Source organism: Antedon mediterranea, chromosome 3 (assembly GCF_964355755.1).
Source record: "Antedon mediterranea chromosome 3, ecAntMedi1.1, whole genome shotgun sequence".
NCBI lineage: Eukaryota > Metazoa > Echinodermata > Crinoidea > Comatulida > Antedonidae > Antedon > Antedon mediterranea.
The window spans coordinates 22,018,040-22,090,128 of NC_092672.1; the positions used below are offsets into that span (position 1 = coordinate 22,018,040).

Here is a 72,089-nt window from a genome sequence, read left to right on the forward strand (position 1 = left end):
GTAACATCAAAGAATACATCAAACGAATAGGCCACCCCGCCGCTAATTGGATTATCTGACTGTTACGTTACATTTAATTGCCGTTGATCTGTCGCTTGTTAGATTTGAGCATGCGCATATCCATTGCTTTCCTGTGACGCGTCATCAAGCGAGACTCGTTGTTGTTGATGATCACACACACGCGGCGACCATACAGTACACACACAGCAGAAGAATAATTATACGCCGTGGTTAGGATTCCGGCACCGGAACTCAACTGGCCAGCGTTAGGGAATCCGACACGCTATTGCGCATGCCCAGAACGAGGTAATTGGCGACTCTATACTTATCATCAACAGTGATGGGTCATTTCATAGCTGCGCCACAGCGAAGAACTATAGCCTAGCCTAGATGCCTACTGATACGGGATCCACTAATAGTAAATACTAGGCTAGGCCTACCAGTTAGACGTGACCAGTGGGCCTATTTATTTTGTAATTAAAAAGTGGTCGCTTCATTCATATTTATAAACTTCATATATTTATGAATTATATAATTACATGACTAGTTTTATGATTTTTCATGTACAAAATAAAAGATTTCATATAACGCATTATACTGTACATAACATGCAATAACAAGTTGATTTGTCGACGGCAGCCACCGCGTGGATGTGAAAAAACTGTTCGGGAAGTCGGGGTCGCAACGCTAAAAACAGCATTGTGATTCTTAGATAGGTACTGATACTTATTAATATCATAATAATATTTTAACGCGTGGCGTAGTCCTATTTTAATTATTAATTCATGTATGGCCTAGCTAGGCCAAGTTTCATCCATCGCTCGCGCTAGGCTACAGTAAATCTCGATAACACTCCGACTCTCGGTGCTGTGGTGTGTGGCACATTAAGCTATAATTCACTTCCCAGAGCTCTGGGCATGCGCAATAGCGTGTCGGATTCCCTAACGGTGGGCAGTTGAGTTCCGGTGCCGGAATCCTAACCACGGCGATAATTATACCACATTCGATACATTTTATTTACGCGTTTTATTTATCATTATGGATTTTTATGAATTGGAGGACGAATTGGAACCCGGAATTCTAGAGGAATTGAAGTTTGCCAGCGAACATGAAGACCTGGAAAATGGTATGCTAGGTTAAAACTAGGCATTGCATTTAAGTTTAGTAGCTAGGCTAGTAGGCCTAGTTACCTGAACCTCTTCTCTTTTAAAGTGGAGCTCCACCCAGAAAATTACTATTTTTCATACATTTCAACTATTATTTAAAAATATCATCCCTTATACTTCATATTTTTTTGAATTTTTTTTCAATGAGTACGATTTTCTTGAAAATCACGCCTTTTTGCGTTTTGGGGGGATACCTTGTAATTTCCTATTCTTTTACATGCAAAAGGGGGGTATATTTGAATAATCCTAAAAAATTCATTTCTTCACCAAAAAAAAAATGTAAAATGTATATTTATGTAATTTTTCCAGATCTTTCTATTTCTGGTATTTATCACGTATACATTGCGCAATTTTGCGTAAATAGACACTTTCCCCCGTTCGGGTCCAATTGGGTTTTTTATTTTGCTAGGGAGTCCGATCACGTGACATTTTTTACAATCACACTACTGCAGCTGGCGATCTGTTATTTTGTCGCGATGTTATTTTTGACGGGCGAAAAGTATATTAAAACATTCTGAATGTGACCCTATTATGTTTCACAGTGTAATAATGTGATTATGAGACTATTACTAAAATGTCAAATTTAACGAGATTTGAGAAAGATGTGGCTATATATTCAATAAAGCTAGGCCTAGGCCTACTACTAGAGTGTAGGTATGTACCGATGCTGCTTAGTGGCTTGGCCTCTAGCTAGGCTAGGCTGACAGCAGTGAAGTTTGTTTTGCTGTCACCCGACCTTGGCCTACCCATGGGCCATGATAGGGTGCCTGGATAGTTGCTTTTCAGTCAGGTCTAAGCTTGCACATCGCTTTACTATTCTTTACTACTCTTGTTCTGTATAGGATTTTGTGTTTCACAATTCTTAATATGCGAGAAAACCCAGGAACGATAAATGGGGCGAAACGACCATGCCTCTAGACAAAAATTCAAGGCTAGCTAGGCTGAGCAGACAGCTTAGCTAGGCCTAGCCCTAGCTTAAAGTTAAAAGCAATCTGATAAGATTATAATGGCTAATGCTGTTGTTGTACAGTGAAAATCATGAGGTTACATGTAAATTATACTGACATTCTTATCGGAAATATTACTTAGGCCTAAACAAATCGTATTAATTGTGTGTATAAAATTTATTCCCCATTTTTCGACACATAATTTACCAAAGGGAAGAAATTTCCACAATGCGTTGACCAGCGACTAAAACGCGTCAGTCGCTAAGTGTAACGCGTTTCGCGACGTATTGTAAACTAATAACCCCTAAGTTACTGAAAAACTGTAATTTGTTAAAAAACACTATTTTCTGACCGATTTTTTAGAAATGAGTTTTTGGAAAATATTTCCATATTTTTCCTGGTTTTTTTTATGTAATCACTTTCAATTAAACATACTTAAACATAATATAAGCTGAGAAAGTCTGAGTGTAGCTCCACTTTAAAGAGGCCTCGTCTGCCCCGGCCCACTCTAGGCTGTCTACACGACCGAGTTGAATGTAACAACGATAATTCTGAATTCGGTCGTCCTCTGTAGGCTAGGTAGTATTTTTGTAGTTTTTCTGTCTGTACGCCAAAAATTAGCCGCCCGATTTATTGATAGGTCTAGCTAGGCTAGGTAGGGCCCTATCTATCCATCTATAGGAGGCCTAGGCCTAATAGTAATATATCATTAATTTTATTGCACAATCATCAATAATGCATCATTCATATTATTATATTAATTATGAAGGCACGATTATCATCTGATGCAACCAACTCATCTATGACCTTGTCAAGACCTCAAACCATTAGTATTTACACAGGAGTCTGTATTTTTTAGATAAATTATTATTTTTCATTCTTATAGGACAACATGAGTTAATTTTCAATTTTATTATGCTATTTAGGTATGGATGTTAGTGTAGGCATACATCCAACTACTATTACCGCAACCCATCAGAAGAAGGAAGTGTCAACAAACCCAGCCAAAAACCAATCAAGGAAAAAGAGTAAGGATTTTGAATGAATGATAACATTTTATTTTGAACATTTCATCTTTACTATATTAAATGCATTCTCATCATTTATTAAAACTGTTGTATGCTCAATAATCTTTCTTTTCTGTATTTTCAGGATAATTCGGTACGTTGCCGGATATGTGCCTTATGCGCTTGTGAAAAGATTTCAAAAGGGTAAAAGTAGTACTGCCAGAGCTTACTGTGATGTGCTCACTAAGTGGCAAGTGTGTAGTACCAACGTAACTCATTCCTTCTACGACTATTCCAAAGAATGGATCGACAAACAAAATAGATCAGGCTTGTTTGTTGTTGATGACGATGTATATCTGTTTTTTTGGAAGCGTTGAAATAGAAATAAGGCAGCATTTAGCTACAGATAAACTTAATATGATGTTAAATAGTAACTATCTGGCTGATTTGTATGACCGTATTTTCAATAAGGAGAATGTTCAAACTTTCTGGTGCAGAATAACCAGAGATAAACTAGGTGACAATGCTTCTGCTCAATTATTACAAATTGTAGTTAGATACTGGTTGAAAATCAGAGCTAATGCATTCCTCAAGGTATACTTGAATTTAAAGAAGGAAAGCGGCAAAGTTTCAAAAAAGGGTGAAAAATCTCTCAGAAAAGAATTGTTGTAATGTTGGCTCTAGTATGATTAAATATATACTGTTTTGTATTTTTTTGTGTGTGTGATGAAATAAATAACGACAATAGCTAAATTAAATCTCAATTGTATTTTCGTTGGTTCTGAAAAGAACCGTTTGGTTTGAAAAAGTTTGCTGATCATAAATATCATTTATGCATTTGGTGTCTTCTTCCTTTGAAGAGGTGAGTCATCAATAGTTTGGTCAACAATTTGGCTGCGGCAGTTGCCTCTCCTGGATGCCTTGGAACAGTTCGCAGCTACATACAGTGCATGCATATTGTGGCCAAACTGCATTGATGTTGGGTTTGTGTTACTTCCACCACATCCTCTCTGTTTACTGAAGTACCGTTCTAACGGATCTTGATTATACTTCGCACTTAGAACACACTCTACCCCTGGCAGGTCCAGTAATTTTTTAGTCAACTCTACAAACGAATTAACTGTTGATGGCAAAGAATAAAAAATTAATATACTTATTATTAATTAATTAATATACTTTGTCACTCTTGTGATGTCAGAACTTTTGATTAATTATTAAACAAGTCAGCTGTAAAAAAAACCAAATGTCCTAGTAGTAGTACTATCTAGGCTATAGCTAACTAAAAATAAATACAGTACCTATTTTTTTTTATTGTTAATGTTGTTGAACATAGCCTAACCCAGTATAATTATGTCCTAGGCCTAGATAGTAGTATTGCTATTTTTGGCATACCCTAGGTGTGGTAGATTAACATTACCTCTATGATAAATAGTACATAGAACAATAGGTAGGTCTAGCCTAGTAGGACTAGACCCTAGCTATGAGTCGAGTACTTAGTCCTAGTACGTCTTTTACGACATTTCGCGTAGTGATTAGGATGGTGTCCTAGTACATAAGTTCATGCTCTTGGTTTATTGTGTCATGAAAATAAATAATATATAATTACATATTATAATTAACAACACAGCAAAGGAAAGTAGTAATATTTAATAATGTAATTGTTTTTAATCTTTCGAGGAAAAAATTCAGTGCACTCATAATTTTTCTCGCCGCGTGTAGGCCTACCACGTAAAGTCACGTTGTCCTCTCTCAGGACTAATTAATAGTAATAACATTCTTCGAATGAGGTTAAATAAATATTATTTTTTATTTACTAATCTTTTAATATCATATTTTATTGAATTTTACAATGTTAATACACAAAATATTTTACTAAAAAACGTGATTTTATGTAATTATTTTACCGAAAAATGGAGTAAGCCTACCTAGGCCTAGGCCTAGGCCCTAGTTGTTTATGTCATTTTTGGCTAAAAACGATCACTTTCGGTGATGTTTTATATTTTGGAATCTACAAGCCAGATTTTCACAATTATTTCTTTCATTATAATATTTAATAATATATATACTAAAAACCATGATATATAAACTTTTGAATGTACATCGATCCCTAATATAAATTGAACGAGCACCGGCGAAAGTTAGCATTTGGCGTTCCAAAAAAAATAACGTTTTTCTGGTGGCGGCTCAACTTGTCGGCGGCTCAACTTGGCCTAATCCAGTAGTAGCTGGCCTACGAAAGTAATTGTTTTATGGCTAATGTTAGTTATTATTTATTGGTTTAAGACCTAGCCTAAATTAAACATCGAAACAATAACTAGGCTTAGACCTAAGTAATACAACGATCGGTGGACCAAAATAACTACGACCGGTGGAACTACCGAACTAACTCCGGCTATTCGGTTCGGCGGTCGGATAGATTCGATGCTTTTCAATTCGTTGTACGCCAGCCGGACACCATCGGAAAGTGTCATGCAACGCATCAAATGAAAGCTACAGCTTTCCTTTATTCATATAACTTAAAACTCCAGTACAAAGGGAAATTATTAAAATACGTGTTTGTTTCGTTGTTATATTCAAAATAATGGAATACTTACAATTGATGAAACAAGTAGTTATATTTGGTTGATTTTATTGATTTAATGACTGGTACGTTCGCAAAAAAATTCGGAATCCGAATACATAAAACACGCATGTGAATCCTTGCTGACAATTAACTGCGCATATGCAATGTGTTTTTTGTTCGTATTTATGTACTCCACTGTTAGTTAGAACGGGGAATAGGGGTTGCTACTTAGCGGCGAGGAGCCTTGTGTGTAAGGAGATCGAACCGAGATAACACGGCGGGCGGTCGCAGTGCAATTTAATAGGAGTCATTTGACCATGTAATGTGCTTAATTGGATTAAAATCCATGCATTACATCGATGTTACTCCTTCCTAACTGATTTCTCCATGGTTTGTGTTACTGGATGTACTATGATGGCCATTGAAAGACTGATTTGTGGACTATGATATATTTTAGTATTACTTGTTTGGACTGTGTTATACTATGTTTTTTTTATATATATTTACTATTATATTTATGTCAACTTCATCACTGTTTACTTGATGCAATAAAGGAAATAAATAATAATAATAATAATAATAATTGCAAATGAAAAGATGCTGATTTTTCTAAATGTCAGGCCTTCTATCTGATGGTTTGTATCCTAATATAATTGTTTGGCGATTTTTTCAATTTCATTTTATAACTTGATACAACTAATTTCAACATTTGCTCTTCTAGTACTCCTTTTTAATTTTATCTGAATTGTTCACATTCCTCAAATATGTATCATGGATGTTCAAAGGAGACTTTAATACCATATAACCATAACATCTTTATTATAGGCCTAATAGAGAGTTTGTTTACATTTAATTATCGTAGGAGGAGATAGGAAAATGCGAAGTGTCCTCGTATTATTGTCTGCAGGTATTTTTCAAATTGGACATCCATTAGACAGTGTATACCACGATCGGAAAACACCCCTATTTGGGGCAAATCGTTGAACCTAAATTCGTTTTAATCGTCAATAACTAATTATCTAACTTAATTTAATTAGTAAACAGGGTTACATCAGGTGGTTAAAATCAGTACCGAAAGTACGAACCAACTTTACATACCATCGAGTAAACATTCTAGAAATAACGCGCGATTTACCGAATTTTGCCCTTACGTAAATTTATATATAGATATCAGGTGCTTAATTAAAATTTTGATTAATTTTCAACATTTGTCCAATTGTCCAATTGAAATGCGTTGTTTTGTCAAATAAGTTGACTCCAGTATGTTTCCTTGTACTAATAGGCCTATTGTTAAATAATATTTATTTATTTTACTTACTCTGGAAGCACCCTTCATTCAAGAAGTGTGCCACTGTTTCTAAAGTGTAGCTTCCAAATAAATTATTATATTATATGTAAAAAAAGTGGAGTAAAGTTACTTTAGGTAACTAATTATAAAGGCATTCATTTTAAATGTGTTATAATTATAGCTAGAATTCTTTATTTTGTTATTTACTTTATTAATATTAAAAATAAACATCCAACAGCAAGGAGTTATTTAATTACTTATGTGTACACATTCAGAATACCATAGATATATTTAATAGTGAAAATACCTCTATGAGAATCCCTACCAACTCCAGCAAGTTTGGAATAGCCAACATGCATTTGAGCAGTGGGGTGTGTGTAATAATTAGAATAGCCACAAAGATATCTCAGAAAAATTAGATATTTTATCATAACTTTTGAACTACTGGACAGATTTTTTTGAAAAAAAATCTATAATAATTCTTAAAATAATGCAAGACTATAGCAATCATGCTTAATAACGAAAAAGTTATTGTGAATATTACTGAAATTGTGTTCAGGCAGAATGAGTTTATATCACACTTCCTGTTCACCAAGATAAATTAAACAGATAAGATTTTAATGCTTTTTTTCCACTTTGACTGGTGACTCTACTTGTAATGATTGTTTATTCTTACTATAGGCGCGCCTATGCCTGAACCTATTACGGTTATGGTATGTACTAAATATGTCCATCATTATGCGATTAAATATTATCCTTATTTAGGCTATTTATTAAATAATAATATATTACGAACTGAGGCCTACTATATAGTAGGCCTATGTGTAGCCACAAATCGTTAAACGATATATAATTTAGTCCTACAATTTCACTGAACTCTAAGTATGTGATCGTAAAAATCATATATTTTATGATATTAATATCATAAATAATTTAATTATACAATATCAGACTAAAATAGAAGAATTTTAGTTTTGCTAAACGGTCATAATATAGACTGAAACATAAATTAAATGTCATATACAGTAATAAAAATAAGAAATTGTGTCGTTGGAATTCTAATATACGTATATTTTTGAATATTCATGAGAACAAATTATATAATTTTTTTCATGCGCGCACTAAAATATGATTTTAAAATAAGTTGGAGTCTTTAATATGCTACAAAATGCACTAGGGTTATTAAATTAAAAAGTTGCTTAAACGGTAAAATTTTGATTTACCAAATGATACGTCTATGGCTTGATAAAAAATAAAGTACTTTCAATTCATTAATTAAAACACATTGTTTCAGCACCGTGCTAATTTAGTCTTTATTAGAGGTTGCCATTGCTGTTGCTGTCGTCACACAAAATTATTGTTATGGGTGTTTTGCTAAAAGTGGTATGATACATGTTCTTCTGCTGCCTAACTAGATAATTCTGAAGAATGTTATCAGCCTAGACATAGAGCGCACATGACAAATATTTGAATACTCATTTACCCAAGCGATTCCTATACTGTAATTTGAAAACAGTCCTGATAGTCTCTCCAAAACATTGGAGAGTTTGTGTGTTTGAAAACTACTGAAAAGATGTTCAATTGCATTTTTTGATGACTATAAACCCTGCAACCAGTGCATCAGCAGAGCGAGAAAATTTAGCTCTGGAGACTGCAAAAAATTATGTTTGAGATACCATAATGGAAGATCGACTAGATGCATTGTTATTGATGTTTGTTCATCAGGACATTAACCTTAATTATGATGTCATTATTCTTAAGTATGTGAATATGTATCCCCGCTGGATGAAGTATGTAGGCCTATTTTTATTTATTAAATTTACAGCATTAATTGTTATTACATGTTATTGATAAGATAATCAAATTAATAAGCAGTATAGAGATTCAGCCACTGATTACCACAGCATTGTCATTTTTTAGTAATTTTCCTTTTGACCTTTATTTTATTAAGATATAGACCTATAAGCAAAGCCCTAAAACACGCTCTTTCACTATGTATTATTTAACATAACTAGGGTAACATGATAAATTTGAAGTCAAATCATTTTTTTAAGGTAGTTAATTACCATACCGGAAGTACCTTTATCAAAGAATTCCTCCAGATGGTCACATTGAACGTGTGTTTACCAGAGGAAAAAGTAGACTACGATCTTTTTACCAATTGTTAACACGCTATAGGAGTGTCATTTCTGACCAACTATAGGTGCCATTTATCATACATTTTACGTGCGGGAATACCATTTCCAACCGTCTAGGGGTGTCATTTAACAAAATTTGCTTCACCACAGGTCCCACCTGTGCCTCATGTACTTGGTGACTGGTTGCGTCCCCTCCCCCAAGGCTTTTTCAGTTTCAGTTTCTGTGTGGTGTAATTAAAAGAAGTAAATATGATTGCAACTTCATTCTTCTTGTCCTTGTAATTACATAAATGAATAATTAAATATCTAAATGAATAATATTAAACATAATGTTAGTCCATCATGTACATCATATTTCATATCATAAAATGCTACCAGGCACTAATAATAGATAGAATTCGAAGCCAGGCATATACAGTAGGCACATTAGTGGGCTGGTTTGTCCTGTCACATCTGGACCGAATCGTCCTGAATTCAACTAGTTATAGTAGCGTAGGCCTAGTAAGTAACGTAATGTTAAACCTAACCTCCAGTGTTAATTACATGCATTTGGTGTTTCAAGCTTATTTTTGGCAAGATCGGCGTGCATGAGTTAGAAACATGAACCAACCATACTTACCACCGATTCGAGGTTTGAAACGTGCGCTGAGCACATGCTATCTCTCAATATTTGCTAGCTATGACCTCTAAGTGATTTGATTGTGACGCAAGATTTATCGAATGCAGCATTTGGGAATTTGCAAATAAATTGGTCTAAAGACACATTTTTCTTAAAAAGTGCCGTTATAACATCGCTTAACAAATATAAGGAACTAAAAGGTGTCCCAGCTCAAACGGCGCTAGCGGTTTTATTATATTAAGAGAAGATAGAGTAAATAGGCTTAATTGGTTATTTATTAGGCCACATAAAACCTCCTTTTTAAAAAAATTTTTTTTGTAAAGTTGCCCAAGAAACACCACTGAAAAGATCATTTTTTACTTTTATAAATTGCTAAATTGTGTGTGCGGCCATCGCAAAGAAGAATATTAATAGTTCTGAAGACTTTTTTTGTAATTATGATTTTATATCATTAAGTATGTCACAGCAACATTGCCAGTGGGTTTTGTGTGTTGTGGATGGTGGACTCAAGACAAGAATAATATACATATAAAACACTATAATATTATATCCAGATTATCTTTTTATTACAAGGGTGCTTAACTCGAAATAATTTTTTTTATATAGGATTTTTATAAGTAAATAAATAAATTCATTTAAATTAATACTATTGTATATTGCTTAAAATAAATTAAAACCTTGATAAATATATTTAAAATACTAGATAAATTTTAATGATTAATGTACAGTATCTTTATTTTTCTGATGCATATTGTAAATTGTTTTGTATATTTTTATCTGTAATGTAAATTTTTTATATAATGTGCTACAATAATTTCAGACTTGTTCTGCTTTTTGTAATGTTTTATATACCGGAATAAATAAATAAAATAAATAAATAAATCTGAAGTATATAAATATCTCTATAATACAAATTACAGGTGAATTATCTTCATGAGTCCATTTCCTATTTTACGTCTTTACTCTGTTCATGTCACTCCCATATTTCCACTCTATCTTATCCATAATTTCTTCGGTGATTTCTCTGATGTTTTCTAAGCTTAATCTTCTTAATCTTGGCACTTCTCTATTCTCAAGTGGCACTGTAACACAGACAAATATTACCGTAGTATACAGTTCATTTACAGTACTTTATAACATTCATTAGACCAACAATCTATTTCATAAATATAACTATTCTACTTACAATGCAGCCTCGTACGCAAATCCCAATTTCATTGTCTTATGGTTACAATGCTCACTCGCTCCGCGTTGTCTACAAAAAGACTGTATGCGCTACTCCGCAGTCTACACAAAACATTGTTATTCAAATAATTTGCTCATTACCATAATTATAGTGATCACCTGCTGGATTATTATTATTTTGTGACAAAGTAGTCAAATTTTGAAAATCATACTTCACAGTTTAAACTTTTTAATCAAAAATACTATGTAGAAATGTTGTCATCAGTGACTTAACTATCAATACTGTGCAACTCCTTTTCATAATTGTCTCAGTTGGGTTCACTTCCAGGATTCAACATTTTTTTTAATTACTAATTTTCTGAAATATGGTGAGGGACCTAAATGATGTTACAGTATCTCTACAAAACATTAAAGACCCCCACCCTGCATTGAGTAACTCTTAGAACAATTCTGTCCATAACATTTTATAGCATGCAAATACAGGTTCCTGGCAAAGAAGCATAAAAGTGGGACGTAGTTGTGCACACATGAGGGAGGTTTTGCGACACGGATACGTCACACCAACTTATTCGTTTTTGTAAGCCAGTACAAATCTGTTTCGCATGGCAACGAAATATTGAGGGCGCCATCCAAAATATGACTGCTGTAAATTTGAATGAAGCGCAGGTACATGTTGCAATGGAGGTTGCCTATAGGGCTACAGTAGTATAGCGAGAGAGGACTTTAAAAACTGCTATTTATCAAAATTGACTTGGCATTTTTACTAAATTACTTTCAATAATTATCTATAATTATATTATCATGAATCATTTTTTATTCAATGCAAAGTGTGCAAAATAGATAAAAAAAACTATGACTCAGCTCAAAAGTTTAATAAATGTATGACCTATCCGTTTCCATTATCGTATTCTTAAGGTTGCGAAACCTCCATATTATTTGGTGCCATCATATATCAACATCTTTATAGGCTATGTAGAATCTGTAGCAAAACTAGCATCGATATGACTTGCGGTTTTAATCAAATACTATAAAATGAAAATAGAGAATATTTAATAATCTTAATGAATCACAGAATCAAGTGTAAAATTGTATTCAGAGATTTATTGAAAATTATGGTTTTAATTAATGTTTACCCAATTTGTAATAATAACGCTAAACAAAAGAGGGTGAAGTTTGAACAACTTTTTAGTGTATAAGTCATTTTCAACTGTTATATTCTAATTGAAATGTTTTCTTGTAATTGATACTATTGTACCACGTCACAATGTTAGCAAACTCCCTGCTTTGTAGCCATACCACAGTTTTTTTTTATGAATATTTTCTGATTTTTGTAATACTAACATAAACATGGTCAATTTATTTCATCTAAAAGAGGTCAATGAAAAATTAAAATAGAGATCTAAAACAACAGATGATCACATTTGTTGATTTTAAATTTTAGATTGTTAGAATTCAAATTATTTTGCACTGAGATCTTTAAATCACTGGTGCTTTACTTGTACATATACTTTACAGTGGAAACAGGATGCTAATTAGTTATTATCCTTAAAATACTTTGATAACAAATAGTATATCAAGAAGCTTAAATGTTATGAAGAGGGAAGCTTGAATGCCACTATCATTCCAAAATAGGGATGGCTGGTGTTCATATGACACGTTCAGTTTTGAAATTTACTAGCTAGTAATAAAGCCTTAGTTTCTGTCTATAATAGCATTACTCCTAATACAGCATATTAAAGTTTAAAATTAAAATGTTTAAATTTGAAAATTTTTACTTTCAATCTATTTCATGTTTTCAAGAATCTCATGAGCATGACGAGTTGACATTATGAATTGCATTACATTAGATTCAAAAGAAATCGTCATTAGCAAGTAAGGAGAAAAGTCATTTTAAAATGAGTTTGTCATAAACATGTTTATGTATACAGCCATGAGAAAGAGGAATACCAATACCAAAAATATAAAAAGATGGGATTTATAATTGAATAAATAGAGCACTCATGTTTTTGTGCTTGATTATGTATTTTGTTTACCTTCAATACCCACATTCTGGGTTTCTGTAGTACATTTATCTTTTCAGTTCATATTTTATGCATACAAATTGTGAACCACCAATTCATCACCATTTCCACTTACATTAAAGCAATAATTTGTATAGTATGTTTTTATGGTGAACTATTATAATTTTATTTAATGCAATTTCAGATAAAAGCTATGCATAAAAATCTTTTGAATTGCAATAAATAAACGCATGACCTTTTTGTACGACATTAAAAAAAGGCATTATAGTGAACAAAAACTATGATGCCAAGTTGGTGCTCGAGGCAGAAATTTGTTTAAGGATTGTTGTATTTTCTTGAAAAATCAGTAGATCAGAAATATTTAAAAAACAATAATTAAAATGAAGTTGCAACAATTTGAATATCATTTATTAGTAGGAATGTACAAAAGCCCTAAACTCATACTTACAGTGAGAGCTCACACATTTCATTTTACATACACATGCACTTGAAAATGAAAGTTACACAATGATGACACATTATCTTCAAAACAAATGTAAATGTACTTTACAATTGTTTCTCCACTTAACTGTTTTCATAGTCACATTATTATCATTTATATGGGACTGTTTTGTACTACAATACTTTATGCTGTTATCAAAATGACTTTATACTATACTGCAATATTTACATTGATCTTCTGTTCTGGTAAAGTAGACCCTATCATAGAGGCTTACACTATGTATATCAAGGTCTACTCGCCCTAATTTGGCCAACATTTTCGGCCGCTATAAATGTATTGGCCACGAAACATTAATTACATTACTCAAAATTTGCGCCACCTTAATTCTGTAGTATTTGTCCATAGTATTTCAAGAACGAATTCTGCTCTTTATAATATTTTTAATTCATTTCCCACAGCTGTTCCCGCTATGCATAATTTTTCTGAAAAGTCCAGCGCCCTCAGACGGAGGAGAGTGGTAGCAGACGACGTTCACAGTGATTACGGAAACCGCGCGAGCCTTGAATTCTATTTACATTGTCAACGAAATCGGCGATTATGATAACACTTTTATCGTCAAAGTGTAAACATCATATATAAACATTTTGATTAGCGTATTCATACATGTTATTATAAAATAATCATTCTACCTAAGATTTAGAGTGAAATATTAAATAAATTATTATAAAGTGTATTTTTTCTAAATAAATCAACGACTATATAAACGGAAGTAAAACAATAACAACGATGAACAGCGCCACATAGTTGTAAACAACGTAAGTTATTAAAATTATCTTTGAATCTGTACTTATTTTGTTTGCAATCCTAATTATTAAGTAATACTATATTTACTATGTGATAAATCAATATTATATAAATAAATAGGTTTAGGTTTGGTAAAAAGGTGACGGTAAAAAAATTGAATAAATCGCCCGAATGTACACCTCTCTTTCCGAACGAACTGTGTAACGGTTGGGTACACACGAATTAGAGGCGCGGGGATGACCGCGCCGAGCATACCTAATATGCTGGCCTAAACTCTAGGCCTAGGCCTAGGAATTGATTGTTAAGTTATTTTGTAGTCTACCTTGTCGAAAGTTGAAAGTGTTAATTTTCTGATATATCTATATGTTTATAAATTATTTTGTATGTTGCAAGTAGGCTGGTATGGTAATATTTATTATACTGAGGTAGGCCTACATTTTGAATATGTACCATTATATAGCCTATTACTGTAGGCCAAAGACTATATCAACATTTTTTTTGTTTTGCAGATCATGGAGTTTCACGAAAAGGCGCTGTCGTCAATATGTTTCTGTTGTGGGAAAAAAATTAAACGTAATGATGAAAGATATAATTTAGAAAATATGAAAATCACACCACAATCATTTGACGTTGAAAATATTAATCTTCCCAAAGCACTATGTTCAACCTGCCATTCCAAATTTTGTAAGGGACATATTTTGACACCTTTTCAGTTTCAATCGCATAGCGAAAATCATTGTGTAACCTGTTACTTGTATACAAATCAGCAAAGACCAGGCCCAAGACCGAAGCCTTCTAATCTAAGAAGCAAGAGTGGTATATTTTCAAAAGATATCACTCCACTTCCTGCAGTCAGTCGGCAGTTTGTTATTTTTAACCAAGTTGATGAAATCTATCAGTGCAATATTTGCAACAACCTGTTGTCACTTGATAGCATCCAAACACCCTGTTCCCATTTCTTTTGTACCTTCTGTGTCAACAAATTATTTAATGCCCTTTCGAAACCATCAATTCCTTGTTTTATTTGCAGCTTCAATTTTAACAAAGATAATTTGATCAAAATTCCAACAATTTTAGAACATTCATTATCTTCTGTTTCACTTAAATGTCGCATATGCAAGGAAGAGTTATGTTTAATGGGAACAGTAGGCCATAGTTGTAAGACCGACAGAGAACAGGCATTTATGACTATTCAAAATGCTGTGCATCAAATTGAAGAAACTACAGCTGCAAGTAATGTGTTCCCCACAGAACTGACAAAATTGGCTCATAAACTGGTACACAAAGATGTGACAAATGGGCAAATGTCTTTAAAAACTCAAGGGCGGGTAAGATTCAAATTCTGTTTTAAAATCAAATGCATCTTATAATATTTTTACAAAAATTAATACACTAAATGTTACTATTTTCTTCTGTATATTAATTCATAATTTTTTAATAATAAACTAGCCACTCAAGATGGTTACTAAATCACAAGCCTCCACAACTGTAGTGACAACAGAAATTAAACAACAACAAATGGATGGGATGAAATGTCTTGCAATTATGAATGCATGCAAAATTAATTGGTCTCAGCAAAGAGTATTACGGAGGTACAGTACTGTATGTTTACAAATAAAATTACCCAACTTTAATTATAGAAAGTTCAAAACCTATTTGTATACAGGCCGCAATCTGAAATGTGTGTTAAATAAATTCTTTTGAACCAAAGTAGCTTTGAATTATGTAAAAAATAATTGTTACACATACTACTGTATATTAATATATTTTTAATTAGTAGCTGAATCACAATTTTAAACATTTTTCTATAAATATTTTAGATTTTGCCCAGGCTTGTTTGCATCTGAGAGGGAAATGAGGTCAGTACAAGAAAAGATAGTTGGGGACTACTTAGTTAAATCTTTAGAGTATATGTTTGTGAAGAGAGAATGCGCAACTTCAATTGGAGGCCTGGTCCTGGAAGAGGTACCTGTTGTTAGGTTGACAAACATAAAACAGTTGGTGTTCGACTACTTAAATCAGTATGACATGTAAGTTCAACTTTATTTCATTATTATTCTATTATGGTTAACAATTGTACTGTATTATATCTTTATGTAACCTTTATACAATTTTAGATGCCAAATTTCTCACTTATACAATTATTTATTTAGGTCAGAACAACCGTTGCACTACCATGATGGGGATATTTTTTTGAAATTTGGTGGGGACAAGGGTGGGAATTCAACGAAATTCGAGCTTCAACTTTGTTGTTTGGAGAAACCAAATGCTTTGTACAACATAATGGTTGTACTTGTCTTTGAGGCTCCAGACTTGACAGTCAATATCGAGAAGGGACTAGACCTTATATTAGATGAAATAATGGAGTTGGAAGGATGTCAGTGGACTTCCCCAACAACACAACAGTAAGTTAATGCAATCATCAAACCATGATTTATATTTTTTTAAACCCTACTGTATAAAGAAGAATAAACTACTATCATGTAATTTGGCAATGATTTTAATGACAGATAGTTAATTTTGTGTCTAATATATAAAAGTAATTTTTTTTCAGAACCCACAAAATCAGATTGTTCGTGTTTGGGGATTATGACTTCCTTTGCCGGTTATATGGATTGATTGGGCCAAATGGTGAGTACATTTTGTTTATGTTTTTTTTTGTTTGTTATGTTTATTTCACCAAATTGTAATTTCAGAATTGTATTCCTTTCAGGAAAGTACAGTTGTATTTACTGCTATGCCAGCCAAGAGGACATAAAGCATAATAAGAAGCCAAGTGAAAACAGGTGCCTTAATTCCTATAATAAGGACTTCAAGTGCTTTGTGGACCATGGCAGTGACCCCAAGAAAAGTAAATTAATATCGCACAGCATCATCAGGCCCTATATGCTAGGTATTGAATTAGACAAAGTGAGTAAACAATCTTCATAATTATTGTAGGCGTCGACTTATTATTATTAACATTTTTGGATTGATAAAGGTTACAAAAAAATATTAAAATTTGCATTACATACATTATCTATTTACAAACTACAGTATACTAAAAACCAATAAATACACTGATTATGTTATAATAACATCTAGTACGAAACTTACTCCAAATAATGAGTGAGTCATGATTCAACATTTCGGTCTTTATCAGGAATGATGATGATCCAAATAAAAATCGACTTCTCATTTAAATTTGGAATAAGCTTTATACTATGTAGTAAACAACAATCAAAAGTTAAACAGTTATATTATTATTATTAGTATCATAACATTAACATGTATTACCTTTATTCTCCATTATATAATTCCATGTATTACAAAATTAATATTTTCCAGGTATCAATTCCAGCACTTCATATATCGCTAGGTCTCTTTAAGAAGATGTATGATCAACTTGAAAAAGAAGTTCATAACTTAGATCTCATCATATTTAATATGAGACAGGATGCTGCTATTCAGATTGGTAAAAACTTTTTTTTTCTAATAAAATTTTTACATTTTTCCAGAAAAATTTCCAATTTATGATCACTATAAATTAACCTAATATCATTAGGTGGTAACCTGCCAGACTTTGAGAAGACAATTTTGCAAGCAGCATCAAAGCGAAGTTCATGTACACAAAAAATCAGTTCTGTAAATGAGGAGCTTGATGAACTGAGAAATACACTCTCTCTGTCACTAGTGAAACACAATGATGCTAACGAAATTTCTGAAATCACCAACAAAATATATCTGAAAGAACAGAGTGTTAAAGACTTGGTTAGTTAATTTTATTTGTTTAGTTTACTACACTATTCAATTAGAAATAATCACTAAAAGCAAAATATGTATTTGTGTTTCAGCAATCTACTATGAATGAAGAAATCAAATATGCAACCGGACCATTATGTACAGAAATGGACAACATTTTAACAGCAAACAAAATACCCCGACAACAATATCACGGGAAAAGTTTTGTTGGCAATCATGTGTATAGAGCATGCAAAGTAAGTACTAAAATGGTCAAAGTCTCTTAATTAAAGAAATTATAAATATCTAATTGCAAATTAAATTGACATACAGATGAATAACTCTCTTGCATACGCATTGCCCAACACTAAAAAATACCATTCTTTTCTCAGTTTAACATTATAGACAAGTTAATGGATGGATTGGAAATTGTATTGAAGCAACAGATGCATCATTGCAAAGACAAACACACAACCATTCTAGCGACAAAACTGTCGAAGATAAGACAGTCATTTACGCCACCATTTAAACTGTTTAGTCAAGTTCATGCATGCATCAACCATACACGATTCATTGATGATCCTGAAATTGATGCATATGGTAAGTCCAAAATAAAATTTCTTTGCAAAATCATGTTTAAAATAATGAAAAGGGGCATTGCAACCATCAAGAATAACAGATATACATAAGAATAACTCTTAATAATTTTTAATTTCTTCAATATAGAACATGCAATAAAGTCATTCTCTGTAGAGTACAGAAAGATTGCCCCTGGTGTGGTACAGCCGAAACTCCACATGTTGGAGCATCACTCTGTACCATTTATGCGTCGATGGAAGGTGGGCATCGGCCTACTTGCAGAACAAGGTGGAGAATTAATCCACTCAGAGTTCAACAGACGGAAAAGGGCCGTTCATGGTATTAGAAATAATCTTGATCAGCTAATGTCTATAATGAAATCCCATCTGACATTTACCTCTCCAGAAATACAGCAGGTACAAATACCAATCAAGAAATCCAGAAAATCAGAAGACTGAATAAAGAATGAAAACAAGGGGATTTGTAAAATATTGTACATACATATGTGATTAAACAAGAAAATAAAATTTACCTCAGGGCTTTAATTTGATGATCTGGTATACACGCTCTTCATACTTGGTACTGTTGGATTCAATTTGACTTCCTCTTTCACAAGTTCAGTTTCAAAACCCAAATGTGAAGAACAATTTAAAAAAAAACATTTAAAAACAAATTATACTACAGTATTTTATTCCAAATTTTCAATGTTATAGTTTGCCGTACTGTATGATGTAAGACAAAAAATGTGTTGATTATTATTAAAATCAATATTTTTCATTTTTGCAATTAAATAGCCATTTAAAAAAAAGGACAGAATTGGTTATGGTTTTATATATTAGTATACTTAAATTTAATGTGTGCTGTAAAACAATAAAGTGTTTTTTAATAGAAAAAATGACTTACCAAACACCAATTGTTTTTCACATTTCTAACAATAGCATACAATTTCTTCGTTTTCCAGTACTACTAGGGCCTAGGCCTGAACAAAAATAGTTATATTGTATCATTATGTATTATGAATATATATGGACTGGTACATGGAATGTGAATATAATGTTACTACAGTGTAAATAAATTTGTTGTTGCATGGTTAATAAATGTTTCACTAGGCTAGCCTACTACTACTACTACTACTACCGTAGTTTACTAACTAGGCCTCCAAGCTTAGCCAGTAGTAGAATTAGGCCTAGAATGTAATCTCATCAAAATTTATTGTTTGTATGTGACTTGTAATTGTATTGTAAAATATAAAAATCCTTTACATCCACGACCAGTTAAACTATTCTCTCTACTCACTAAAACTAGGCCTACTACTAGTAGGCCTAGCCAAAGCTACACCGGGTAGGCCTAGTACTAGTAGTACTACTACTACAACAGTAGTAGAGTAGTACTACCCGGGGGCCTATTTAGACTAGGCCTAATTTAATAATTTAAGAAATAAAGATTTATTATCAATTATTATTGTTTAAAAATCAGTAGTAAACATTTTGTGTAACATAAATATAGTTTAAATTACTATAGACTATAGTACTATGCATATTCTTAGTGGCATTACTCCCTAAGGTTGGAGTGACCCACTCATACCCACAAACATTTCAGTGAACAAAAAATGTATAATTTTCCATGAGCCTTCGTTGTACAGCAGCAGCCGACAAACATACACACTAATCAAACAATTGTCATCTATATACACCCCATTCGGCAAAATATTTACCATAGAGAAAGTATCGTTTTGACCATTATTCAATGATATATATGATGGTAATTATACTTGGCCTCTATGTTGACAGCCAAAACACAGTTATTGTTTATTGAACATAGGTCTTACAAACTAATGTCTGCATACTGTACATATCTCAAAGACCCTCTGTGCACATGCCCAGTTTGAGTTTACAAATTCCCATTTAGACTTTCTTACCAGACGTGCTTTGGGGTGTGCTCATGACCAGTTTGTGTTTCTAAATACCCATTTTTTCAGCCTCAGTGATCTATTATAAGCTTCTGCATGGCTAATGCTTCCGTTCTCTTGAATGTAACTGACTAAAGGACTGGTGCGAAAATTATTGTTTACTTTTGAAAATTAACTTTTTTATTTATTTTATTTACTGAAGTATAAAAAATGTTGATGGGATAAGCAATGATTATGGAACATACAGCACTTTATTTGTTTATTGGTATACTCCTGGTGAGCATGGTCTACTATGAAAGTTTTAGCCTCAGTGAATATTATTCACATCCTATACACAATATATTGAACTTTTTGTCTTGAATGTTCATCAAAATAAAATATTAATATCAGATTATTTATTTTTGTTTTAAATTAGTTATATAGGATTTATATAATTTTTTATTACATAATTGTTAGTTGCATTAAATTTGTTTGAAATGTCAGTATGTATACATATGAATAAATAATGTTTATTATTTCTTTTATAATTATTGTATAATGTCTTATTTCCAGTGATTGTTTTTGTTATATCCTTGAAATAAAAAGAATATAATATTTTTTTTTGGTGTAAATTTTAATCATTTTAATAAGTCAATTCAATAAATATAAAACACAAATAATAAAGATGTTATAAAATCTATTAAAATGTATAAATTTTAATATTTTTTACATTGATATGATTTGTTTGGCATCAGCCAAACCTTCACCCACTTTAAAGACAGCCTTGAGCTATCCAGGGAGGTATGAAAATGGTCATGGTATTTCTAAAAACTGTCCATTTGATCTAACAAATTTAAAAAATGAAAACATGTTTATACATATATCTGTTATGTGGTTCAAAAAGATGTCTAAAATTAACTTGTTTATCTATTTTAGTCGTGTGCAACGTGACTCTACAGCTCACTATGTTGGTCAGTCGGTGAACACTAACTCAAATTTGCGCACACGACTGCAGCCATGTATATGGCCTTGTTTTTTTATCAGATTAAACTCAACATTAATATTGTTACAATCAATATTTAGACTAATGTGTGTACGTCAAACCTCTTAAAACGGACAATGTTTTGTTGGTACACTAACAAATCTTTCTTTAGAATAGTGCAGGCCATTATCTCTGATAATATAAAATAATAGATTTGCATTACATACAAAATAATATTCCATGTGCAAGGCTTCCAATTGAAATGAAAGTACCAAAGCAATCGACAAAATAGCATATGCTACACTCACAATAATTTGTACTAGCTAATGCCACCATCACACCATAGAGCAATGAACTATTTCTTTGCTCTATGATCGCACAAAGGATAATTTAAATATATTAACGTTTTAAACATGCCCCTGAAAGTAAAAGTTTGTACACCAAACCAATCCAGTAATTTAATATTTAAACAATATTAAATTTAAAAAAGTTAAATAATTTAAATACCATGCAACAACATTTTTATGTAAAAACTGGAATAATAATAAAAATGTATACAAAAGTAGAAATAAAATTTAAAAAAGCTAATTTGATAGTATTTGTGTGCATTGCGTATATGATCACACAGCAAATACAAGTTACAAATTGAATTTGAAAATTGACACTTAATGGATGTATAATTATACAAAATATTAATTAACCAATAAATATGTAAAAGATGTAACTTGTATGATTTTATATTTTAGTTTGGAAGCTCAGCTTTACATTTGGCAGCTAGGACAGGTGACTCAGCCTGCTGTAACCTGCTGGTTGATGCAGGGTCAGACATCAATATCCAAGACAGAGTAAGTTATACATTCTTTCATAGTCATATTTTTTGATATTTTGTATTTTAAATATAATGATCTTTTGAGTAATAATATCTGCATGTTATAATGCTATTTAATGTTTTTATTTAACTGTATTGATGCTAGAATTGGCATTATTTGAAGTTTTTTAATATATTTTTTTCTCTGATATTTAGTCATAAAAATTGCTATGACACTATACATTTTGTCATGTTTAAACATTTCCATTGAACTCTTTATAAAACAATGAAAACTACAGCAACATACTATTGAAATATAATCCTTATTCCAAAGTGTAGATATACAGTAATTAAGTCAGAATTATGTACACTTCTATTACACAAAATTTCAATTTTTTTTAGTTCATTTTCACAAAACTGTTTAATAACTTTTGAAACACTATGATTCTACCTATATATCACATAGAGGTACAAATGATCAAAGATGCTAGTTGATAGACATATAGACTGTATTCATTTATTTTATAATTATCATCATACTCATTTGCCATACTCTCCTTTATTCCTTTCAACAACATCACCACCAACTCCAACCACCTCCTGGTTATAGTCACCACCACCAATTCCAAGAATGATGATGCAGAATTTGGTTGAGAGCTAAAGTGATCTTTTAATACACACCACAATTATAGTTCTTTGTTATTAGGTTGTAATTATTTTTTCCATATACAATATAAGATACAGATAGTATATCTGCCACATTTATTCTTTATACTCAGGATTAACAAACATAAATAAAACTGAAATAGCGGCACAAATATAATTTTGTAAGTTATTTACCGTACCTAGTAGTAGTTTTTAACAAATCACCTTACATAATAATTACAGTATCAAACCACCATTACAACATCATTCAAAATGTAAAAATAAACAAATCATCATTAGCATAACTAGGTGATGATTTGGAATATTTTTAGTCTATTCAAAAAATGTTTATTTCTTAAAATTTATTTAGATATACATACACACATAGTAAATTATAGTAAACAAAAAATAAATGGAAATTGTTTAACACTAAACAACCTACATTAGAGGTGAAATACCACTAAGAAACACAAGAAAGCTGAACTTAGACTTAAATGTTCTACACAACTGTAACAAGTTCAGAGTGTATCCAACATTTAACATTATGACATATTTTAGACCACTGACAATGGTGATCACCAGTGCTTCGCAAAGTCTGCAGTTGCACTTTATATCATGTTTTATTCATTCATATTTATCTCCATCATCCAACTTTATCAAACAAAACTTTTTTGAGGATAAACATACAGTAGCTATATGTAAGGTTCAACTTTAATAATTTTAAAAAGTTTAACATTTTCCAACATTAATGTTAAAAGATTACTTTTAAAAGAACTTATATTATAATTTCAATTTTCAGTACAAGCTATTTAACAATTTAAAAAAAATATATGCCAAGTTATTGTAGCATAACTTTATATTTTAATCAATGGATGTAAATGACTTTGCATTATATAAATGTATTACAATTGTTTATAAACTCTTCATTGTTGTAGATTCGTTTTCAGCACAACCTTTTTTTAAAACTAATATTGACCTTGGTTCATCCTTGTTTCAGTTGATGGTCCTACCTTTTCATTAGAATTACATTCATGTTCACAGAGTAAATTAAGATTTATCTCCTTTAAAATTAAATTCAATAAAACTATATCCCATAACAATTTTCCTATGAATAAATAGATGGAATTATTCTTAGTTTATTGATTTGATTCAGACCAATTTCATACACATTTAGCAATATTTTTTTCATTTTTTAACTAATAATATGCATAGAAAATGTTTATTTTACAACTACAATACCTCATTAAGTAATTCATTTATTTACTTTTTTATGGCTTTAACTAGTTGAATTCTCTCATGGTACCAATATAAAATCTTAATTGGCAATAAATTTCTATTGAGCATACATTCTAATAATTTATGTTTCATAATTTTTTGGATTTTATTGTGTTACAATAAAGGAAAAATAAACGGTGTGGGAAAAAACATTATCAGATGACTATTGTGCTATTTATCTTCCCATTTCCACCCTTTAAGACAGAATAGTCCAACTTCCCTTCCCCTGTAGTAGAGCACCGTATCAAGAATGTTAAATAACAGACAAGAGACATAAAATTGCTTGTCTACATACACTTTATTCACAGTACACATATGGCTGAATGCATATAACAACATTACTATAAGCCCAACAATTGGGAAACCTTAAACATGTGGCTTACCTTTCATCGGTCATGCTTTTTAACAACCTACCTTAAACCCCTGCGTTAGCGGCTAAGGTAACACCAACCCAGCGAATGCTATGCAGTCCAAATAGATACTTATTGTACCCACATCTTCGTAAAATATCCTTTAACAGCACGTCAGCGTGAATAGGACATCTTTCTAGCATGTGGCTACTAGTTGATTTCACTGACTAAATAGTGCTAATGTGGTTCCATGCCTTCTACTCTCTATATCAGCATGTATAAAGACCCAGGTATCTGTGTCCAACAATAATGTCCAACCACCAATAGTTCTTGATAGTTCAAACACTGAATTATTTAATATTTTAAATAAACTAAAATTTACACTACTGTATGTAGTGTTTTTGTAAAAAAATTTATAAAATATGCACTAAATGTTGATTTTCCTTTTACCTAAACCTTGTATTATTTTAGGTAAATACAGAATTTCATTTACAGTATTGTGGTACAAAACTATGGAACAATCAAGTCCTTCTGTTTCTGAATTATTTCTTGTAATGTTAAATCTTTGATTAGTTTTACACCTTTTCACCTTCTGTCAATTATTTAAGAATTACTGACATTCAGTGATTGAAGTTTCTCCTTCATCTAATGTTCAAGCAGTATTGTTATAATGTTTTTTTATTGAGAATTGTCCTATAATTTCACACATAAATTAATTATTCCCTGAGATTTGAAATCAAAATAAAATGTACATTGACTTATTTAATAATTGCCCTGATTTAATGCACAACTATTAATTTAGATTGTATACTGGCTTTTTCTTTTTATCCAAATGTACATATGAAATACATAAGCACTCATTTTGAGGGCTTGTGATGAGTTGAAAATCAAATAACAATATTATCAAGTTAAAGTTCAAAACAATTTTTGTTGTAATGGTCAAATGAATACAAAACAGAAAATATATTTAGGTTACATTAATTTCTTTAAAGTAGCATGAAAACATAAAATAAATTACATGAATAAAGGTAATAACTATACAGGAACCAAAACTTAAAATAAATAAATAAAATCAACAGAAATATAGACAATAGCATATTATTTTATCAGAAAAGTAGTTGGAGAGGTAATGATTTTCAATTATAATATAAAAGTTTTTCTGATTAGAAACAATGGTTAAATCAAGACTATTCCACTTATATTTGGGGTAAAACAATATTTTTTGTTTAAAATAATTGCCAAACTCTGCAATCCTCAAAAAAACATAGCAAACCTCATTTAACCAACATAAAAGTGATAGAATCAGTAGTGTACAACTCACTTGGTTTGTCAATTAACAAATTTAAATATATTTTTGTTAAATACTTAATTTTGTGGTTAAGCATCATTTTTTGGTTTAAAAACAATATTGTTAAACCTTCACCGCCCCAAACAATGTTACAGTAATGTATAAGCAAAACATTTTATTTTAATTTCTTTAGAATACTAATATATTTAGATATTTTATTTGAGAAAAATTGTTGGCAGCCAATAATCTAATTAAAAGACCAAGGAATGATACTTCACTTTGTTCAATTAATTTTCCATTAAAAAATATAACAATTGTTGTGTGTAAGTTCACTAATACAATTAGTTTTAGTCGTATTAATTATTAATAATTAGTTTGTAGTGAACCATTTACTAACTTACTTAACTTTAAATTTAAAAACAAGACAATATTGTTATTAAAATGTAAAGTTGTATTATCTGCATAAAAAAATTTGTCTGAACAATTTACTAATTATTAATTTGAAATAATGATTTCGATCTGTAAAATATCTTTTAAACCAATCTAAGAAAGGCTCCAAAATACCATAACGAAACCACTTGAAAATATCATGGTTAACAACATCAAAAGTTTTTGATAAATCTAGGAAGGTACTTTCAAAAGCAGTATTAACAGAATTAGTGAGTTCAAGAAAAGCATGACAAGTGGTATTGTATGCATATATTTTTCATTATTTTTTTGAAAAAATGGGTAAAATTAAGATTGGTATAAAAGTATCCGTTTTTAAATACAGGATTTACATTTAATATGATTATGTACAGAACGCATCATGAATGATTGATTAATGGCGTATGTGAGATGGCTTATAATTAATGGAGCAACCTTTTTAAGAACCATGCTCTGAACCTTTACTAGAATTCAAATTATTAATTATATTAAGCACTTCTGTTTCAGATATAAATGGGAGGTGGTAATTAAGAGATTAGGTCTTTGCCATTTTAGAATATATAGAATTACAGAGTTTTACCAATGTGGCTATACTTTTTATATCTTGAAATATTTGAACTTTTATGAATTTTTAAAAGTTTATGCTAATGTTTACTAAATTTATTTAGGTGGGGTGTGTAGAGGGTGTCATCAATAGTTGTTTTAGTGTTTTGGGTTTTTTTTAACTTCAAAAAGTATATTAAAAATGTATCCAACATTAGGATTAACTGTACAGTTTAGACGAATCAGTTTGAGAAAGATCAAAGCAAAATGCACCTATATCTGTAATTCAGTATCAATGGTCAAGAACGTCAACCTTATTGAAAGTTAATCATAATCAATTAATTTTGAAATAGGTAAATGATCAGAGATGTCTGAATTGTAATACCTGATAAAATATCAAAATTTGTAGGCCTATAGAGTATCATGGTGTGACGTCACAATGATAGAGGCCGCTGCATGGTTGCTAGCCAAACAAAAAATGCGTTCAACGCTACTTTGTTGATTAACTGTAAAGATCTGTATTTTCTATTATTTTTGAAATAGGTAAATGATCAGAGATGTCTGAATTGTAATACCCAATAAAATATCAAAATTGGTAGGCCTATGGTTTGTGTAAAAATAATCAATAAGTTCTGCATTTTTTTTTTTGTAATTGTCATCAGTCGTAGGAAAAAACGTACAATAGTTGATAAGATGATATAAAATAATTATTAATTAGATTATGCTTATTATTAATTTGATTAAAACAATGTTGAATTCTCCCACAATATTACAAAATCTTCATGATTTAAATCTTGAAATCAATTAATTTATAATAACAGCAAAATGTTCTATGTTATTAGATTTCAGTTGACTTTAAATTTAAGCCAATTATAGAATTCTTTTTTTGTTTTATTGATTTATAAAAAGCGAATCACATATAGCTCTTTTGTCAATAAATAATAACTATCACATTTTGTAATAAAAAAAAACAATAATTGTGTTCTAGAATGTTCATAACATTTTTATTTAAATACATTATGCGTATGACAAAGATGGTGATTTGTTTGTAAGGATTTCTGAATCAAATAAATATTATGCAGAGCTATTCAAGTATGTCTTCACTCGTAGAAAAAAAATAGTGATTTCACTTATAAAATGACAAATAAATGGTTAATTCAACCAAAAACCCATTGCCAATTTGAACATATTTTCATTAAAACATTTAATTTGAAATTTTTTCAGGTAAATACATTTTTTTACATCAAATTTTTTGTTAAAATGGATAACTATTATGTTACATTAAAATGGCACATTCAACAAAAATGTTGTTAAGAATATTTTTTTTTTTCAGGGGGACATAAAATTTCACAAACCTTCAATTGTTCTTACATATGATTTTGTATTTTAAAAGTGCAATTTTTACAAATTGTTTTTCAGACAAGTCACTTATATGCCCTATGATACCTGTGTATTATAATGATCAAAGATGCTAGTTGTACTGAATATTTTAGTATGATGTCTTATTCATCATTTTTAGTAATGCATTTGGCCATACTCTCTTTTATTGTCAACACACTACCAACTCCGTCCACCACCACCTCCTCATTAAGCGAAGAGCAATGATATTAAAGGATGTAACATAGACCCATTAGACCCATTTTTAGTTTGTAATTATTTTTTCCATAATACATTACAAGGGCCTATACATTTTATATTACACAGTGCCCTCACTCATTATTTATTTTACTTAAATTCTGTTTATATTGTTAGCACTTTCAGTACCAGTGTACTGTTCAATAAAAACCAAAAAATCTGTAAAAAATTTAATTTAATTTAATTTTTTAGACCTTTTTTACGAAACACCTTTTAATTGAAATAGCATTTAAAATATAAGAAAAACAATTACCAGCATTAAACTAGATGATGATTTCATTTCATTATTCGGTCTATTTTAGTATATACATAAAAAAATCTGAAATTGGGGAGACCAGGGTCAACCTACAGTAAGTGAACTTAATCACTGAGCTATACGGTAGTATTTGTTTGTCTTAGTCTAATTTGGCATTTTTGGTCGCGTGCAAATGAGACTCTATAGCTGACTATGTCGGTCGGTAGGTCGGTCGGTCGGTAAAACACTAACTAAAATTTGCGCATTTGACTGCAGCCATGTATATGGCCTTGTTAATCATCTATTTCAATAATAATACATACAACATAGTATAAAACTGACTCCAAATAACAAGAGGCAAGCCATGATTCAACGTTTAAATATAAATCTACCCACTGTAATGTTGGTGTTGCTACAGATTTTCATAATTTAGAACAATGACAGATTATCAATGCTTACTTTATAGCATTCATTCAAGTATAAGTAATAATGTCAACAGTATACTATTTGAAAATCACAAGATAAAAAGATCAACTTTATTATTATGATTTTGTAAAGCTTAATATTTGTTAACAGACTGTTCATTCTTTTAAATTCAAACTTTATTTATCCACAAAATATCAAAGATTAAAAATAAACTTGTTTCAAAAATGAAAAAAATTTAAAACATTGATCGTTCCTTAAGTTGGTAATTGACACAATTTTAACTAAAATAACTAACTAAAATTTAAAGTTTAGTTAGCAAAGTTCAAAAGGATGAATTAAAACACCTAATAAAATCCTTAAAAAGAGGCTACGAGGATGCTTGTTTTAATTGTCTTACCAGTATTGAATAAATGTTATTGAATTGAAATTAAATTGAATTGAATTCACAGCCACCACATATTATAATATACATTAATGACAAAATATGATGTTTTAATTAAGTTTAACTAAAAATGAAAAACTACAATGTGTATTCCCTTTGCGTACTGATCAGCCATTTTTTATTGTTGCAAGGTTTCAAAATGATGCAATGAACTTTACTCCGTCCATTGGATTGAATGTTAAATCGACCAAATATAAGTCCTGATAATGAACAGAACAGAACAGAGTATGCTCAGTATACTGTGCATAAGCATGTGCAGATTAATATTTTTTATTTTGTGTAGATTACCGTATCCTTTCATCTACCATCCACCTTTGTCTACCATACTGTCATAAAGTCACTAGTAGGTTTTATTGTAAATTAACAGCAACAGCTACCGTATATTAAATAGTAGTACTAATTATTGTCAGTATTTTCATTTCTATTGTAAATTAATAGTCAACAGATACCTCTTAGAATCAGTCAGTCATACATTCTACTCATCCACCCTTTACCAAAAATTTGGGATTTTTAAAATGTTTTTCTTTCCATCATATATTCATTTATGACTGACAATTTTATACTTATAGTTTCATTCTACTGTAAAACAATAATACTCTCATTGTCATTACATTCAGCCTCTTACATTAACATTCAAATTAATTCAGAATAAATACATTTGAATGATGAAGCCTAAAAAAAACCAGAATAACTAAAATACAAATAAATTGGTATATTTCTATACTATTGTACCTTATAACACAAGAATCTCCTGTTCATCCGAAGCGCGTAACAATTTCGAAAGGCATTGTGAGATAGAATAGAGCTAATGGGTGGCGCCATTGTGAGCTATGGAGTAGCGCGCCCTCATCAAATTAGAAAGTCAAAATCATAGAGGGGATCTGCTAATACTATAGGGGGATAGAGTAATTGACTGAGCCCTCTATAGGAATTAATAGTTTTGACTTCCTAGTTTGGAGGGGGCGCTGCTCCATGCTGTGAAATGGCGTCGCCCAGTTTGACCTTTTAACCCTGTACTTCCGATACTGTGTTTTGAATGCAAATTGAAGAACAGGAGATTCTTGTGTTATAAGTTCTTTGCTTTGATGGAGATGATGATACTGTTATAAAGCCTATCAAACATACAGTGCTAGTTGACGGTGATTATTTGCTTTTTGTTAAAAGTAAATAATAGTCAACCAGAAATAAAACTTGGTTTACTAAAGCTTTGGTTGCCAACGCAATGTAGGCGCTACGCAAGTGCGTTGACCAATAACAAGCAACAGTTCGGATAATCCATCACATTGTGATTGGTAAATTTGCTTGATTTAATTTACAAAAAAATTGCATAGACTACAGACAAATGGACAGACTAAATGTTGGGACAAACAAACTTATTACATGCCATTATTACTAAAAAATAATTTGGGATTTACACTACCCATCTGAATATACATACACCTTAATCTGAATACCTTATCCAACATGATTACAGTGTTTAAACAGCGAATAATACTATGCCTTTGTAGATTCATTCCATAACATAGTTTCATTCCATTAAAACTACAATAGTAACATTATCGCATAACCTATATAACCTACCACTTTTTTTAATAGAATAAACCGAATGCTATCATCTCTTTAACTATTTAATACACAATAACATCTACCCGTCTATGATAGTGCAGCGTGTCAATCACAGCTAAAGACACCAGTTGTACACCTTTGTGTCTTATTATTCAATGCATTTCAACACAATGCTGCTCAGACACCACCTATATTATTCTACTTGAGTTTGCTAGATCATCATATAAAAGTGCATTATGATGAGATCAGATTGTTTTTATATAATTGTCCTTTATTAATAATTATAATATTGACAACCATTCTGATGTTTGTTCATGGTTGTGCAGAGCCATGATAAATACAATTGTCACAGCTTGAATAAGGTAACAGGGAGAAAATTAAATGAAAACCTTCCTCAATAATATTTCTCTGCTCAAATGCTGGATTGTAATGAGTTTTTAATATTAAATGTGTCTATATAATTTATTTTTTGTTAAGTAGGTCTTTTAACATAGTGATGTTTAATGTGAAATGGTTAAATGTATTCAGAGTGAGATCTGCCAATGTAAATTATCTAAATTAAAATCATTTACATTAGAAACTTTCAATTGTATTTCTATTATATTTTATCAATTTTAAGTGCTGTTCTTAAAATACAATTGCAGTCTACCAAATCATGGAGCTATAAAGCTCAATGAGACTGAAAAACTGTTAACCTATGATGTACACAGCCTATTTAATACTTAGTTGAAATGCCATTATTAGACATTTTTAATCATTGATTTATTTAGAGAAATTAAAAAAACTTCACCAGAAGTTTTAGAATGGTCATATCAGTTGTATTTTGATTTTTATACTACTAACAATATATGTTCACATTTTGTAGTAATACACTACTAACATGTATAGATAGTATTTACAATACCCATCTGAATAATTATACTACACCTTAATAGATTTATCTCTTTGTTTTCTTTTGAAAAAGATTTTAATACACAAAAAAAACCCCCAAAAATAAACATCTACCCTGTATGTGATGATACACATGGGGTCAAATCATTTTTCTATTCGACCTATTCGCTATCCGTTGCTAGGACAGAATAATCTGGATTTTTTTTTTTTTACATTAATCCAAGTTAATCAACTACCACACTTTATTTCAAAAGATAACATTAGCATAATTATATTTTCTGTAAAATGGCTGCATAATTAGTTATCCACACCTTGGCGGATAACTCCTTGTGATTGTATAAAATCATCATCAACTTTTTTTATCTGTATTATTCTTCTTTCATTCCACATTTCATAACTTCGTAAAGTTGTGCACCTACTATTTTTTAAAAACGTCAGAGTTGCGCAACATGACTTTCGCGTGATTTTATGAATTTAAATGATTGATCATAGATCAAAAAACCAAATGTCATTTTGTATTGACACTTTTTTAATTTAAGTCATATCAAGAGTCAACTTTCTATGGATTAAAAATGTTTCACAAAGTTACGCGCACAAGATTTCTTACAACCAACACCTGCACTTGCTGTAACTTAATTCGTATTCTCGGTTTGTGAACTTAATTCTCTTGAATTTTTCATTATAAACCTTTAAAGAATTGAAAAGTCAATTAAACCATATCTAATTTTATTTTAATGACTTACTGATTTTGATTTTAAATGCATTATGGCTACTCATACATGCTGATTGCCTTCTTAACCCTATTTCACATTGACTATTCTTGTTATTGTACAAGTTACTAAATGTTTTAGTTTACTTAATTCACTTCCCACAACCTTAATCAATAATCACCTTGACAAATTTCAATATAAATTTACCTCCTGGTTCATCTTGTTTTTCATCACTGTTTTATGTATGTTTATGTTTTTCCCCTTGTACTCTATACGCACAAACATACTTTGCCTATTATATTATTCTTAATGTATATATAGTATAAGCCCATGGAGTAATTTATAATTCTTCCGTAAGCTTCCTAATTACATGTAAAGATAATAAAAGCGTCACATTTTGTTTCTAATTTGTTTTGTGTATTTCAGTTATAAACGGCTACTACTGTAGGAAACATTTTTTTGTACTGTACGGTAATTATTAATTTAAATAATAATATTTATTATTTGCATATCTACGGACGTACCATCATTATTTTCAATTCAATATGTTCTATCAATACTTTTGAATTCATAAATAAAGTGTACTTGCTTTTTGAACTTCAGATTTAAAGGACGATACCTAAAACTTACAAGTGTATTTAAAATATACAGTAGTGCAAAATATTCTGTATTTATTTTTGTTACAATGAATGATACTGATCGCAAACATTCATGCATAGCCTACTTATAATAAGCATTTGCCTACCAGACGTATATGTTGAACTTTCTTTCAATCCTTTGTATATCAATGGATTAAAACATAGAAAATGAGACTTCAATTGCAACTCTTGCATATAAGTTTAACTACGTCAACGTCGGTGAGGTTGAAATCTGTTTGTCAGTGGGTCTCACACCCAGCAAAGACGGGTACAGGTGCTAGTAATTTATATGATCAGATCATTTGATATCTGCTGCTTTAAAGTACAGTTTGATTTAATGTGATCACATCATTTCCCTATTATCATTTGATTTATAATTTTAGATGTAATTTTGTTGTTGTCGTCGTTGTGGTTTATATTTGTGAAACTAAACAAGATGAACGGATTAAAGAATAAAACATCTTACAATGTTTCTATATTGTGTAGTGAAGATAAACTCCTTTCAGTTCAATATTATAGAAACTATTTTTATCAAGAAAGAGACCATGCCCGGCTTTAAATAGAGATGCGGTTATGTTGGGGAAAGAGAAAGAGCTTTCCATAATGTATGAAGCTCATCTGAAAACACTGTTTTCATCAAGATCAAATATGCATAAGTTAGAACTCAGAATTAGAATGCTCAGGATATTAATGAGTATCACTGAAATATTGATTAATAAATACAAATGTTGTTGAATTGTGTTATCCTAATGTCTACTACCAACCTTCATTTAAAATCAATTATTTTTTTAGGTAGATCAAGATCAAATATAGTTCTGACTTGTTAATGGTCACATGACAGTATAGTTTATTGGACTTGCCAGTGATAATGACAAAATATTTATTATTTTGGTCTACTATTACAGTAACACTTTTTATCAATTAATGATACTGTATAACATATCAGTGCAACCTCCAATATTGTATTTTAAAAAATCAACAAAAATATATATATATTGTTTTTTTATATTGGAACTGAGAAAGGCATATATTCCTGATCTAAAATTATTTTCACTTTGGGATATTTTTGTAAATTACAACTTTCATAAAAAAATATCATTAAAAAAAAGACAACATTGTATGTCTGAACATAGTATAAATATGCACATGGTATAAATATATAATTTGTAAAATGTGTCAGAGGTCGTACATTTACAAAATAAAAAGAAAAAAAGGAATTTACATATTTATTTTTATACAGAGGTATAAAGTGAGTGGCACTAGCCTTAGTCAGTGTAACTCTTTTTTTTTTCTGCTATAAATGAGTTAGGAATAAAATTGTCATGTGACAGAATACCAATGTAACATTTTTTCTTTAATCAGTATTTTAAAACCTGATGATTATGACCTCTTTCCAGGCTGGAAACACTCCACTACATTCATATCTGGCTTATAGTTCTAAGGATCCTATATTAGAAATGGTGACCTGTTTCATAAATAAGGGGGCATCAGTGACATCACAAAATAAGGTAATATACAGACAATTTTCAGTAATACTGTATGGCAACAATCTTTCACCTACTCTAGTACATTATTCTATTCTTTTTTTTTCTTTTTTTATATCTGGTTCATCATATAATTAATAATAATGATAATTATTTTTATTATTAAATTGTGTGATTTTTGGTAGACCTATTTAAAAAACCATTCCTTCAAAGATGACAATATCTACTATCACAGCGATTTTAAACTGATAGGAAGATTGTGGGTTGTATAATTTATGCTGAGATTGGACCTATCGGATATTTTGACGACATGAAGTAAGGGTAGAGATAATGTGCCCGGCTTCATAAGTTATTTAATAAGGGCGTTTAATCCTATAACCTATGCTTCATTATTATACTCTGTAGCCATCTGTATTTCAGTACTGATCTACACATGCGCACAGCTCTAATCTGAATTAAATGAAAGAAAGAATATTTTTCATAATTTGTTATCCAATGAACCATATCATTTTTTAACTTTGCTTTGTTTCATAAGTAAATGTTATTTTTTGAACAGATGTCAGGATTATTCTCAATGGCCCTGTTTCTGCTGCCAACTAAATACCGTATATTATACGGTATTTTTTGAATACCGTATATATACGGTATATTTTTGGCAGCAGAAACTGCGCTCATAAAAAATATACCGTATTTTGTATACCGTATTTTCCCCACAAAATTTGTGGATAAAATACGGTATTTACAAATTTATACCGTATTTTTTGTACCCGTTTCTGCTGCCAATAAAAAATACCGTATTTTTTTTTTACATGACAAAAGGTCACCATTCGTGTTTTTATTTTCTGTCGCTGTTAGCTGCTTTACACACATGTATAGATATATTCGGCGAAAATGTGGAGCGAAGACGTCACAGTTTTACTAAATAAATGTGTGTGGGGAAGCTAAAATGTCTGACCAACTAAAAGGTAATAAAAGGGACAACCACATTTATAAAGACATTTCTAAAAAAATAAAGCAGGAGTATGGAATAGACTTGTCTCCAAAGCAAGTAAACTCAAAGCTGAAGAGCCTACGAAAGCAGTACAACATTGCAAAATACAATAACTCGGGGAGGGAACGAATTAATTGTCCCCATTACAATGTTTTCTGTGCTCTCACAACATCTCTATCACTATGGCTAGGCTGTTGAAAGTGAGACGTAAAACTTCCTTTATTGCGAATTTTAATTATCGATCAAATAAATGAATGGCAATTTGGGTAAAAAAGATGAAATTTAACACGACCACCCAAGAAGTATTGTTAGCAGAAACGGGGTACTAAGAAATACGGTATAAAAAATACCGTATTTTATACCGTATTTTTATACCGTATTTTGAGCAGTTGCAGCAGAAACAGGCCCAATGTGTAATTCAATCTAGAAATTGACATTGAAATCTGAATCATTCAGTGAAATAACTTATATAGAGCAGACCTCCCAACTATGCTGATAATGGCGAAAGCAATTTTGAATATACTGATATTTCTAATCTCTATTAAGAATCTAGATAAGAAGAAAAAGAAAATATGCTAAATATCCGCACAACGTTAGTAATAAATTCATGTATTGTTTAATAATTAAAATATTTGTATTTTCCGCCATTTGGCATACACATTACTATTATAAATACCAAAACCTTTACATTTCTAGTAGCGCCCTTTATGGTCTAATGTATTTTTCAAAATATTATAGCGCCCTGTATAGTTTGGACATGATTTCATAAAACCTCCCAATGTATCATTTGATTTGTTGAGAGGTGACAAACTTAAAACAGCCGATTATATAAACTGAATAACAATGTATTTTACTTTACTGTTAGTGTATTGTCAGTTATAGGCCTTTTGCTTATTTCATAAAGACAATACACATTAAACAATGATTCGATAAAGATTGAAATGTTGAATCATGAATTCCCTAATATTATTGTTGTTGTTGTTGGCGTCTTTGCCGCACCCAACATTTTCAGAAAAAAGGGTGACTATTTTTGGACAAAAATCACTCAAGCGTGACTTGTGTTTTTCACATGGTAATACATGAAATTTGATCACTAAAATGCTTTAAATGTTGCCATTAGGGTATGAAAACATAGGGTTTGCCACAAAAATTGTAATGAATGGACTATTAGTTTAGGATATGTGAAAACATGGGTTTTATATTTGATTTGCATTCAAGTGATTGTGTTGGAAAGAGATTAACATCGTTACCATTTTAAGATAGTTAAAACAAATTATTTTATAACATGTGAATTATGGAATTATTTTTAAGGATAAGATAAATACAGCGTCACACTTGACATTCTTCTTTCACAAAAAAAAATAATTTTTAACTTCATGATTGATTTTTTTCCACAGAATGGAAATCCTCCACTATATGAATACCTGATTCAACGTCTCAACCCTGCTTCAGAAATTGTAAAATTTCTCATTAAAAAGGATAGTGCATTATTGACATTGCTAAATAAGGTAATCTACAGAAAATTGAAGTTTCTATACACAAATAGATGTAAAATGCATAACAATAAACTCATGAGGACGGTCATTAACAGAGCTTGACTCTGTTTTGAGACGTACACAGACAAATGTCGGCTTCTTTCGCAGACCCTGTGCACGCAAGATTAGTGGGCATGTTTGAGAAGTTTCTGCATTTCAAGGTCTTTAGGTAGCCAATTAAAGAGGATGAACTAAAAACACAGAATCAAAACCTTAAAGGTGCTTACAAGAATGCTTGTTTATACTAATATAGCTAACAACTGTTAATGTAGTAAAACCTCCAGCTAATGTAGAAACACTAACAGCTTTAGTAAATAAAAAGTCAACACCAGCTAATGTAGAACGTCAACAACTAATGTAGTAACAAAAATTGCCTCACACTATCGCCAGCTAATATAGAAAATATATATTTTACAAACCTGTTTAAATCTGTGCAAATGAATTTTTTTATTTAGCTATCAGTCTATCCACTTTTGTAAACGACCAATTTTCTAAAACGACCATACATTGTAAGCAAACATTTCTCTTAAGAGAGCGCTTTTCATAATTGACTACCTCTTGTAAGGGATCACCTCCTGTCATAAAGGACTACTTCTTATAATCGAACACCTCTTGTAAGCGACCACCTCTCTTAAAGAACACACCTCTCTTAAGTGACCACCTCTTTCAAGGGACCACAACCTCTCTCTTAAGGGACAACTTCAACCACCACAAAATGTAGGTTCATGGTGATAGCCAAATATACAATTGTATGGGTTTTCTGTCAAAACAATTGATTAACAGTGCACTTTTATTTATTTATCAAATCCAAACATTTAAAAGCTCACTCATATTATGGGATAAAGAGGCCTACTTCCCATTATGGGGATAGTGTAGTATGTGGTGAAAATTAAACACAGGAAAGCTCACTCATATTATGGGGTAAAGAGGCCTACTTCCCATTATGGGGATAGTGTAGTATGTGGTGAAAATTAAACACAGGAAAGCTCACTCATATTATGGGATAAAGAGGCCTACTTCCCATTATGGGGATAGTGTAGTATGTGGTGAAAATTAAACACAGGAGAGAATGCTATTCTTGCTTCTACATAATAAATAGATAAAAGTTGGTTTATCTACCAGCAGTTTTTCTTATTGTTAGTATATTATTACTATTTACGTTTGGATTTATAGATCTTGCCTACTACAGAACAGAGGTAGTGTTTTGGAACTGGGTGTCTATCAATTAATATGTCTTTTGTAAATATCTTGTTTAAGTAAATATTTTTGTTTTTAGGAAGGAAAGACGCCTGAATCTATTGTAGAAACAAATATGTACATAACGAAAAAAGAAAAAACTGTGATTTTAAACTATTTTGACAGTAAGTAAAGTTTATAAATATAAATTATGCATTAATCTAAGATAGGTAAACACAGTGCAAAAGCTTTAATGTGGTACAGGTGGTCATTTGAAATTATCAATGCTACTACTATAAATTTTACAAAATTGTACTACAGAAACAAACTGTAAGGTAAATATTTTTATATAAGCTGGCAGACCTTATTTTTCTGGTTCATTACAAATGAATGAAACTAAATTCTCTTGGATCCAGCCCAATCAATAGCATAATTGATATGTATGTACATGGTTGCCACTATTTTATTATATTAATTGAGAGTTGGTTTAATACATTTGTATTAAAGATGTGTCCCCCTGAAAAAATAATTCTTAACAAAATGTTTGTTGAATATGCCATTTTAATGTAACATAATAGTTATCCACTTTGACCAAAAATTGGATCGGACAAAAAAACTTTAATTTAAAGCAAAAAATGTTCAAATTGGCTGCCAGCCAATGGGTTTTTGGTTGAATTTAACCATTTATTTTATCAATTTATAAGTGAAAACATTATTTTTTTTCATCTTTTTTTCTACGGAAGTGATTATCTTTATGAAAACTACAAAATAACATATTCAAAGTCTGATTTAATTAATCTTCATTTTTCATGTTTTTGGGGGACAATACATCTTTAATATTATTGTATTGCTGGTACTCGAACATAATTTAATATTTTTATTTCCTATGGTTCAAGTTTACCGGAGGTATTATTAAAGTTGATGAGAACTTTTGTACTGTATATGGGATGACATTTATTTTACTGTTTAATAACAAAATACTGATAATATCAAGCATTTTTAAGGCTTATAGAGGCAGAATGAGATAACAATTAATTTGTTGTCATAATAGAATTAGTTCCTGCAGAGATACGTGCCAGGGGTAAACAAGCTATTAAAATATATAAAGAAGAACTTAAAACTGGTAGCATGTCTGTTGTGAATTCAAGATGTATGTTTCTAGGAAAAGAAGGTGCTGGGAAGACTAGCTGTGTAAAGGCTATGGTTGGAGAAAGGTAAAAAGTAAAATTGGTATAATGTTTATCGAGTATATATTACTGTACGGTATCTTAAGCTGTATTGACCATCAATAGTTGTGTGCAAACATTATCTTGTGAACTGCTAAAGGAAAGGTTTTATTTAATTTGAATTATTATACACTAAGGGTGACATTGCAGTATGTTGAATATTGTGATTCTTATAAAATATTAAAAACATTAATTTTATACACTTTAATTTACTTTTAAACTTACTAATGTTCTATTCATTAAAAATGTATCAGTTGTTTTATGATTGGAATATTTAAATGCAAACCCTTTCATGATTTAATCATTTTATACATACTATGTATGTTTCTAAAATGTACAATAAATTTTAACTTTACTATACAATGTTATAATAGATTCAATTCTGCAGAACAATCCACAGATGGAATCGTTACAACCACAGTGTTTCAAGCAAAGAAGGATTGTAGTCAATGGAAAAAGATAAAAGATGTAAATGGTGAGAAAAGCAACTGAAAATGTTAAATTTTACATATTCATTATTTTGCTATAAATTTAACATTAATTTATTTTTGATAAAATAATACTAATATTTAAATAAAAACATTCTTAAATGTATAATATAATGCCATTTACACATTGGTTATACAACAAATAACAATTCAAAATTCATTTGGCTATGCAACCATTACGTCTTGGTCTTACATTTTCAATGAGGTGATTGAAATCACCTCAGATACCAAGAATTGGAAAATTACTGTCAATGTTCAAAATATTGCTTATCATTGTATTCCTCTCATCCCATACAACAGATTGGTTTCCTAATCTAATTGTCCATTTCTTGCTTTGTATAGATATTGAGCTATCAGAGCAAATTCGTTCACATGCTTTAGGAGAAAAGGTTGATAAAAGGTTACAAGAAGGTAGGTACAGACTAATAAAGCTTTTATAACATTTAAATCTGCATAAAAGATGTATAATGATATCGATCAGTAACACTGTTATATTGGTTTTGTTTCTGTAATTTTTTGTAGAAGGCAATGTTGGAACCTGGGCTAAATTTAAGAATGCTATGTATAAGATGGTAAGAAGAAAAGAAAATGTGAGTGACATAACTAGTATATGGGACTATGCTGGTCAACTAGACTACTATATAACGCACAGGGTATGTTTTCATTATTCTATTATGAATATCACTTGTATTCTAAGAGTCATATTTAAAACAAATATTATTTTTATTGGGTTCAGAAATAAATCAATTAGAAGCTCTTAAATACTAATAGAGCTTTACTTTCTTTTTACATGATGTGTACTTACTATATTACTGACTGTATTTTGACAAGAACATTTTTAACAGGGTTATTTATCAATGTGCAACATTTTTTTAGACTAGATGCTATGTTTTTGTTGGTTTTTCTAGTTTTCATATGAAACATCACCAGGGGCTGATCCAGGGGAGAGGACCACAGGGCATTTGTACCTGTCAATATTATCAACAGTAAAATGATAGCGTGGAGGGGCGGAGTGGAGTAGATGTGGGAATGAGAAGGTTTAATATATTATTTAAGCATCGTCAGTAAGCATTAAACAACCTCAAAACCTCAGAAAACCATACCTCCACCAATTATACCAGGCCTTTCTTTCTTTCTCTTTTGTTCTTTATATTTCATGCAATAATGCGATGTTGAATAAAGATCAATAGGTGATCTACAATAAACAATGCTAAAATAAATACTTTACACATACTATTCACAATCTAATTACAACAAATAGTATTCCTGATCTAAAAAGAAAGAAGGTCCTATTAAGACTCATAATAAAAGCAAATCACTATCCAAATGGAAAAGTAAACAGAGAGGTACCACTTTTGAAATAATATCAACAATTGTATGACTTTGATGGTAAGAAATTACCACGTGTATCAAGGCGAGCTAAACAATGGTTGTGGAAATGCCATTTGACGTAGTACACGCACCTCTCACGTGTATCAATGCGAGCTGAACGATGGTGGAAAAACAATTTAATTTGACATACATACATCCCTCTTACAAGAAACCATGTGTTCCTGCCTGAATTGATGGTATCTGTTCCAATTTATTGTTATGTATCACTCTGGCCTAGACAATGACGACAATACGACAGACTCATGTATATACCAACAATGAAATTGCGCTATATTTAGACATTGACAGGATTTGCTCACTGTCTGGGTGACATCATGTAGCTTGTTTTTAAACGTCTAAACAAGTAGGTTAGACCTAGCCAATGGTTTTGAAATAATCATGACAACATAACAAAACATACATAGTAATACACATTATGTCAAGTTAGTTCCCACAACATAGGAACCACAGTCCTGGTAAGGGTCTGGTATCACAGTGTATAAATGGTGAAAGTTGATTTTACAGTCTGCATTAATCTGCATGTTTGACTTGATGAGGCATGAACAAAGTGCTCGTAACAAAAGCAGAGCAAAATAGATAAATAAATGACTATTTATTTGCGCACTAGATTGTTTCATAAAAGTGATAAAAAGAAGAGCTATTTTATCACCTTGATGAAACAGTACAGTGTGTAGTGTGCAAATAGAATGTTGAAGTTTTTACTTGAGTCATTAAACTTTATCTATATAAAATATTGTAATATTATATTATAATTAACCATAAAAACATAATCCTTGTTAATTTCCAGTTTTTCCTGACAAATACAGTATCATACTGTGTTGCTTTCAATGTCATGGACAACTTGGATGAGCCAGCTAAACCACGGGATTCAAAAATAGTAAGTTAAACTTTAGTACTTTAGACAATCTTGTGAACTACAAATGCTATAATGTAATTTAATTTCAATATTAGTTTAAAAATATATTGTCATTGTCATTTTAGGGTCAGCTAGGAATGACTAATTTGGATATGAATTTCTTCTGGATAAGGTCCATTTATGAACATACTGTACAACATGGTTCAGGAAACACTATTTCAATTGATGGCAAGAACATAGATTCACCTCCCATCTGTTTGGTTGCAACTCATATGGACAAATTGTCAGGGACAGCATCAGAAAAAGAGGAGGAGGTAAATAGTATATAAATATTAGATATTTATATCTTGTCTTTTTCTCAACTATGTCAATATAAGCGCTCCTAGCAACTGAACACAACTGAATGCAACTATAAACCCCAACTGACTGCAACTGACAGGTGCACAACAATGTAGACATAAGCTTAGTTTACATGTATAGTTGCCCATGTTCTATTTTTACTGTAACTGAGTGAAACTGAAAAGTTTTAAACGTGTCACACGTGTGGTATGGGTAACGGCGACCAGTCGCAATTGGTTTGTATATACTGGTTCCTATACAACTATTAATTGCGTTGTGCATGTAGTAAGATAAATTAATAGGCTCTTTAGAATTAATATTTTGCCTACAAAAAGGTTGACTGTATTTAACAACCCATCAGTACAATTAGAACAAAAAAGCAGTTTGAGGTCTAATGTACATGTTTATACAATCAAATAATATAACATGAAAATGGAATATTTAAGCTACACATTACATGCATTACAAAAGAATTCATTAAAGAAAGCACATTAAAGTAGAAACATTGTTTGAGATTTTGTCATTTTGAATTGCAGTATGAATCAAATAAAACAGCCTGTAACAGTTATGGAAGATTGTGTACATTAGGTTGTGACATATTGTATTGTAAACCACTGATCATGATGATCACTGAGATCACGCAGCTTGATCTCGCTGATCATGTGAGTATTCTCAATGGATATATTATTGTCAACACTTAGCTTGAAAATATGCCTGGAGGCGCAAACAAAATCCAAGATCGCGACAAAAATCCAAAATGACTGCCCGTTTGATATAAATTGTATTTATAATGCCTATTAAATGCTCTTTCAGAAAATTGATTGGGTATGTCATCCTCAGAATGTATTTTGTAATTTAACATATAAACACATAAAGTCCAAGATGGCCATCAAAATTCAAAATCGCTTCAAATTGAGCTAAATTGTATTTATAGTCTATTAAATGGCCTTTTTAAACTTGTTTGTTTTTTATTTACCACACACATTGAATACAAAGTAAAAATATTAAATTCATTCATTCATTCTAGAAACATTTATTGACAATATCATAGCATAACATTAACAATGGTTGGCATATAGGCCTAATATACTATAGTCGAGAGACTACAAAAGGCCCGATGGGCTTGTCGCTGTAGTCCCTCTTTACATTATACAAGTATACATACAAATGAAAAATACAATATAGATAATACAGTATACAGTATTAGCGTGATCAGTAATCATTGTGATGAGTTATCAGCGATAGTAGCAATATGAATGCATTTATTAATTAAAGGTTATGAAGATGTACAAGAAAATGTTTGATAAAATGGAAGGAATGCCATATGCTCACCATGTAGATCGTGAAATGTACATGGTTGATAACACCATGAAATCACCTGAAGGTATTACAAAACTTAAGCGAAACGTTGGTAGATACATGAAGGAAATGGTGAGAGAAGTTCCAGTAAAGTGGGTTAATTTACAGGAAAGTTTGCAAAGAATTGGTGAAACAAAATTGTGTATTACGTTTGAGGAGGTAAAGTTTTGATTGTGGATTCCAATGTAATTATATAATAATATTATTTATTGTTACTTTGTTTTTATTCCTACAGACACTAGTAATATTTATAGTCCTGGCGGAGTTTTTTTTTTTTTCAGGACGAATGTGGGCAGAAATCATAAATAATTCATATACTAATAATAATTCTATAAAGAATTGCAAGATAGCTGATCTACTTCCTAAATATACTAAACCTAACCCTCTAAATAATCTCTCTCAACTATTAAAAAAACAATAACATAATAAGCCACGCCCATTTATGTAAATTGCCCACGTTCGTCCTGAAAAAAAAAATTACGCGTCCTGGCCTATCATTGAATTTTCCATTAGATTTTCTCCAGGCTCTACAAGTAATGTACTGAGTTAAGTTATTTATTTAAATTAAATTCTGTATTAGGTTTCCAGGCTTGGCACTAAATGTGAAATATCCAAAGAGAGGCTCGCCACTGCCATAGAGTATATGAATGACATTGGGATCATTTTGCATTCGAATTCTAACAAAAAACTGAAAAACACTGTGATAACAGATCTTAAAATGATGATTCAAATGGTGACAAAAGTGATCACGGTAGTTAAACCGTCTATTAAAGTGGTAGGTAGATAATGTATTTTATTATGATATTAAATTGTCATCATGTGGATGTATAGGTGATGTTAATAATCTGTTCTTAGTAACTTGATGTGAAACAGTATAATTGTATTGATCATGTGATTGTACTGTGTAAAGTAAGAATAAACTGTTTTTTTTAATATAGAAGCAAATGAGTGTGCTGTAGAAAAGGCTTGATGAGGAAGGAATGCTGGAGGAAAGACTGCTACGGTATTTATGGAAACATGAATTAGAGGAAGATCCACATCGCTTTGAAATCTTTACTGAAGAGATGAAGACATTTGGTTTGCTCTTTGAGAAATCAGAGGTAAGTTAAACATCTTATTTTAGATTGGCTATTACTTAAATTAGCTTAAATGTTATACTTATATTTACAACACTTTGCTTACATCCGCAGGTACCTGAAAGTAACCGGGTATTCTTGGTTCCATCTCGGATGCAAACCAAGAAAGAGAGTCTTGAAGTTAAAACGGACGAGGAAAATATGGTATCGATCTATCTTACACCTACGGACTTTCTTCCCAATGCTGTATACAATACATTGGTTGTTGCATTTCTTGACTTGATGGAGGTCAAAGGTAGACCTGGTGAACCAGTTGTGTTTCAAAATCGCAGTGAATTTGACTTTAAGGATCATGGGGTTAATTTAGGCACAGTGAAAATTGAAAACAGGCATGCATTAAAGGTACAGACATTATTTATGTATTTAGTTTCAAATAAATATATTAGAACAGAAGATCAAACATAACATTTTGAACTAATTTTGCCACTTTTACTGAATTAAAATGTTTATGAATGAATGTTGAACATGAACCTACAAAAGATAATTGTAATAATCCAATGAAACCTTTCTGCATTTATTAACTTTTTTTAGTAAACTTTTCTTATCAGCTTGAAATATCTCATCTAATTAAAGTTGATGGCAATACTACAGGCCCAAAAAATGAACCACATCGAAGCTTCTGCATAGAGGTAAGGATAATATGTGTTAACATTTTCAACAAAACAGTACTAGAATGTAATGAAAGAATATTTTTAAATTAAGTTCTTCATTTTGTTGTAGGTGTTAGGATATTTGAAGCATCAACTACAAAATGTGCTTGTCACAAGTGAAACAGTTGGCTACAATCTATGTGTGTTGTGTACTGCTTGTAATCCAGCAGAGAAGCCTCATTTACATGGTCTTAAACGATGCTTGGAACAAGATTTCGATGGTGTTAAATGTGGCGATAAGCTCATGGATACAACTCGTTTAAAGAGCCTATTTTCGGAAGGTAATTGAAATTTTGAATTATCATCAACATTTTCTTCAATAGCAATATTATTAGTTTGTTTTAATGACATAGGAACATGTGTGTGTTTGTTTGTTTTTTTTTCATACCACATCAATACAATATACAAAGATGTGTCTAGAAATATCTGCAAAGGCCCTTTGAATAATAGATAACATTTATTCTTATTATTTACAACCTAATGAAAATCAGTTGACTAATTGGCATTTGGGGTTTTTAACATTTTTTAAAAAATAAAACAGGTTTAGGCTAATTAGCTAAACATTTATCCCAAATAACTTGAGGCGTCATGTAAATCTATTGTTTTCCCTGCAGAAATCTTTCTTCTCACAATAAGGATTTATCTATCTGCAGTATTTATTCTGGAAGGCCTGCATAACTTTAAAATAAATATTTAATTTAATAATTTCTTTTCCAAGAATACATGTACTGATAGATATCTTTTGTTTGCATAGATACACCAGATGCTACTACTACTCCTCTGGCTATAAGCTCATCATTACCATCAGGTCAGTTGATTGATACACCAGATGATACTACTACTCCTCTGGCTATAAGCTCATCATTATCATCAGGTCAGTTGATTGATACACCAGATGATACTACTACTCCTGTGGCTATAATCTCATCATTATCATCAGGTCAGTTGATTGATACACCAGATGATACTACTACTCCTGTGGCTATAATCTCATCATTATCATCAGGTCAGTTGATTGATACACCAGATGATACTACTACTCCTGTGGCTATAATATCATCATTATCATCAGGTCAGTTGATTGATAACATTTGTTAATTATAAATTACATTATACATTACATACAATTTAAAAATGGCAATAGCTAATTCAGAAAACATCAGCTAATGTAGAAACATCAACAGTTAAAAATATGTTATATGGTACTTGATATGTAAAGTTTGGAAAATGTTAGTATTTTAAACAATTTTTAATAAGGAAAATGTCAAAGATGGTGGTTTCTGACAAATCTCATGATTTCAAAAAAACATGAATAAGGTCCAATTTGAATTGCATAAAACAGTGTATCCTAGTGTTGTTAACAGAATAGTTTATTTAATAAAAACTAACTTTTAAATGTGTATTGAATAAATTGTGATACTGTTTTTGTTATGACTATGTATATCTTTTATTTTGTATAGATACACTAACTACTACTCCTCTGGCTACAAGCTCATTACGAACAGGTTAGTTGATTATCATTAGAGATCCTTGGATAGGGTAGTGTTACAACCACTAATGTAGAAAATATTAGCTAATGTTGAAATGGCAATAGCTAAATGTAGAAATAACAAATTGCTCATATGTAATTAGTACCAGCTAAGGTGAGAAAATGCTTCACAACTACTGTTGTGAACTACATCAAGAAACCTGAAGTTAAATGTAATATAAAGTTGGTAATACATAAGGATAACAACTAAGGAGATTCTGTATTAATCACTTTCAACTACCATATCTGTTTTTTGAGGATATTAATTATTCCCTATGCAGCAATATAATTATGGTGTTTTAGGAATTTATATTCATACATCAGACATATTCAAACAATGATTATCAACAACTATGATAATTATGCTAATTATTTGAAGCCACTCATTTAATGAATGGTTTTTCCCATCAAAGTTTACTGTCCGATTATAAATGAATATCATGACAAAAAGTATAACTGTCATAAGTCTTAACCATTTTTTTGCAAACCATATCTCTATGTTTTTGTAGCCTCTTTATCTACCCACTAGACTAGACTCATTAATGTACAATAGTTAGCATATGATGCATCATGTAGATATGGAAGGCAACAAACAACTGACATACACCATTTTAAATCTCTATGTTTTTGTAGCCTCTTTATCTACCCACTAGACTAGACTCATTAATGTACAATAGATAGCATCTGATGGATCATGTAGATATGGAAGGCAACAAACAACTGACATACACTATTTTAAATCTCCATGTTTTTGTAACCTCTTTATCTACTCTCACTAGACTAGACTCATTAATGTACAATAGATAGCATATGATGCATCATGTAGATATGGAAGGCAACAAACAACTGACATCTCACTAGACTCATTATTGTTATTTGGCTATCCTTAGAGACCATTATGTATCATATGGAAAGTTGTCAAATGAAAAATATATGAATAGGATACGGAATCATAAAACAGTGCATCTTAGTGTTATTAACAGAACAGTGTATTGAATTCAATTCACATTTATTTACTCATCCTTTATAGTATACTGTAGTTTCATAGAATAATTGATGGCAAGGATCCTGCATAAAGAAGTTTACACTCCTGTTTTCGCAGGACCCTTTTACATAAAAAAACATAAAACAATAAACACAACATAATAGATATAAAGTAAAAAAAACATTTTAAATATACATTTTATATATACATTTTAGAGTTGTTCATCATCAAAAAGCGATAGTGTTTTTCTAACATGATTATTGTGATACTGTATTCTTTATATGTATATGTTTATTTTGTATAGAAACACAGACAACTACTCCTCTAGCTACAAGCTCATTACGAACAGGTTAGTTGATTATCATTAGATCATTAGAGATCCTTGGATAGGGTAGTGTTACAACCACTAATGTAGAAAATATTAGCTAATGTTGAAATGGCAAAGCTAAATGTAGAAATAACAAATTGCTCATATGTAATTAGTACCAGCTAAGGTGAGAAAATGCTTCACAACTATGATGAAACTACTGTTGTGAACTACATCAAGAAACGTGAAGGATAGATACATTATGTGAAGTTAAATGTAATATAAAGTTGGTAACACATAAGGATAACAACTAAGCAGATTCTGTATTAATCTCTTTCAACTACCATGTCTGTGTTTTGGGGATATTAATTATTCCCTATGCAGCAATATAAATTTTGATCTGATTTCTGGAAAGTTATGGTGTTTTAGGAATTTATATTCATACATACAGACATATTCACACAATGATTATCAACAACTATGATAATTATGCTATTTATCCTAAATTTATATCATAATTTGAAAAAAAAAGAAACTTCTCTTCAACGATTTAGATTTAGATTGTCAGAGGATAATTTCAAACAGTTAATTGCAGACTTTGCAAAATGGTTTGATGATCGTGGTCTCCTTAAAAGGCTACAAGTTCTATGCATAGAAATAGTAGATGATTGATATATAAACAATGAGCTGTAATAATACCAACAATAATGAAACTATTAAGGAATACTTTACATACATGTACTAATACAGCTTATGAGTTTTCTGTCTGATTAAAATGAATATCATGACAAAAAGAGTAACTGTCACAAACACACTTTTTTGCCGAATCATATCTCTATGTTTCTTTATCTACCCACTAGACTAAACTACTTATTGTACAATATATAGCATCTGATGGATCATGTAGATATGGAAGGCAACAAACAACTGACATACACCATTTTAAATCTCTATGTTTTTGTAGCCTCTTTATCTACTCGCACTAGATAATAATAATAATAATAATAATAATTTATTGGAAACTTCACTTTTACAACAGTGGCACACTTTGATGATAAAGGTGCGTCCAAATAATAACATACAAGAATAAATAAAATTATTAACTTAAAAATAAATCAAAATGAATGAATGAAATACAAAACATAACTCTTACAAAAACAAAAACAAATAAGTAAATACTTTAAATCAAAATAAATAAATAAAACAAACTTAAGAGGAATAAAAATAAATAAAAATGTTTAGATACACACAGAATAAATAATAAAATTAATTTCATGGTATGAATCAAAACAAAGAGTATAACAGTGTGTGTAATACTCAACACTAAGGCATAATAAATAAAATAAAAAGACAAAGATTACTAAACAGAAATCACACAAAAGTTGAAAAGCAATTCAAAACACAACAGCATTGACATTACAAGTTTAAAAGAGCACAACGTTTCTTCCATAAAGATTTAGCCAATGATTTACAAAATTTGTCGATTGAAGTCTTAATAATATTATCAAATAAATCATGGACATTGCCTAGAATAAGAAGTTTTTTTTTTAATAAATCTAAATTTTGAAAATAATCAAAGAGATAAAAAAGATTAGATTCCAAAAGTTCTTGTTGGAATTTAGCGATTTGGTTTTTTTTTCTCTTCTTCTAGAGTGGTACATGTTAGGAGAAAGTGCATAATGGTTTCTTCTTCATTTCTGTTGCACAATTTACAACAACCATTAGCATTAGGGTCATTTGACCATTTAGATGTTTTTCTTTCAAGGGGAAGGGTGTTTGATCGCAGCTTAAATTTTAACGATTCTCCTTCAAAGTCAATTTTATCAAGTAGATACTGTTCATGTTTTGGTTCATTTTTTATATACATATAATGTTCAATTGACGTTTTACATTTACCGTCTCAACCCAATACGAGAGAGCTAGATTTTCATAATTATTTTTGTATTGGAAGCCCAGTTGGCATCAAAGTTATCATTACCATTTCGAATATCAGAAAAAATATCATGTGTACCACAATTATCAATGATATTTCGAACACAATGGAATTTTAAATGATAGATCATTAAAGTTCTCTGTCAATTTAACTAGTGTTTTCAGTAATATCCTATGCCAACGTTCATCTTTCATCCTTAAAATTCTTTCCATATAATTAATTCTATTTACATTTTGAATATATGAGATTTTTGACCACCCAAGTTCCCCATAAAGAGTAGCACAAGGGGTATTCCTAGAGGCCTTAAGGATAAACCTTGCCATTTGTAATTGTAGTCTTTCAATTCTTTCACAATCACTTTTGCTACCAACCCAAATAGTACTATCATAATTTATTGATGGAAGTGCAATTGTTCGCCAGAGGATATCACCATAATATACTCTATTAAAATTGTTTAAATTACCAATTATGGCTTTTATATAGCCTATGAGTCGGTTACATTTTTGTATAATAATATTCTACATGGCTATGGTCATTTGCACCTCTTGATATCATTACACCTAGATATTTATACGTTTCACACTCAGTTATCGACTGGTCTCCTAATTTCCATAACTTTTGTTTATCTATTTTCTTACCTACAACAAGTACATTTGATTTAGTTGGGTTAAATAGCATTTTCCAATCAATGGCAAATTTTGCAGTTAGTTGTAACATGTGAGTCATTTATTGCTCATTTTCAGCTAATAGCACAATATCATCTGCCCAGAAAAGGGCTCCTTGCCATACGTTATTAATATGAACTCCTATATCATTTAATTTTAGAATTTTTGTGAGCTCATTGATAAATATACAAAACAGAATAGGAGATAGCACACATCCCTGTCTAACTCTTTGTTCAATTGAAAATTCATTAGTTACAGTATCCCCAAATTTTACTTTCCCTTTGATATTTGCACACATGTTATCAATAATTCTCCACAAACGCCCTCTTATTCCTATATTCCATATGGCTTTCAGGAGCCCATCTCCAAACGGAATCAAATGCCTTTCGGAAGTCCAGGAAAGCTAGATAGGTGTTTTTTCCTTCTTTTTTTCTTAAAGCAGTTATACTTTTAATTACAAATGGTCCTCACACCTATGATCTTTCCTGAAACCACCCTGGACTTCCGTCAATTCATTATCACTTTCCAAATAGTTTGATACATTCATAGCAATTACTCTATTAAATAATTTTGATACACAAGATGTAAGAGAGATTCCACGATAATTGTTCAAATCTCTCTTATCACCATGTTTAAAGATTGGAATAATTAAACTTAAATTCCAGTCTTCTGGTGGGTGTTCAAAAAGGATGATTCTATTAAATAAATCTAACAGAGATTTTACCATAATATGACCACCATTTTTTTAAAGTTCATTAGTAATGTTATCTTTCCCTGGAGATTTAAAATTTTTTTGCAAATACTTAATACATATTTTATACTTTCAATATCAATAGAAATATCACATAGAGGATCTGTAGCCTCATCCTCATCTCTGAACAAGACTTGTTTCTAATGTTTTGTATACAGTTCTCAGTCATGTATACATTATTATTGAATGTATTATTTTTAGAATTACTTAGCGATTCCCAATAGTTTCTTAATGTTTTGGCTTTTTCTTCAACGCTAGTAACAACTTGTTCCGACCCTGGAACAAAATCAGTATTTTGTTTGTTAAACTTTGACCCCCTAATTGTTTGCCAGAATTCCTTACAATTTTTACCTCCTTTGTTTGCAATAACAATTGATTTATCTACCCTCATTTCTAATATCTTTTGTTTTATCAAATTCTTAGCAAACAACCGCTTTTATTGGTAATTCTGCCAAAGGAAGTCACATGTTGCAGCATCTTTGTCTTTTCTTTTAACATAATTTCTATGAATTTGTGTTGCTTTCTTTCTATTGCATTTGCAACTTCCTTATCAAACCCGTTGGTTTAGATTTTCCTCCAACACATTTTTTACCAATGCCTTTTTCTGCACATTTAATTACAATAGACTTCCAGGAATTCCATAAGTCATTAACATTATCAAACCTATTTGCATCCCATTCTTTAAAACCCCTTTCTAAATAGGTAGTATAGTCACTAAAATCTTCACCAAACTTAATGTTCCATATATATTTCTTACTACACCTATTATCTTTGTTTTTCGAGTTACTTATATTTAATTTAAGTAGTAACATATAATATTTTGTTGTTTTGTTATACAATACATTTTCATTGTAGATTCTGTCAGATTTACAATTGTTTTTTGTATTAATATAAGGATGACATATAACACAGGATGACAGTTTTAACACTTACTCCAAATTAAACGAGCATTTTAAATAAAGTATTTCTAAAAATCATCATCGTGTCTCAAGTTCAGCAAATTCTAAATGGAATTTAAACAAAAATCATGAAAAATGTGTTGGCTAGGTGTGGTAGTTCGAGATCAGTCGGACACAATCATATGAAGGCAGCATTGATTTCCATCCGTATTTCATTTATTCATATTCACATTCATATTCACTGGCATTTATCACATAAACTACCATCAGCCATCTCTTGGAAGAAACCCCTATAAATACAACAGACAAACATACATAATAATAATCGACATATGAACAATTGCTAACCATTGTTATACTCATTATGTTATCTTTAGTACAGATACACATCACATCAGTATTACATTATTGTCTATTATATATAACAAGTGATAACCACATCTATACCTGGATTAAACGATGTGAATTTTGGAGGTGCATACCCATCTTTAGTCAGCCTACACAGGCCCGTAGCCAGGGGGGTTTTTATGGTTCGGGCGAACCCCCCTTTACAGCGAACCCCCCTTAACCGACTGCGAACCCCCATCCCCGACATGCCCAATACCTCACCCTCATCTCCAAAACTCCTCCAAATACGTGCCCCACAGTACAAAAAATTGTTTGTAAATTGAAAAATTCGTAAACTTGTTCGTGAACCTTCTTCTCTGTATGAGCGTCAACTAGCGATACGTGTCTGTAAATTTCTAAAAGCTGCAAATGAATTGCCGATTTTAACCTGAAAAATAAATGTTTGGTCCCTGCATGTAACATGATATTGACGCGTCTCATAGCGAACTGGGGCACGAACGATTCGTACAAAGGACACCGCCAGACAACTGCGTACCTATAATTGTTTAGATCACTGGCAGTCAGGCAGCATGCATAAAGTATATAGCCTTCCGACGTACATCAGTATTTATGTGTGACTATGAAGTATAATGTATCATAGAGGATTATAGTGAATATTAAAATTTTACACTATAATATCTATGGTATCAAGTACTGTAGTTCACATTATGGCATCCGATTATTTTTTTCTAGACCACCAGCCGATACGTACTAAAATGTATCAATATCACCTATTTAAATATTTATATTCCTCAACAAATTGCTGTAAATAAATATTATAGATAGAGCTAGCAAATAGCATTTGCCTTCAACCAGTGTTCTTTTTTCGGGGCTGCTCCTAGATGTACGTTCGCATTGAACTTGAACGCAAAACAAAATACGGAGTAAATGATCAAACAATCGGCGGTTCCGCACAGAGCACGCGCATCTAACATACGGCAACAAATAGTTATCGTCCTTTAAATTATCGACGTGTTTGAAAAGGAGGAAAAAAGTACGATCTTTTTGCTCATTGGTAGCATGCTGCACGAGAGTGTCTTTTCCGGCCATCTAGGGGTGTCATTTAACAAAATTCGCTTCGCATCAGGCCCCACCCCCAGGGGGGGGGGGTTGACCCAAATATTTAGTGTCCGAACCCCCCCTTGACCGATCCTGGCTACGGCCCTGCTACATTCCATTCAGCCCAATCTATTAATAAACATGTAAAACCAGGTTCTTAACATCATACTATTCACAACTACATATGACCACAACATTGGTCGCCATATTGGAATCCGAACTTGCACACTTATCGGCGAGTCATTTTACCATCAATTATAACTACATATATGAGCATAACACATTTAATACAATACTACTATTCATTATCATGACTAAATACAACAATTGATTACCTTAATGTATGATATAGTATTACAACGTACCTGGAAACAAATAACTGATAATTTAATTAGTATAGCAACTGCCTCTACTCAGCCACAATGGATATGCCCAATCACCCACGTGCGGGGAAATGGAAATATCTGTTTTTAAACAAAACTGTGTGAGCTATTATTTTAGGCCTAAATTTTTATGTTATCTGAGATTAACAAAAACATACAAGTTTTAACTAACACTGACACACAAGCTAATTTTCCCACAAAAAAATATAAACGTCGTAGTGGTGTATCGTTACATGTACTTTACTATTTCAGTCGACTATGACAACAGTGACAGTTTTAACAAAGTATTAAATCGCAAATGTTCTACTCTATTTAGTGAGACAAATTTCATGACACAAAATACATAATAAAACAGTGTATCCTTGTGTTAAAAGAATGGTTTATTTAATAAAAACTAACTTTAAAATCTGTATTGCATAAATTGTACGTGATACTGTTTTTGTTATTATAAATACTGTAATGTTTATTTTGCATAGATACACAGACTGCTACTCCTCTGTCTACAAGCTCATTAGAGACAGGTTAGTGGTTATCATTAGATCATTATGTATCATATGGACAGTTTGTCTGAAAATACATGAATATACATAATAGCATAACATCTTGGTGTCATTAGTAGAATAGTTGATTTAATACTGGTATTCTTGATTATGACTAATGTATATGTTTATTTTGCATAGATGCACCTATTGCTGCTCCTTTGGCTGCAAGCTCATTAGGGACAGGTATAGGTGAGTAACATTAGATCATTAGGGACAGGTATAGGTGAGTAACATTAGATCATTAGGGACAGGTATAGGTGAGTAACATTAGATCATTAGGGACAGGTATAGGTGAGTAACATTAGATCATTAGGGACAGGTATAGGTGAGTAACATTAGATCATTAGGGACATGTATAGGTGAGTAACATTAGATCATTAGGGACAGGTATAGGTGAGTAACATTAGATCATTAGGGACAGGTATAGGTGACTAACATTAGATCATTAGGGACAGGTATAGGTGAGTAACATTAGATCATTAGGGACAGGTATAGGTGAGTAACATTAGATCACTAGGGACAGGTATAGGTGAGTAACATTAGATCATTAGGGACAGGTATAGGTGAGTAACATTAGATCATTAGGGACAGGTATAGGTGAGTAACATTAGATCATTAGGGACAGGTATAGGTGAGTAACATTAGATCATTAGGGCAGTGCTACAACCACTTATGTAGTACCAGCTATAATAAAACTACTGCTAAGAGAGAAACATTAAAGATATCATATCATTTATTTCATTTGAACAAATACAAACATGAAAACAGAACAAATGTAAATCAATGAGGCAGGATTACCTAAAATAACAGTCGAGAAGCCAAATAAGACATTCAAACATATTTAAAACATAATTAAAAACACATTTTTTGTAAGAAAGTTAAAATTGCTGTATATGAATGACAAGATAGTTTAAATTGTATGAAGTTAAATATATTACAGCAAAATCCACCACAGGTTAGCTAATTCTTTAAAATAATCAAAGCCGAACAAATCAGAATGGAATCATGCTAATGTTTGTTCTAACTTTCAGAAACATCAAATTATCAACATTATTTTCTTTGATATTATTAATTTGAATACTATAATAACAATTTTCAAATAGTAGACAAAACTTTTCTACGTAGGAAAAGTGGTCGAAATAATAACTAAAACATCCTTGAAAACAGATTGTGTGTATACTTCTAAAGACTGATCATTTGAAATATATTAAGTCAAACTAAATAATTTATGAATATGATGAAAACACTTTTATTTAATATTAATTTAATTCCCTCGTCCAACCATCTTTCAATTTCTGTTCAATTATTTACAACTCACTCTCTGCTTCTCAAGCCTCCAGAATAGATCGGACCCATAACAAGTTCTTGCACTTTGTCGGCCCATCAGCCAACCTGCCTCCTATTGTTTCCCCGACATCTAGGAGAGCAAGACAGGATTTGCACTTCCTGTATTTCTTACTTCTAGTTTGATTGTAATCTTGTTTCGTTGTTTTATTTTAATGTTCCTGTTTGTAATCTTCGTGGTAAACCCTTTCTTCTTGTTAAATTTTCTTGTGTCAATGTTTGTAAAAATGGTATTTTCTGTAGACTCTCGTCATTGTACAATTCATGTCTTTTAAAAAATAATTCTTTAGATATTTTTAACTGTAATTTTTCTCAATTTAAATGTATTATTAATGAAATTATTTAAATTTTCTTTTTTACATTTTTGTATATATTTATATTGGCTCATATTTCATAGTTTAGTTATTTTATTTTTTTACACTGTTGGTTTGAAATAAAGAATAAAGAAATTCAAAAGTTGAGGCCTTAAAATTATACAAAAAAATATGGAAACCGTCATCATTAATTACTGGTTTTGCTTTAAATTATTTTCCATATCAAGCCCAACTGTGTTAACATAGAGCCTGATTTATTCCTTTTCTCAATGCAACTAAACAAAAGGAAACTGGCCTATGATTAATATGGTGAATTGTATTCATTAAAAATAATTCTTTATTACAGAAACAAGTCCAAATTCACTTGAAGACAAGTTAAACAAGTTGAATTATGATCTCAGTGAAGTCTTTATGAAGAATACGAGAAAATTCTTATTTTTGAGATGTTGTCTCTTTGATGAAGTAGATTTACAAGTCCTTGGAAATAAAGATTACAAAGCAAATGATTATTTTAATGAACTCACTGATAAAGGAAAGATCAAACCAACCGACATCAACCTTCTGCTTGAAGTGGCAACACTATCAGAAATTAAACATGCTAAAGATCTCGTAACACAGTATATGAATGACAACAATGTACAAATTAGTAATCAACAGAAGTTGTCCCCATATAGAAAAAGATTGTGTAAGGCATTGGAACAGTTTAACCCAAGTGAGTTGAATAGAGTTACAGCTTGTTATCAATTGGAACAACCAACCATTTGGGATGTAACATTTTATTTAGAGAGCAAATCCAAATTGGTAGATGAATCAGAAAGAGAGAAGTTTGCTGAGCTGCTTGGACCAATCCCAAAAAAAATAATGTGTAAGTCAATTTGAGAGATATCTTACCTTAAATCCACAAATTGTAGGTCACGTAAATATTCTCCCACAATAACTGGCATCAACCCAGAATTTTTAGAAAAGGGTAAAAATATATTGAGAATACATTGAAAATACATCAAACTTTATGTGACAAAACAATGTGATGTGCAATTTTATGGACATGATGATGTCATATCACTTCCATATTTGGGAACATCACTACCATAGTTGGGCACATCACTACCATATTTGGACACATCACACATTTTTGTCAAACTAATTTGATAGTGTAGACAGAGCTTACAACTGCCATTTGAGCAGGCAAATACTGTTTTATTACTATTTGTGTTATTTATTCTTAATTATTTTATAGTAATGTTATTTATCATCATGTGTCAGGAAACTGTAAAAGGGGATTTTGTGCTAAAACATTAACATTCAGAATTAAATAGTCAAAGATTTAAATGTTTCATTGGTATAGCTTATTGACCTGACTAAACTTTTAAACTTATCTTGTAAAGATAAAGTAAAATTTGGTGTTTTATGTATTAATCACAGCCGATGATTTAGAAAGGTTTAATAAGCTCTCTAAGCAAACTTGCTAACAGTACATTTACTAAAGCCAAATTAGTAGAGTTAGAGTTACTGCATAAATACATATTTCATATTCTATTTTAATAAATGATATACAATCTTTTTTGTATTGTATTTTTGTTGTCTATTTTCTTTTAAATCTCAACGTGAGTCACAAGTAAACTTATTATATAATGTTAAGGTAAATTGGTTGGTTTCAACATAGGCAATTGACTATGGTACCAAAACAATAAATGATGTTTGTTATTATTATGGTATCTCTGAATTTAGTAAATGACTTGGCTATTGACTTGCCTAATGCAAATGAGATCATTTGTAGAAATTAGACTTACAGAATTTGATTAATGGCCAATATCACCTTTTTATGATTGACAGACTTACTAAACAGGACGAAAGGTATGGAGATGGGATCATTCACTGTATAACAGCAATTATATAAATCTCTACCATATTTTTGACCCTGGTGTGTAATTTTTCAATATCAAATTGACTAATGGTTGCCAAGGTATGGCACATATTTTTAGTATAGTATCATTATGTCTATAATTATATTTTGTATTAGAAAACTGTTGTCTAATTTTTATTTTGTTTACTTGCACTTGCATGTTTGTGGAAATACAATTTTTTTTAAAGAATAAAAAACCGGACATAGTTCATATTTTGACACACCACCTGATTATGCAAATTACATTCTCTTTTGGTTGGCATAGCTTAATAGTGTTTATCCTTAAAATTCAGGAAAGTGGCATAGCCTATCGTGTGCGGCCCATCAATAAACATCAGTGTGCCAAATGTGAGCATGTACCGTTCAGTGGTTTTGGAGGAGATATGTAAAATACGCGAACAATTTAGTAGCATTAATATATAGATTGCTTTATACATTGATACCAAAAATTATGAGCATGGAAAACTGCACTTACAGATATTTGTGTCCCTACCCCAAAATTGTCCAAAACTGTGGAACTGATTGGAATAATTAGAAATGCGTTACAATCCCACCTTTCATATTCCGTTATGGTAATTTCTTTATTCCTATATACCATTTACTATTATTTACTAATTTGATTTTAGTTACTTTTTGTTTTTGTTCAGGCACTTTCAACACAAGCTTTTGCTTTTTAGAAATGGTGCCTCCTTCATGATATTGTTTTATTCATTTTAAAGATGAGAAAAAAATTGTATTGTTTTAACTATCTTTCTTCATGAATTTTGTATTATATTATTTATTTTGTATATTATGAAGGAATTAAATGTTACTATGAAAAAAATATGTAATGTTAACATTGATTTTTGTGTTCACTGGATATAGATGACAAAATATGTACGTAGTGTAGACCTCTCATATCCCATGTACTGTATTTTGTTGCTTGTAACCCGTTTTTCCCTTCACTTCATCAATGCTCAAACTTGTGGCCATGTCAAGAACTTATAATCACAGGATGATTCCTGATTCTTGTTAATCTTCCTCTGGCCAACAGAATAGACCACTTTCATTAGTCTAGTGTGCAAGGCTATCAAACAACTTGATAGCATTGGTCTGTGTCCCTTCTTTAAAGTTGTCTTTTCAATAAATATATTGGGTTGGATGGAACAACTCAGTCACAATGTACTTCATCGAAGTGAAAATCTAAATTCTTGAACTATGATCTAATCGGATGCTATAAAGGATATTACTTTTATAATTTACAGTCACTTTCTTTTTTATGCAAAAAAATAGAAAAGAATACTAAAATCAAACATTGAAAAGTCATTTTGTAGTTTTAATCAGGTTAGTTAAAAAATAATGATTTAGCTTATAAAAAATAAAACCCATTGAATTTCAAACAATGGGCTTCCAGTTTACTACTTTAAAAAAAAATTGTATTTGGTTAAATAATTTTTCGTTTCCACCAATTTTTTTGTCAAACTAGTGTAACATTCAAAAATAAAAAAAAATATGTGGGGATCATTTAAGCATTTGACCTTTAACATTGTATCTACAGAAGAAAGCACAGATAAAATGTTATTTTAAAGCTTTAAGGCCACATTTATATTTGTACCTAATACATTCTTATTCAAAATACTCAAGTTTAAGATATAAAATAATTGTATATAGTGTATTAATTGACCTAGACTCCAAAGGCAAAATTAAATTAGTTATTCTGAATTTTAAGAATAATGTTTGTATGTGTTTCTTTCATTCTTTACAAAAACCTAGTGGTTAAAGAGAAAATTAGGGAAAAGTTTTCAAATGGCAGCCATTTTGAATTTATGGAAAACAAGTAATTACTAATACACAACCCAGGGTCTAGATACTAATATCTATATAGGCCTATATTAACAGCAACAAAAAACATTTTGGACTGAAAAAGCTATACAACATATTTCTATATATTACAAATAACATGAGAAGATGCAAATTTCAACTATTATTTTGAAACACTACACAGAAATTACATGATGCCCCACGATAATTTTAATGGAAATAGCAAGAGCAACATTTCAACCAACCATGCCTGCACCCTGGTTGCCTTTAAAGCGTTACCATCAGAGTTACAGCTCTTTGAAAAACATACACAAATTCCCATGTATGAAATTCCTGAAGAAAAACACCCATAAGAAAAATAATGGTATTTCCTAAATTCAATAATTGATTTACGTAAATTTTTGTTTTACATTAGAGCAAGATTAGTACAAAAAGATTTCACAAAAACAATTCACAAATTCTGTGCCATATCTAAATAAGGACAAAATTCACATGCCAAAATCACACCTTTTACCATGGCAACCATTAATTTTTTTTCAAAAATATTTCAGTTTTGTTATATTTACCTAAAGTGTGAATAATTACCAAAGTATGAAGAAAATTCATTTTTTGGCATTTGGCCACATTATGTTGATATTTGTAGTCAACCGCTCTTAAGACTTAGAAGATGTGCTTACATCCTCAAAAATGCACTCTCGTAGACGTCATTTTAGATGACCAACAATTCTCCAATCAAATGACAAGAATTCGAGTAACTGACCTCAACTGACCGGCACACAAAAAATTTCTATTGTTTCGGGACTGAAAGAAACCGAATGCAACTTTAAATCATGTCACACGTGCAGTAAGGGTGACCACGACCATATAAGCTTACCTTACAGACGGTCAGAATGCACATACAGTCTTATGACTTATTTCCAATGGAATGGTGTCGGGAACACACACAAAGTTTGAATCTGTAAATGATCCTAAATGCATGGGACATAAAAATCACAAACTTAAATCATATTTCTGAGAATTATTTTTATTTACTAAAATTATATTGTTAGTTTTACATGATTTGTTTATAATAAAATTTAAAATTTGGATTTCATATTCATTTACATGAAACTTACTCATGCGTGAAAACCAAATCAAAGCTGAAAGAGCTCCACAAAGACTCTGAATTCTTACAGTGCAATGGATGTTAAGTTTTGTAATTGTACAACAATTGTATTATTGTTTGTATTGTTATTGTGAATACAAATTGGTACGACAGCACACGCATGTAAAAATTGAATTGTGTCAATATTCATTTTTCTTTCAACATATACAGTAGACAATTTGCGGCATTTGACACAACCTTGATACTGGTGGTAGTTCCTGGATTAACATACTTAATCCTGACATGAACTGTATTATAACCTAACTGGACCATGATACAGCAAACCAAGTAACACAATACCAAAAGCTATATCAATGGCAGGAGTTGTTGTAACTTGCACAAACTTGTTATTGATGGTAGTAGTTCCTTGATTTACAGGCTCCCCTTCAACACGTCTACCATTCTGGTGCTCACTAACTATTGGTTTATGTGTAGCACATTGTTCATCTGAGCTCTTCTTTTGAGATATTTCATCTTTCTTTTGTTCAATGTTAACTATTGTATTTCCTTCACTTCTACCACTATTACAGTTCAGGTTACCATTTTCATGAAATTGTATTCTAGAATTGTTATTTACATTTTCTGGTTCTTCAATTTCATTGATGCTTTTATCGGTAAACTTATCTCTCTTGTCTTGATCTTCAACTTCTTTACTGGTAAACTTATCTCTCTTGTCTTGATCTTCAACTTCTTTACTGGTAAACTTATCTCTCTTGTCTTGATCTTCAACTTCTTTGCTAACATTGCTTGAACTAATCACTGACAGGTTACTGTCATGAGGTTCATTATCCAGTGATACTGCTGACAGTATACCTTCTGTTAATATGCTATTGTTTAGTTGCGATTGTTCATCATTGCATTCTTGCACATCAGAATCAGCAAACTGGTAAAAATAAATGTTAAATTGTATTAAATTGTATCAAGAAAAAAAAATATTAGATTAAAAATCATAAACTGAATGTTTATGATGTGAATACGGAGAATATTTCATGAAAATTAACTGATTGACCATTTAATGAGGCGGAACCAAGCACAGGCAATCTCTCAGTAAATGAAATATACTCTATTCAACATTATTAGTTTTATAGCACAGTACATATGATGATGTGTTAATTTAACATCATTAAAGTAAGTACATGTAAATGAGGATGTGTTAGTGATGAAGGAACATACTTCACATTGTAAAGTTTGTTGGTGCAGCGAAGATTGAAAATTGCGAGTTTTAAGTAAAAGCCTACCTCGTCTGAATTCAATTCATTTAATTGTTCATCTAACTTGCGTTGGTGTAAACGAATTGAATATCCAATCATAGCATACTGTATGACACGTGCTGCCTCATGTCGTCTCTTTACATCTCCCCTCACCTTCCAGCCTCTAAAACCTACAACATATCAATTACTAATTAGTGACTCGGCATCATAGCATACTGTATGACACGTGCTGCCTCATGTTGTCTCTTTACATCTTCTCTCACCTTCCAGCCTCTAAAACCTACAACATATCAATTACTAATTAGTGACTCAGCATCATAGCATACTGTATGACACGTGCTGCCTCATGTTGTCTCTTTACATCTTCTCTCACCTTCCAGCCTCTAAAACCTACAACATATCAATTACTAATTAGTGACTCGGCATCATAGCATACTGTATGACACGTGCTGCCTCATGTCGTCTCTTTACATCTCCCCTTACCTTCCAGCCTCTAAAACCTACAACATATCAATTACTAATTAGTGACTCGGCATCATAGCATACTGTATGACACGTGCTGCCTCATGTTGTCTCTTTACATCTTCTCTCACCTTCCAGCCTCTAAAACCTACAACATATCAATTACTAATTAGTGACTCAGCATCATAGCATACTGTATGACACGTGCTGCCTCATGTCGTCTCTCTACATCTTCTCTCACCTTCCAGCCTCTAAAACCTACAACATATCAATTCTAATTAGTGACTCAGCATCATAGCATACTATATGACACGTGCTGCCTCATGTCGTCTCTTTACATCTTCTCTCACCTTCCAGCCTCTAAAACCTACAACATATCAATTATAATTAGTGACTCAGCCTCATAGCATACTATATGACACGTGCTGCCTCATGTCGTCTCTTTACATCTTCTCTCACCTTCCAGCCTCTAAAACCTACAACATATCAATTCTAATTAGTGACAATTAGTGGCTTGGTTTGGTAACAGCATGATGCCTGCAAGATATTTGTCAAAACACTATTACAATCAATACCTGCTTGAATGATGACCACAGCTGCCTCTTGTTTACTTTTGGTTGCCAGGATCTTCCTCCACCACATCTGTATTACACCAGCACTTAAATTGAATTCCTTCAATCTTGCAACTTCAAGTTTATCCAACTAAATGAAAAATAACGGAATATAATAAATATACAATGATGCAGATTCTTACTTACTTTTTACACTGACAAGCTAAAAACAAAAAGCTAAAAGTATTATAATTTTGTGCTACAACTTTTTAATAATGTTATAAGATAGCAATCTTACTGATTTTCAATGACTTATACACATTTAACTGGGTAATAATTTTTAATAAAATGGTATTTTTTAAATTGTGTCAAATTAATTGTTCTTTTCTTTTTTATATTTATATACTTTTTTTAAAAAGAAAAATGCCTCAATTTTACATAAATATTTAGTCAATTATGGTGAATTTCCTATCTTATACTACAAAAATATTCCTGTAGCACTACTTTTAAAAATAAAGGTTTATTTTACGACACTCATTCAGCTCTACTCCAAAGGTTTATATTATACAGATATTGCCTACTTAGAGGTGAAATCCCCGAGGGAATGATATTTTTCTAAGGAACTAAATATTACATCTGTTATATTAAAATATGTAGCAAAGTTTAAGTAGACTTGGCTGGGTCGGCTAGCCTAAGTAATAAGACTGCCTAGTTCACCTTACCTTGCCTAAGTAATAAGACTGCCTAGTTCACATTACCTTGCCTAAGTAATAAGACTGCCTAGTTCACCTTACCTTGCCTAAGTAATAAGACTGCCTAGTTCACCTTACCTTAGTAATAAGACTGCCTAGTTCACCTTACCTTGCCTAAGTAATAAGACTGCCTAGTTCACCTTACTTTGCCTAAGTAATAAGACTGCCTAGTTCACCTTACCTTGCCTAAGTAATAAGACTGCCTAGTTCACCTTACCTTGCCTAAGTAATAAGACTGCCTAGTTCACCTTACCTTGGCGAAAAATGACCGTATAAAGTCAAATAATTGCTAATGATTCCTTTGCCATAAAATATTCACTTAAACTAATTAAAATTTAATTTATTCTACTGCAAATATAAAATAATTAAATTATTATTAAACTACTTTTAAGTACCTGTTCCTCTCTTAGGAATATCTTTGTTTTTCCAAACAAAAAGCTTTTCATTTTATTTTCTTTGTCTGCTTCAGCTAAAACCAGATTCGTAATAACAGCACATTTACTTTTTGTATCCAAATCTTTGATATCTTCTGAGTTTGACCTTATTAATAATTCATACCTCTTAAGGAAATCACTGTACAACATTCTATAAGAAAATTGTCATTATCGTTCAGAATCAAGTATAACAAACAACACACTGGCAAGTATGTTAGTAGGTGTTCAAAATGTACAGTATCCACAGGGATATATATAGTATATATTATAAACATCACAGGCACAGAATAAATTCTATATCGCCCGGTGATATACTAAAATTTAATTAATTAAACAATAAAGATGAGGAAATCTGTGAGAATGAGAAAAAGTTGCCCCCACTGAGATTCAAACCCAGAACCTTCTGCTTGATATGCAGATATCCTAACCATTAGACCACTGGGGCTTTTCATGGTATTGTTCAAACTAGATTGGATAGCAATAACACTCTCGGTGTGGTACGGCGGAACAGCACTAGTCCTTCAGTTGTATGCACACGCACTAGAGATCAAATTGATAGACCCTCATCTTTCAGTATATATATATATATATATGTAAGTCCTAGAGCAAGCTATTTGATTAGTAATAGTAAAAAATACAATAAAATACAAATTACGACGCACAACGATTTTGGTTTTTGCTTAATTATTCAATATCAGCGTATCAAAGGAAAACAAATAGCTGTAAGCTGACCTGGTAGAGAAGCCTTGTACTGATCTGAATTGTTTCAAGTAAACTTAACAAGGGTATCAACCAGTCATAGATGGGTGCATTATTAGTATAAAAAGAACACAAAACAATAGCTGTAAGCTGACCTGGTAGAGAAGCCTTGTACTGATCTGAATTGTTTCAAGTAAACTTAACAAGGGTATCAACCAGTCATAGATGGGTGCATTATTAGTATAAAAAGAACACAAAACAATAGCTGTAAGCTGACCTGGTAGGGAAGCCTGTTGCACTGATCTCAATTGTTTCAAGAACACCGCAAGCACGTAGTTGATTTATAACATGAAGATTATCAAAGTTGTCTGGTTGACATTCAAGACTTGGTTTGATACAGCGGATGTAGTGAGGTGTTGTTTCATGTAAAGTAGCCATAAGACTGTCCAATGAATTCTAAGATACAATTGTTAGATTGTTACCACAAAGATTACATGTAAAAACTAAATGGTATCAACCAAAATATGTAAGTAAGTAAATACAAAATGAATTGAGGAAATATGTCTGATAATCAAAAAATAAAATATATATATATTATGTTACATTTTCAATAGAAGTAAAAAAAAAAAATTGTGAAATAATAATAATTTGAGTGATCTTGCAAATGTTTATTTGATTTATTTCAGCATCATAACAAACAATCTATATAATATACAGGAAACAAAATATGAAACATCAACAATATACAAAAACAGGGATGCCGAGGATAACCCATAAAAGTCCTTGTTTCCCTGTTTCTCCCCATTTCAAGAAAAAAAAAGGGTCAAGAAAGCAAAAAAAACAACAAAGTAAAAAACCTATCTAAATTCTAAAGCAAGAGCTCGGTCTTGAAGCTATTTTTTTAATTGATGTTCCATACTAAATTCATCAAGATTCTAAATTAAGTTTTGTATGAGTTTCAATTTTCAGGATTCTGTACCTTAAATTTTGATACCACTGTAGAAGTAGTCTTTTTGCCTTTTGTTTTACTTGGATTCTGAAAAAAAAAATAAAATTAACCTATTTTAGGTTAAACAAAACTATTAACATAACTGACAAGATGCAAAGGCATTATAAATATCACACATTTATTCTTTGTTTAAAAGTTTCATGATGTAACATTGATGAAGACAGAACTTAAAAAGCAATGGATTTGAACAATAGAGAAAATGGTGTTAGTATAGTTTTAGTATGGTGTTAGTATGGTGTTACTACAGTGTTTGTTTGGTGTTACTAGTGTTAGTTTGATGTTAGTATGGTGTTATTACAGTGTTAGTTTGATGTTAGTATGGTGTTACTACGATGTTTAAAAACTAATGACAAGATCAATCACCTGTAAACTGGTAACATCAGCATCAACTAGTTGTTGCACAAACTTCTTGCTGCTCATTCTAAGCAAATGTACAAGTTCTGCTGGAATACCATCCTAAAAACATCAAATGATACACAATAGATCACCTTTTGAACTGCGATAACATTGTAGTTTGACACCGAGCCTTCAGCTATATAATAATATTGTATAAAACAACTATAAACTATTTGACTGCTGACCATTGTTTTTATTATTAATGACAGGCTAACCTTTAATTTGTTCCTACTAAATGGCACGCTCGCTTCGCTCGCGTACCATCTAGGTCGTGCCCACAGATGGTTCTCGAATACACAGTATTTCCAGCGAGAAAAAAATGGAGATTTCAAATGTACGTACCGCAGGACTATAATACATTGTCGTTTACAGAAACGAATAAATATACACAATGATTTATGTAGTCAACCAAAATTAGCACCCTGTGAATTACTTCCGAGAGAGAAACAAATTTTTTTATTCGGACTCATTTAAACAAACCCAATTTGTGTTTTGTATGTAACATTAAGGGTTGAGGGATGGGGAAAGAAGATAGGTACAAAGAGGAAACATTTTAAAATATATTCTTATCCACTCAGTAACGAAATATTGTTTTTAATGTTTTATAGGCCTATAAATAATATACCACTAAATACAGTAAAACATTTACGATTTAATACGGTACTTTGTTAAAACTCTCACTGTCATAGTCGATTGAAATAGTAAAGTACATGTAACGATACACCACTACGACGTTTATATATTTTTAAATTATTAATTAATACAAACGTTGAGAAGCAACTGTCAGTAATAACGTTTATTTATTTGTATATTATATGTTTATAATCTAACAGTAGGGCCTACCCACACTCACATTAATAAAGTTTATTTGTATATATTTTATATTACATCTAACAGTACCAACACTCACAGTAAGAAATTTGCGATTCAAATTGCGATCAAAAGTGGTTAATACCTTAACAGTATTGTACAGCATTGCAGTACTATTTATGTTTATTCTCCAAGGGGGCCCATAAATCTAAATCTATACCTCTATGGTTAAACCAAATAATTTGGAATGTTTATTTGTATATTATATGTTTATAATCTAACAGTAGGGCCTACCCACACTCACAGTAATAAAGTTTATTTGTATATATTTTTATATTACATCTAACAGTACCAACACTCACAGTAAGACATTTGCGATTCAAATTGCGATCAAAAGTGGTTAATACCTTAACAGTATTGTACAGCATTGCAATACTATTTATGTTTATTCTCCAAGGAGGCCCATAAATCTAAATCTATACCTGTATGGTTAAACCAAATAATTTGGAATGTTCCATTCATCACAAATCAATACATTTGTAAAAACGTATATTAAATGTATCAAAATAGTATTTTTTAAAGAAAATCGGCCTGTCTTCAACATTATGATGCTGTACTCGAACTGTTCAACCGGTTTTCAGCTATTAAAAACAATTATCGTAGGAGGAGATAGAAAAATGCGAAGCCTCCTCGCATTTTTGTGGCGGGTATTTTTCAAGATGGACATCCATTAGACAGTGTATACCACGATCGGAAAACACCCCTATTTGGGGCAAATCTTTGAACCTAAATTCGTTTTAATCGTCAATAACTAATTATCTAACTTAATTTAATTAGTAAACAGGGTTACATCAGGCGGTTAAAATCAGTACCGAAAGTACGAACCAACTTTACATACCATCGAGTAAAAATTCTAAAAGTAAGGCGCGATTAACCGAATTTTGCCCTTACGTAAATTTATATATAGATACACTATGTTGTATTCTAAAGTTGATAGTTAAATTGTCTAGTCCTTCCTCCTTGATCTCACTACAATTGTTTTGAATAAATGAGCTAAAATAGTTTAGCAAAAGCAAAAGCTTTTCCCACTTAGGTCGTGTATCCTCTTCTTACACAACAAAAGGTGCTAGAGCATTCCCTATAGCTACAAACAGCCATTGATACATTTTCCTGTGGCTTTTATTTTCAGTTATAAGATTATGAGAAATGAGTTTAAACGAAGCAGATGCAGTATCCAATAATTGTAATGCTTTGAGAAACTATTTATGACCTTCTATCCCCTTTTTTTGTGAATATACTGTAAAACTGGCTTTCAGTTTTAAGTAGATTACCTTATTCTTTTCAATTAGACCATCCACTTGGTACGTAACTTTCTCTGCATAATGATGCACAACAAAAGCTGGTGATGTCACTGACATGTGTGCACGAGATAAGTTTGCACTGCTGATAGTGTCATGAAGAAACTCACCAAATGAACTTGGATCTGAATGTCTGTTTAACTTGCATTGCTATAAACAAGATAAACTTGCAATTAGTTCATAGAAAGTAAATGACATAATAACATGATTGTGATCTTAGATGGACAGTCTCCACTAAGCACAACAACTTGTAGTTTGCAACTGGTTGTGGTGCTACTGTACTTTTGCACCTAACTTGAAATCACTGGGCATAGGTCACTCACCATCACTGATGTGCAGCAGGTGAATATTTTTAAATTGGGGTTAAGCTTGAGGTGCAAAAGTACATCACCAGGTTTTCTAGTGTAAACTAGGCTCAAAAGTTCATTGTTTATCTTCTTACAAACAACAGTTTATTTTTATGGAAAGACAAACTATGGTTTGTAAGACAAACTATGGTTTGTAAGACAAACTATGCCTGTATGGTAAAAACCACTGTTTCTCAAAATGTCAAATTCAAAATACGAAGGAGTTATTATTTTACGACTCACTGTACTACGATTGAGAAAGGCAAATTCTCAATACATCTTTTTTTACAGCAGTTTATCTTTCAATAAAAAGACAAACTACAGAATACAGGTCTTTTCCAACCATAATTGCCGAAAAACTATGACAAATTATTTGTTGTATTTTGCTGTAGAATAGCAACACTTACTTGATTCATAAGTGCAAATATACTGATGTTGCCTTCAATAACATCAAGACATGTTTTATTGTCAGTAAAGTCTTCAAATTTCCATGGAATTCCCTCAGATTGACAGTCATCCTAAAATAATATAAACATGGCTGTTTAATCAGCAGTATAATTATGTTTATAAAGGTTCATCATTATCACTGTTAGAGAAAAAAAGTGAATGATAATTCTCATAAACTTTAATTATTGTTGTTATCTTAATTATTTTATATTATATTATAATTATACTAGTATTTTGATATTTTTTTTACAAGATTCATTTGATATAAACTAAAAGAAGTGCCATATTATTTTTCTTCATTTTTTTTTTAAATAAAAGAACTGTTGTTATTATCACTCTTATATGGTGCTAATAAAACACTGTTGCACCAACTGTATATTAGCATACTCTATATATAGAAAATAAGTGTGTTGGAATACCTGTTCTGCTTTGAGGAAGTTGTTCACAAAATGTTGCTGAAGCTTCTCATTTGCATAATTTATGCATAATTGCTCCAAACTGTTAAATGAAAAACTTTCAAATCCGTAGACATCCAGTAGACCAATGTAAGACTGCCAACTCCTGGCCATGGTACAGCCATTGATGAATCCAACGAGCCAATCAAAAACTCTGAAACGTTAAACAATAATTTAGTCACAGTCTTCAAAGCTAGTTTTTTTTTGGTAAAACCAAAGTGGGGTTGAAAAAGTTTGCATGTAAACATTTTCTCCTGTTACATACTAACTACATGACAAAGAAAGAAATTAGGCAGAAAGAAGTCAGGCCATGACAGCAAGAGAGATTAGGCAGAAAGAAAGAAGTCAGGCCATGACAGAAAGAGAGATTAGGCAGAAAGAAGTCAGGCCATGACATAAAGAGAGATTAGGCAGAAAGAAAGAAGTCAGGCCATGACAGAAAGAGAGATTAGGCAGAAAGAAAGAAGTCAGGCCATGACAGAAAGAGAGATTAGGCTGAAAGAAGGAAGTCAGGCCATGACAGAAAGAGAGATTAGGCAGAAAGAAAGAAGTCAGGTCATGACAGAAAGAGAGATTAGACAGAAAGAAAGAAGTCAGGCCATGACAGAAAGAGAGATTAGGCAGAAAGAAGGAAGTCAGGCCATGACAGACAGAGAGATTAGGCAGAAAGAAAGAAGTCAGGCCATGACAGCAAGAGAGATTAGGCAGAAGGAAAGAAGTCAGGCCATGACAGAAAGAGAGATTAGGCAGAGAGAAGGAAGTCAGGCCATGACAGCAAGAGAGATTAGGCAGAAAGAAAGAAGTCAGGCCATGACAGCAAGAGAGATTAGGCAGAAAGAAGTCAGGCCATGACAGCAAGAGAGATTAGGCAGAAAGAAGTCAGGCCATGACAGCAAGAGAGATTAGGCAGAAAGAAGTCAGGCCATGACAGCAAGAGAGATTAGGCAGAAAGAAGTCAGGCCATGACAGCAAGAGAGGTTAGGCAGAATAAAAATTAAATTAAATTGACTAAGTATTAGAGTTTGCATGTATGTATGTTTATTTTATTTTTGTGAATGTTTAAAGGTGTATGTACGATTTGCTGTGGGCAATCCGCCTCAGTGCAGCCCAGCATGCATGGGGAAGCAAATAAAAGTTATTGGATATGTACAACATCTTCTGTGGGTTTGTTTTGAATGTATAACAGGTCAGTAAATAGGCAAATACTGCACAACAAGAATCATTTTCAAAAGAGTAAATAGGTTTCTTTCATTACAAACAAATATAGCTTTAATGTTTGTAAAATACCTGGCATAGAGTAACTTTGCAAGACAATCTCTCCTTGTATGACATTCATCTTTTAAGCAAGGTTTCAT

The 72,089-nt window shown here is 31.3% G+C and overlaps 4 protein-coding genes across 4 annotated transcripts in view; 3 read left to right on the top strand and 1 right to left on the bottom strand.

Moving 5' to 3' along the window:
* The first annotated feature begins 17,900 nt into the window (after positions 1–17,900).
* On the top strand, positions 17,901–18,937 carry LOC140043291 (uncharacterized). Its single transcript, XM_072087790.1, has 4 exons — positions 17,901–17,930; positions 18,014–18,157; positions 18,293–18,500; positions 18,627–18,937. Exons 2-4 carry the CDS (start codon positions 18,023–18,025, stop codon positions 18,935–18,937), a joined length of 654 nt encoding a protein of 217 aa, XP_071943891.1. The 5' UTR covers positions 17,901–17,930; positions 18,014–18,022.
* A 2,825-nt stretch (positions 18,938–21,762) lies between these two features.
* LOC140044142 (uncharacterized) lies at positions 21,763–42,601 on the top strand. Its single transcript, XM_072088621.1, has 11 exons — positions 21,763–21,774; positions 22,096–22,194; positions 37,100–37,210; positions 38,514–38,598; positions 39,465–39,627; positions 40,014–40,114; positions 40,470–40,538; positions 40,650–40,780; positions 42,307–42,396; positions 42,501–42,547; positions 42,583–42,601. Exons 1-11 carry the CDS (start codon positions 21,763–21,765, stop codon positions 42,599–42,601), a joined length of 927 nt encoding a protein of 308 aa, XP_071944722.1.
* Positions 42,602–44,791: 2,190 nt separating this feature from the next.
* LOC140044143 (uncharacterized) lies at positions 44,792–60,096 on the top strand. Its single transcript, XM_072088622.1, has 10 exons — positions 44,792–44,848; positions 45,033–45,173; positions 45,264–45,551; positions 45,758–45,838; positions 45,930–46,140; positions 46,614–46,931; positions 47,320–47,364; positions 55,233–55,277; positions 55,437–55,487; positions 57,303–60,096. Exons 1-10 carry the CDS (start codon positions 44,792–44,794, stop codon positions 57,833–57,835), a joined length of 1,770 nt encoding a protein of 589 aa, XP_071944723.1. The 3' UTR covers positions 57,836–60,096.
* A 6,052-nt stretch (positions 60,097–66,148) lies between these two features.
* The window catches only part of LOC140045036 (unconventional myosin-XIX-like), a 12,447-nt gene continuing 6,506 nt past the window's right edge, over positions 66,149–72,089 (bottom strand). The window contains 7 exon segments of the mRNA XM_072089768.1: positions 66,149–66,368; positions 66,892–66,948; positions 67,285–67,377; positions 69,459–69,635; positions 70,240–70,350; positions 70,699–70,888; positions 72,022–72,089. The exon segment at positions 72,022–72,089 is cut by the window's right edge and continues 119 nt beyond it. Coding sequence (XP_071945869.1) covers positions 66,150–66,368; positions 66,892–66,948; positions 67,285–67,377; positions 69,459–69,635; positions 70,240–70,350; positions 70,699–70,888; positions 72,022–72,089 — 915 coding nt within the window. The 3' untranslated portion in view covers position 66,149.

What these genes read in the sequence shown, in the direction of transcription:
- LOC140044143 (XM_072088622.1), top strand. Translation starts at nt 44,792, where the DNA reads ATGATGATTCAAATGGTGACAAAAGTGATCACGGTAGTTAAACCGTCT. An exon ending in TACAAGCTCATTAGAGACAG is followed by an intron (nt 55,278 to 55,436) that starts GTTAGTGGTTAT and finishes TATTTTGCATAG; the next exon opens with ATGCACCTATTGCTGCTCCT. An exon ending in CTCATTAGGGACAGGTATAG is followed by an intron (nt 55,488 to 57,302) that starts GTGAGTAACATT and finishes TCTTTATTACAG; the next exon opens with AAACAAGTCCAAATTCACTT.
- LOC140043291 (XM_072087790.1), top strand. Translation starts at nt 18,023, where the DNA reads ATGAATGAAGAAATCAAATATGCAACCGGACCATTATGTACAGAAATG. An exon ending in ATGTGTATAGAGCATGCAAA is followed by an intron (nt 18,158 to 18,292) that starts GTAAGTACTAAA and finishes TTCTTTTCTCAG; the next exon opens with TTTAACATTATAGACAAGTT. An exon ending in TCCTGAAATTGATGCATATG is followed by an intron (nt 18,501 to 18,626) that starts GTAAGTCCAAAA and finishes TCTTCAATATAG; the next exon opens with AACATGCAATAAAGTCATTC.
- LOC140044142 (XM_072088621.1), top strand. An exon ending in TATTGACATTGCTAAATAAG is followed by an intron (nt 37,211 to 38,513) that starts GTAATCTACAGA and finishes TTTTGTTTTTAG; the next exon opens with GAAGGAAAGACGCCTGAATC. An exon ending in AACCACGGGATTCAAAAATA is followed by an intron (nt 42,397 to 42,500) that starts GTAAGTTAAACT and finishes TTGTCATTTTAG; the next exon opens with GGTCAGCTAGGAATGACTAA.